The sequence below is a fragment of the Silene latifolia genome, unplaced genomic scaffold (assembly GCF_048544455.1).
Source record: "Silene latifolia isolate original U9 population unplaced genomic scaffold, ASM4854445v1 scaffold_141, whole genome shotgun sequence".
Taxonomy (NCBI): Eukaryota; Viridiplantae; Streptophyta; class Magnoliopsida; order Caryophyllales; family Caryophyllaceae; genus Silene; species Silene latifolia.
Genome location: NW_027413135.1, coordinates 540054 through 612142, shown reverse-complemented (window position 1 = coordinate 612142; position 72089 = coordinate 540054). Strand labels below are relative to the sequence as shown.

At 36.2% G+C, this 72089-nt stretch overlaps 4 protein-coding genes, 1 long non-coding RNA gene and 1 pseudogene across 7 annotated transcripts; 2 read left to right on the top strand and 4 right to left on the bottom strand.

Moving 5' to 3' along the window:
• The first annotated feature begins 20229 nt into the window (after positions 1-20229).
• LOC141637730 (uncharacterized) lies at positions 20230-21468 on the top strand. The gene is made up of 3 exons (XM_074447172.1): positions 20230-20670; positions 20778-20961; positions 21089-21468. The coding sequence occupies exons 1-3, from the start codon at positions 20230-20232 to the stop codon at positions 21466-21468; spliced, it is 1005 nt and encodes a 334-aa protein (XP_074303273.1).
• Positions 21469-22253: 785 nt separating this feature from the next.
• LOC141637739 (uncharacterized) lies at positions 22254-38975 on the top strand. The gene is made up of 3 exons (XM_074447183.1): positions 22254-22665; positions 23461-23585; positions 38493-38975. Exons 1-3 carry the CDS (start codon positions 22347-22349, stop codon positions 38697-38699), a joined length of 651 nt encoding a protein of 216 aa, XP_074303284.1. The 5' UTR covers positions 22254-22346; the 3' UTR covers positions 38700-38975.
• Positions 38976-40598: 1623 nt separating this feature from the next.
• LOC141637729 (cytosolic sulfotransferase 8-like) lies at positions 40599-41935 on the bottom strand (annotated as a pseudogene).
• A 1506-nt stretch (positions 41936-43441) lies between these two features.
• LOC141637728 (metacaspase-9-like) lies at positions 43442-49514 on the bottom strand. Its single transcript, XM_074447171.1, has 3 exons — positions 49386-49514; positions 48031-48240; positions 43442-44012 (listed from the first exon to the last, which is right to left on the bottom strand). The coding sequence occupies exons 1-3, from the start codon at positions 49512-49514 to the stop codon at positions 43590-43592; spliced, it is 762 nt and encodes a 253-aa protein (XP_074303272.1). The 3' UTR covers positions 43442-43589.
• A 1031-nt stretch (positions 49515-50545) lies between these two features.
• Positions 50546-51661, bottom strand: LOC141637727 (metacaspase-9-like). The gene is made up of 2 exons (XM_074447170.1): positions 51254-51661; positions 50546-51138 (listed from the first exon to the last, which is right to left on the bottom strand). The coding sequence occupies exons 1-2, from the start codon at positions 51609-51611 to the stop codon at positions 50546-50548; spliced, it is 951 nt and encodes a 316-aa protein (XP_074303271.1). The 5' UTR covers positions 51612-51661.
• A 9564-nt stretch (positions 51662-61225) lies between these two features.
• Positions 61226-64394, bottom strand: LOC141637724 (uncharacterized). 3 transcript variants are annotated; one of them, XR_012541878.1, is made up of 6 exons: positions 64204-64394; positions 63699-63788; positions 62564-62631; positions 62194-62261; positions 61823-61890; positions 61226-61425 (listed from the first exon to the last, which is right to left on the bottom strand). It is a non-coding gene; the product is annotated as an uncharacterized LOC141637724 (long non-coding RNA). The 3 variants fall into 3 exon arrangements; XR_012541877.1 differs by having other exon boundaries at positions 61823-62261; XR_012541876.1 differs by having other exon boundaries at positions 61823-62631.
• Between the last annotated feature and the right edge of the window lie 7695 nt (positions 64395-72089).

Here is a 72089-nt window from a genome sequence, read left to right as displayed (position 1 = left end):
AGATTTGTAATAAAAAATACTTTTAAAAAACTTAATAAGGCAATTTAATTTAATCAAAGAAAGCAACTTTTATGACATACAGTAATATATATAGTAATAATAATAACTTTAAGACGCAATTATACAAATAAGAAAATTTGTCTTCCGAGAGGACCGTCACTCCTTACGCCTAAAGGCAATCTACCAAATGCAATATTATGAAGGCTTAAGTGTAAGGAGTACTAGCCTCTAGGAGGATACAAGAATTTTCATACAAATAATATACGCAAAGTTTATTAAAAACACACCACTTTTATGACATGCATACATAAATATTAGCTCATAAACAGCACCCGTTTTTTCAAACATGATAACTACAAATTACTAATAATTTCATTTTAATTAAATTTAAATAATAATATAATAATAATAGCTTTATTGTATGAGTTATGAAACAAAATTAAAAAATAAAAGACACCTTACGTTTTTTTTAGCATATCATCATGTTATAGACAAGAAAATTAAATAGAAGACTCATATAAATATCTAACTTAATTAACATGTAAACAATTTCTTAACCAATGTTTTTTTTAAAACATGGTAATTACAAAAAATAGTTTCATAATAATTAATTAAAGACACCCCACCTTTTTTTTAGCACACTACACAACACCGTGACTCCACAAGTAAGGCACTACTAAGTAACTACCAAAGTTTGTTAACTGTCATTGCAAAAGATAAATAGGTCTATCATATTACATACTAAGGCCCTGTTCTTTTGGACTTAAAGTTGCTGAACTTAACTTAATTTTTCTGAACTTAACTTAATTTTGCTGAACTTAACTTATTTTTGCTGAACTTTTCTGAACTTAATTTTGCTGAACTTAATTTTCTTTGAACTTTTCAACTTAATTTTACTGAACTTAATTTTGCTGAACTTTTCTGAACTTAATTTTGCTGAACTTAATTTTGCTGAACTTAAACTAACTTAATTTAATTTCACTTAATATTACTACTATTACTAATAATAATAATAATTAAATAAAGAAATATAACTTAAAACACAAGTAAAAATAATAAAATACTTTATTTATATAAATTAATATGTTCGTACACATTACGTAATACATAAAAATAAAAAGTAAATCACATGTTACTTTTTTTTTCTAATCATCTAGTTCCATATTATCATCTTCCTCGTCACTTCTTCATCTTCATTTGAGCTCACCTCGTCAAATCCATTGCCTCGCCAAATGTTTTTAACTATGTTATTTCGCACCTTGTACATAACTTTTTTCCGCTTCTTATCAAACATGCATGAATCTGTTTTCCCTAGAACGTTCTCATGTTGTATTACATGTATCCCAAGAGTGTGCATCCGTATAAAATTATGAAGTGTAAAAGTAGAAACAATAATGGACATTTGATACTTATGTGACATTTAAGGTATAACTTTTAACACCTTCCACCTTTTTTTCAATTGACCAAATGCCATTGTTTATACTTAGATGATTAAAATTCTGGAGTTTTGATGCCTTTGTGTGGTTTTAATGGGTGGGTTAGGGGATAGGTAAGAATTTGGGGTTGAAATAAATACCTTTTTTTTTTTAAAAAATACAGAATAATAATTAATTTCGGACTGTTTATACAATCGATTTGAACGAAAATCGTATCTTTTTTTAAAACTCGTCAATATTATGAAACTTATAATTTTGCTTAACTTTTCTGAACTTAATTTTGCTGAACTTAATTTTGCTGAACTTTTCTGAACTTAATTTTGCTGAACTTAATTTTGCTGAACTTTTCTGAACTTAATTTTGCTGAATTTAACTTAACTTATAAGAGCTGAACTTTTCTGAACTTAACTTAATTTTGCTGAACTTAACTTAAAGAGAGTGACTTTAAGTCCAAAAGAACAGGGCCTAAGTCTTTTTAAAGAATCAAAATCAAAGCTAAGTTTAAATAAATATATTATTCATGGAAAGAGAAAGTTGTTCCAAAACGGGTGAAAAGAGAAAAAACCGTTCAAGTGAATGTAATACAAGTAAGTGATTAATGTAAGAACACCCGTCTAATTTAAACCTATTAAGGGGAGGATAAACCCCTTTAACTTCATTTCCATTGAGAAGTTCAAAATTCCTTTCAAGGATTGTCAAATGATTATATAAATAAGTTGAACAATACCAAGGAACAAAATAAATAATTTCATTAACTGACTTGCAGTATTCATAGAATTCATCTTGTAAAATATCTTGTTGTTCTTCATCAAAATTATGAAAAAACCAATTTCTAAATTTTTCCCAACTGGGAGATTGGAATTCATCACTAATTAGTTTTCTGGTTGTTGAACCAGGAGAAAAGTCTAATAAGGTTTTATTAATCATCAGTAAAACTCATTTGGGACAATGTGTCCGCTTCTTTTTTAGAATGTCGTCTTAAAATTTTATCAGAATGCATTCTTAAAACATCTTCATCTGTTTTAATAAAGTCTTCATCTCTTAATTGAGAAGTTGAACACCTAGATGTACTAGGCATATCTAAATCTTGATCGAGGGTTTGAAATAAAAGTCCTATTAGAAAAAGATCTAGTCATTTTTGAAGTACTACTTCTTGGTCGAATATGTTTATTACCAAAATTTAAAGTAACAGCTCCTTCAGAGTTTCTTTGTACATCAAGTAAATTAGTCTCCATAATCGGTTGAGGAGGCATAGCCTGGGTGATTGTCCAATTTTCAGGGAAAGATATTTCTTCCCATTTAATGGCCTTTCTAGTAGTTATATTAGATCTGTTACAATTGGTCTCAATAATAATAGTTTCATTTATAGCTTTATCAACTAATCTACAGTGAGGATTTAAAGTATATAAAGGTTTATAATAAATCCTGTAGCAAATACAAATTAATTCAGATCCTTTAGCATAATTGTAACCATGAGTTTTAACATTCAAAGTTAAAGCATCTAATATATTAGCATCTGTTAAAGATAATTGTAAATTTGGGTAAACGTCAAAATAGACTGGACCATGAGCCAGACTGGATTTAACAACTCCAATAATTGACTTTTGCCAATTCAAATTTCTGCCATCTCTTAAGGTCGCAATAAAACTTTCTCGTAATCCTTCCGAGTTAGTGGTTTAAAAGCCACTTGGACTAAACCAATATGAATAAATTGATGCTTAGATTTTCTTAGTGGTTCTAAGTCACTATTGTTTAAAAGTTGAAGATACATTTCTTCACTATTTAGAGAAATAGATTCCTCTGTGGTTTTAACTCTGTGTTTAACCCAATATATTCAAAAAACCCATAATTGTAAATAGTTCTTTTGCTAACTTCTGGAATTGTCCATTTGTTTAGCAACTCTAAATTCGAGGATATTCAACCTCTTGATCATCTTGTTTTTCACGAGACTTACCCGTATTAAGTACGCGTAAACTCATAAGATGAGAGAGTGTTGAATTATGACTTAACTATCATAAATTATATATACTTCCATGGCTCTGATACCAAATTAAGCCGGATCTTTTTACGGTACCAACATAGTATAAGAACGAGGACGCACACCCAAGTGCTCATTACTAGTGATTGGGATATTACCAAGAAAGTGTTAAATCTGACCTGATAACAACTCGGAGATGACAAGAAAAACGCCTAGCGCCTAACACGGCATAACGGCAAAACGGTGTCTCTCCTTTCACAGTTATCAATTCAGATTGAACAAAATGTGTACCCTCACTAAACCTTCTTATTTTATGTTGATAGGTAATAAAACCATCTTAAGATAATAACATATCCATGGTTTCATATATAACTTAATCAAGTGTTGTCATAATTCAACAAAGGATTTAGCCTATTAGGCTCATCCTTAGAGTAAAAATATTTAAATGAGAAACAAAAATAAAAACAAGAAAAACTTACAAACTTTAAGTTGTGCTCAGAATTGAAGAGGTACGGTTGACGAGATTTTATTAAGAAAGAAGATTTACAAGGGGGAGAGAGAGAGAGAGCTAGAGAGAGGGGTAGGAGAAGCCTGCCCTCAACTAAAACATCTGCCTGTTTATATAGGCAAAAAGAAAACTGTTTACAAAAGTACAAACACACTTTATTAGTGCTTACAAACTATTCCACTTTATTAGTGCGATAACTATTACTAATGCTCCATTATTGTGCTAGAATTATTGCTCCATTATGTGTCTTCTGAGTGGCGTCTTTATTCCACTATTTTCCCTTTGTCTTTTGATTTGGCATCTTTGGCCTTTTTCTTGGTTATTTCTTCTTCTATTAATAATTGAACATCTATTTCTGCTTCCATTTCTTAAGCATCTTGGAGAATGTCAAATTTATTTTTGCTATTGGATGCTGTGGATATTGCCATTGATACATCGCTTGTCTGGGATTTACTATCCTCATGCATTTGTCTTTGAGCTAAAGCCCTTTCTGCCAATTTAGTGTAATGGCTAAGAATTTCAAACTTGCTTTATTTTCGACCTGAAATAATTCTTCAGATAACTGGTGTTCTTCCAATTCACCAGATTCTTCCGCATTGAAGATGATCATACTATCAATCTTATCTTGAATTAAATTGATTGTGTAAATACACTTTAACTCATTTGTATCTTTATCTTGTTTCATCATTGCTTCCCAAAAGCGAGAATAAGATTCTCGTTTTAAACAAAATAATTTGAGATCATTATATCCTGTTTTGGGGATAAATTTCCAAATCCAGGGAATAGAAAATTCAATAAAGAAATTTAATTGAATAATTCCAGGAATATCATCCTGATCAGTTTTTGGAAGCAAATCTTTCCATTCGTCATAAAGATTTTTAAACATTTGTGGCAGAATGTTTTCATTAGTTCCATAAAATTGCCACCATTTGATTAACCAATTTGGTAAATTTTGGTCAAAAACTTCCGGGTAAATTTTTATTAGCCATGTGTGGCTCTTTGTAGGATTTTCATATAAGAAAACTTTATCAAAAGCCTGGACATAATCCCAGTAATTGTATTCAACTTTGATATTATTTTTGTTTATCAAAGTTTTAGAAGTAGATGGAGTTATTCCCCATTCTTCAATGGATATTATCCTTTTGATATTAATTTTAGAAATTTCCAGAAATTTCCTGGATCCTCCCAATGATTAAAATTGCATTCATTTTCAGAAAGGATTCCTTCATAAAAACTTCGACTTTTATAAGTCTCCATAGGATATTGATTATTCGTTAAATAACGGTTATATAATAACCAGGGATTATCTTCCCATTTCTTGTCAGAATTTTGGAGTATAATAATCTCCCTTTCTTCTGGTGATTTCACCATTTTCTCTTTTTCATCAAGAGAATCTTTCATAATTTTTTGAAAGATGGAGAACTTATATTAAGTTCTTTTTGTTTCCATATTTGGAATTCTTCAAATTCTTCCTTTGTGATATTATCACATAAATTTTTGGCTATTAGCCTTTTTTCATCATATTGTGCCAAAATATTATTTGGTCTTATATAACCGTGATGATGATCCTGGTCCTGGGTTATTCCCGGTTTTGATAATTTCGGATGATTGTCCTGGTTATTCCCATATCCAATAATTGAGGATGATTATCCCGTGTTATGGGTATTCCCATATCTGATAATTGAGGATGATTGTCTTCCTCTCCCTCTATTAGAAGGATGCATAAAGCGGCCACGGCCACGGCCTCGACCAAAATCCATTCCTGAAACAAATAACAAACTCTTATAGAGTTAAATACTCCCTTGTTAAAAAATCAGGGAGATGATTATCAGATCCTTTTTTATAATGTATTACAAAATCAAAAGGGGCTAAATGGGCTTGCCACCTTGCAAACATTTGTTTGAAAACATCATGTTTAAAATCTTTTGAAACATAAATTTGTGAAACTACAATCTGTTCTTATTGTAAATTTTTGGTTATATAAATCATTTTGAAATTTTAAAACACATCTAACTATGGCTAAAACCTCTTTAGCAACAGTTGCATAGTGAGATTGTGCAGAATTCCATTTCTCTGAATAGAAACGAACTAAAAATTCCTGTTTATTATTGGGATCTATTTGTTTAAGAATCCCTCCATAACCAATGTCTGAAGCATCAGTTTCTACTATTTTTTCCCAATGAGGATTTGCCAAACTAAGGCATGGTAAAGATATAACTTTATTCTTAATTTTCCCGACACTCTCTAGTGTGATCATTAGACCAAGCACGGGGATTTTTGTTCAACTTTGTCATATAAAATAGTTGTATCTTTTGCCAAATCATCATAATAAGGTGAAATATAATTCAAACTTCCTAAGAATCTTTGAAGTTGAGTTTTGTCAATAATTTCATCTGGGAATTTAGACCCAAATTCAATACTTCTATTAATAGGAATAATTTGGCCTTTCTCAATATTATGACCTAAAAATCTGACTTTAGTCTGAAATAGAGACATTTTAGTTTTAGAAATTACTAAACCATTAGATATGACAATTTTTTTTAAAATATCTAAATGCTTAAAATGTTCTTCTATATTCATAGAGAAGATGAGAATGTCATCAATATAAACTATGATAAAATGACTATAATTGTTAAAAATATCATTCATAATTTTCTGAAATTCCGATGGAGCATTTTTTAAACCAAAAGGCATAACATGCCATTCATATTGTCCAAAAGGAACATTAAAAGCGAGTTTTGTATCTCTGTCATGGGTCAATTTGAATCTGCCAATAACCAGATTTTAAATCAAATTTAGAGAATATGAGAGCTTTATACAAACGGTCTAATAAATCTTTTTATTAGGTATTGGATATCTAATCCATTTTAAAACTTTATTTAAAGGTTTATAATTAATAACTAATCTAGGAACTCCTCGTTCCTTTTCAAAGATTTTTGTTAACATAAAAAGTCAGTACATGACCATGGTGATTTGGATGGTCCAATAAGTTTTTTCTCTATAAGAGAACTTATTTCTTTTTTGCAAAATTCCAAATATTCTGAATTCATTTGACAAGGTCTAGCCTTGGTAGGAACATTTTCTTCTTTAAAATCTTCTTCATAAGGAAGATTTACTATATGCTTTTTTCTATTCCAAAAAGCATTAGGATGATCATTGCAAATAGATAGAGAGAATTGATTTTCAATATCAATAATTTTTTGTTTTAATTTAGGATTATTAAGCTTTTGATCTAAAGTCAAAATATTAACTTCCTGTTTTAAAAAACTTAATTGATTTTCTTTTAAAGAAATTTTACTATAAATCTCATTTATAGCCTTCATAAAGGGTTTCATAATGAAACTAAAAGTAATAGTTTTTCCTTGATAATTGGCGCTTAATTTTTTATTATCTCAAGCATAAAAGGATAAATTTTTGTTATAAAAGGTGTTCCAAGAATAATAGGAACTGAGAGTTTATTTTTGACTAAAAGAAAGCTTAAAGGAATGCAGGTGTTATTAACACATATATCAGCTTTTGGGAGTTTAAATTCAATATCTAATTTATCTCCTCCTGCCTGAGATAAACTATGAGTAGTTTTGGCAAAATACCTGGAGTCAATTTCTCCTTCTTGTATAACATTTAAGTCTGCTCCAGTGTCAATTAAAGCAATAAATTCTTTAGAAAAATGATTATTAATTCTGAGTAAGATCTTAACATACCATTTTTGGCCAGCAACCATGTTGATGGTTTGGAGAAATTTTTTATTTCTCTCTAATTCTGGGATATTATTAACAAGTTGCATAGCTTGATCTTTATCATCTAAATTAGGGATAAAGTCAGGGATAGGAATATCATTGTTATCAACCTCTTTACCTTTAGACTCTGAATTATTATTTCTTAAATCATGTTGAAAAATAAAAAGTTGTTCAAGATTAGAAATTCTTATATCATTTCTTTGTTCTTCAATTTTAAGACATTTAATCTCAGATTTTAAATTATCCATCTCTTTCAAAATATCTTGTAAAGAAGAAGGACTAGAAGTTGTATTTTTATTTTGAAGACGTTTATAAACTTCTTTTAAAGAGTAAGGTTTTTCTTCTGAAAAATTCTTAATTTTGTCATATTCAAGATTATTATGAGAGGTACTGGGTATATTTTCAATAATTTGAGATCTTAATTCTGCATTTGGGATAGCTTTTAACATATCTAACCAATTATTATTGGTAAGAACTTGAATTTTTGCATCTTGAAAATTGGATAAAAGATTAAAGAAGTCATCTTTTTTGGGATTAATACAAACTTTTCCTCGACCACATGGTTCACATTCGAACTAGTATTTGCGAAACTACTATCTGTATAAAAAGAATCATCTTTAAGAATTTTTAAATTATTACTGAATTACTAGAATCATCGACAAAGTTTCGGTTCCACTTTGTAGATCTTGTTTATTAAGAAATAATTTTGAAATCTTGTCTTTAAGATCATCATCTATATCCAAATTATTAATTTGTTTTTGGGTCCAGCAATTATTTGCCATATGACCTTTTTTTATTACATTTGTAACATCTTAATTCCTTTGGAGGTATATAATCTTTTTTCTTGTAATATTTTTTATGAAATTTTCTTTGATTTTTCCGATGAGTTTTTTCTTCTAATTTTTCTTTAGAATATCTTCTCTTTTTATATCTAGGATAATAAGTTTTATCCTTGCCTTTGTGTTGTTTTCTACGAGAAGTAGAAGGCATATCCATACCAAATTGTTCACAAAATTCTCCTAATTGGTTTCTTTCAATAATATTTTGGTGCTTGAGTTGTTGGTTTAATTTAATTTCATTACAAAGGTTTATACCTTCTGATGTACAAGCTTTAATAAGGTGACCATAATTATATCGTTCATAATTAATAGAAGGATTATCTCCACGAAGAATCTTTCGATTCTTTTCGCAAATAAATGTGGTAAACCATCAATAAATTTAGCTTTCCAATGGGAGCTATTGCATTCGAGTAAAAGCATGACTCTTGCTAAGGAAGGTGTCTTTGTACCATCTAAAATCGATTAAAGTTTTACATCTAAAATTTTGTAAAAGAGTTCTTGTGGAATCATAATTATTTCCATATTGACCAGTAAAATGTTCAAGTATATTGACAAGTAAAGTGTAGACCGCAGTTTCTGTGGGCACTTCATCTTTAATTTCTGTATTTGTAAGAATAGCTATTTTTTGTTCATGAGTGAGATAATTATCCCACCATCCTTTAAGTTGACCTGTAAATCCTGATACTATCATTTTAGCAACATTAGAATCACTATTGTTTGCACTCTTACAACATTGAGAATACATAAGCATTCTATGACAGTGGTTATGAATTTGTTTTTCAGCAAAATAGTCTATATTCCATTCATAAATATCAGTTCCACGATAACTGTTACTGATAATCTCAGCATTTTCTTCCTGCATAATATCTACAGGTGTAGGTCTTTTATTATAATACAAAGTATTAACAGGTTCTTGACCCCAACTTCTTCGTCTTGTGATAACATTTAAATCATCTTTGAAATCTGGGTATAATTCTTCATTTAAAGTGTTTAAACTTAATTGTGAAATCTTTTCAGCTAACTTACTTATTAGCTTTTCATTTTTAACATCATATTGAAAATTAAAATTTTTAATTTCAGGAGGATTTTTGATAATAGGAACCACTCTTGTGAAGAAGAGCAATGATTTTCACTTTAGTGTTCGGACAATCTCATTGAGAAGATTAATAACTTTATTGGTTTTATGATGTAAATCTGTAATATGTTCACCAAAAATTTTCAAAGATAGATTAGCATAATTATTCTGCTCAATTAAAAAATTTAAATGTTTAGTAGTTGCTGTAATAGTTTCATCTTCATAGATTTTTGAAAGGGGTATGTAAGAACACCCGTCTAATTTAAACCTTTTAAGGGGAGGATAAACCCCTTTAACTTCATTTCCATTGAGAAGTTCAAAATTCCTTTCAAGGATTGTCAAATGATTATATAAATAAGTTGAACAATACCAAGGAACAAAATAAATAATTTCATTAACTGACTTGCAGTATTCATAGAATTCATCTTGTAAAATATCTTGTTGTTCTTCATCAAAATTATGAAAAAACCAATTTCTAAATTTTTCCCAACTGGGAGATTGGAATTCATCACTAATTAGTTTTCTGTTGTTGAACCGGAGAAAAGTCTAATAAGGTTTTATTAATCATCGATAAAACTCATTTGGGACAATGTGTCCGCTTCTTTTTTAGAATGTCGTCTTAAAATTTTATCAGAATGCATTCTTAAAACATCTTGATCTGTTTCAATAAAGTCTTCATCTCTTAATTGAGAAGTTGAACACCTAGATGTACTAGGCATATCTAAATCTTGATCGAGGTTTGAAATAAAAGTCCTATTAGAAAAAGATCTAGTCATTTTTGAAGTACTATTTCTTGGTCGAATATGTTTATTACCAAAATTTAAAGTAACAGACTCCTTCAGGGAGTTTGTCAGTACATCAAGTAAATTAGTCTCCATAATCGGTTGAGGAGGCATAGCACAGGTGATTGTCCAATTTTCAGGGAAAGATATTTCTTCCCATTTAATGGCCTTTCTAGTAGTTATATTAGATCTGTTACAATTGGTCTCAATAATAATAGTTTCATTTATAGCTTTATCAGCTAATCTACAGTGAGGATTTAAAGTATATAAAGGTTTATAATAAATCCTGTAGCAAATACAAATTAATTCAGATCCTTTAGCATAATTGTAACCATGAGTTTTAACATTCAAAGTTAAAGCATCTAATATATTAGCATCTCATTAAAGATAATTGTAAATTTGAGTAAACGTCAAAATAGATCGGACCATGAGCCGATCGATTTAACAACTCCAATAATTGACTTTTGCCAATTCAAATTTCCGCCATCTCTTAAGGTCGCAATAAAACTTTCCTCGTAATCCTTCCGAGTTAGTGGTTTAAAAGCCACTTGGACTAAACCAATATGAATAAATTGATGCTTAGATTTTCTTAGTGGTTCTAAGTCACTATTGTTTAAAAGTTGAAGATACATTTCTTCATTATTTAGAGAAATAGATTCCTCTGTGGTTTTAACTCTGTGTTTAACCCAATATATTCAAAAAACCCATAATTGTAAATAGTTCTTTTGCTAACTTCTGGAATTGTCCATTTGTTTAGCAACTCTAAATTCTGAGGATATTCAACCTCTTCAGTCATACTGTTTTTCACAGTAGACTTACCCGTATTAAGTACGCGTAAACTCATAAGATGAGAGAGTGTTGAATTATGACTTAACTATCATAAATTATATATAAATGTTTAGTAGTTGCTGTAATAGTTTCATCTTCATAGATTTTTGAAAGGGGCATGTAAGAACACCCGTCTAATTTAAACCTTTTAAGGGGAGGATAAACCCCTTTAACTTCATTTCCATTGAGAATTTCAAAATTCCTTTCAAGGATTGTCAAATGATTATATAAATAAGTTGAACAATACCAAGGAACAAAATAATATATATATATATATATATATATATATATATATATATATATATATATATATATATATATATATATATATATATATATATATATATTCCATTTTACTCATTTAACCTTTTCTTTTCTAGTAAAATTAAAACCATTCGATCGGTTTAAAACTAAATCGAGTCATTAAAAAGGTAACAGACCTCCATTTCTCAAAAAGAAATGGAAGTTTGAATGATCGTCCAAATAAAAGTAATTGAGTCCGAATAAAATGAATTGAAAGATGAAAATACTCACAACTCAGAGTACAAAAATGGGCAAATAATCTTCACTTCATCAATGCTAACACAAATACTCTATAAAATAGGTCAAATGAGTGACAAATGGTTATTTGAAGTTGTCTTTTTTCATCATCGTTTAGTAAAAGGCCCGAAGACTTATAACCTCGTAAGAAATAAGGCGATTTTTTTTAAAAAAATTTCATTAACCTGTATAAATGTTACAAGTCTCATACACGTCGTCCAAGTATACAAATATATGGATGAACTTTGGAGTTCATGCAGACCAAAATTGTGGAATTGTCCTATATTGGGAGGAGTGAAAAATGGAAATTTTATTCATATCAATCATTTATTCAACTTTAAAAAGGTAAAATAAATAATTGAGACAAACGAAATAGAATATTACTTGTTCAACGAATATAAGAGTGTAACATCACTATGCACTTCACAAGATATATAGAACCAATATATTGACAATCAAATAAGATTCATTATAGCCAAATACTGAATACCCATTTGACCATCTTAGTCCTTCATAGTTTAAAAATTTAAGCAATCATCGGAATCCAAGCGTTCCGAAAATAATACTCTGTAATACTTATAATCTACCAAATCAAGCGAGTGACATTGTCTTTATAAAATATTTGTACCGTCACCCCATTTAATCTTAGAATTTTGATCAAACACCTTATATACAACAAAATTCATATGAAAAAAAAAGGATAGAAACGTAGGCAAAAAAATGTCCCCGGTATTAACAAAGTCATGTTACCAAATGAATACACAACCTTCTTGTCTTCTTGATAACACCATATTTAACTGTCACTGAAGCTGAAACAATTAAAAAAATTAAACCAAACAATTAAAACAATCAAACCAAACTAAAATAACGATTGTGATTAGTGTCAAAATATCGCAAATCACGAACTTGGTTACGTTGTCAAACTATCGTTGAAATAAAATAATAATAATAAAAAAACGATTAGATTAGTGAGAAATAAACTCACCATTATTAACGATGATCCAAAAACTTAGATTTTGCTTGTGGAGATATCGGTATTTATAAGAGAGAGTAACGTCAGTCAAATGATGTGAGGCATTAATAATGGTGAAGCTCAAGTGTTCTATTGATGGAGAAAAAGTTTGAGACCGCTCATTTTCTTTTCTTAAGAAAATAAAATCAGAAAAGCTCACATACAACACAATTATGTTTCGTTTTTCAGTAAACTGAAAAGTCATGTAGTTGAAGAGGCATAGGGCCCGAAGAATACTAAACGTTCAATGACAATTACTCCGTAATTTAATAAATTAATTATTAATTGTATATTAATTTAAGTTTTTTTTTAACTCAAGTAAAGACTTTTTCTAGGAGACTACTTAGAACACAAATACACAATAGCTTAGAAAAATGACACGTGGACTACTCAAAGTAGCCTTTTTATATTATTGTATAGATGTTCACTAATTTGTAGTTCACTTATTATTATGATTAATGTTAAGATTAAAGAGTCCAGAAACTATACAATTAATGATAGAATATACTTAATGAATATAAGTAATCATTAACACATTAATCACTAGAATTTTAAGTTTCGAAGTAATTGATTGGGTCAAGTATTTGAATTCATTCGGGTAAGGGTAGGATTCGGGTTAGGGTTAGATTAGTATTAAACTTCGGGATAGGGTTCATGTTTAAATTCGGGTTAGGGTTCAGGTTTAGTTTCGGGTTAGGGTTCATGCTTAAATTCGGGTTAAGGTTAAAAACGGGTTTGAGTTCGGGTTTAGAAACAGGTGCGGGTTCGGTTCCTGTTGGGTTAGGGTTTGAGATTGAATTAAGGTTTCATGTTGAAGATTTTTGGGGTTGAAGTTGAAGGTCTGTGTTTGAATAATGAATAACCCAGAAACTCATCTTCAGGCCCATAAATTGACCCCAAAACCAAATATCCATAGCCTTTCACCAAAAAAATTTAAAAAATGGACAACACAGAACATGCAATCAACTTAATTCATGCAATTAATATATAATTTTATTATAATTTGTTTGTATAATTTAATTAAAAAAATAACTCATTCATCAAATATGATGACTTTCAATCGGTACTAATTATATTAACGGATTTTCTAACATGTGCCCTTAGGGAAAGTTTGTTGAGAATATATCATGACAAATTAGAGTTGAAACTCATATTTACCATAATTAGTGATAGATATAATGTTAATATTAATCAAATAAAATTCATTAATTACCACGATTACATTATCAGATCTATGAAAACTTGATTCTTAAAGATGAAGAAACTCATAGAGTAAGCATGAATCGAGTCACATAAAAACAAAAAAAACAAAAAAAAAAAAAACCCACAAAGAACAAGATCAGAAACATACCAAAGTAAATCGATCGGAAATATAGACGAGAAAATTGAAGAGCGGCGAAATATAAATCCAGAAATTCAAATACACCCGAGGGATCGACAAATAGAGATTAATACGGTGGAAATATAGAGGACGAGTTAGAGTTTGATAGAGTCGATCGAAGTGACGGCGAAAATATAGTGGATTCAGTGTCATGCGGAGGAAAAATATAGATTGATTGAGTCTATTGCTAATAAAGATTGACGGAATTGAAGGGAGCACATTGAGAGAATGAGAGTGTGACGTCTGTGTTTTAGAGAGAGATAGGTAGAGTAAAAATAGGTTTCTGTAATAGGGTTTCTGAAATATATATTACTACACCACACGTACAATAAGTTTTAAGATGGATCCATATATATTACTACAATCCGTATAAATTAGATGGACCGACCCAATATGGTCATATAATAAACATACAGTAGTCTTTTTTAATAACAACTTTTGTCATAATAGTTATTATCTAATATTCATATCTTATTTTATATTAGGTAGAACAAGACTACGAGCAACATGAGTTTCATCACCTGCTTATATTCATATTAATCCGACCACATCACTTACTTCCACTACAACAGGTACATAAAAAGCTACATTTATAAATAAATTAAGACTACGAGCAACACGAGTTACATCACCTGCCTATATTTATATTAATCCTACCACATCACTTACTTCCACTACAACAGGTTCATAAAAAGCTACATTTATAAATAAATTATGGCTACATAGGTCAATGAAATTTTTGAGTATTAATAAAATTTTAGATTACTAATGTAGGATTATTTGCATCGTATGGTAGTGATTAGTAACTTAAATTATATGTACGTCGAATATTGAATTGTGGACTATTTATATTGACAATTGTCACGGCATTTCAAATTTAATCACGCTCATTTATATGCTTCCTTATCTAATGATAACAACTGGTATTACAATCCGTGCAATTTTTGCACGAGATTAAAACTAGTATATAAACAAGTTAATGGATTTGCGGTTAATACATAATGTAACAGAAGACTTCAATTTATCAAATTCATGCCTCTACTATAATTGAGGTCATTTGTTTGAGTGGTCAACATTCAATATATACAAAAAAAAAAAAAAAAAAAAAAAAAACAATACCATCATAAGAAACAAACTTACAATGTGATTTCATTCCACAATTTTCATAATTAAACGTAGTCATTCAAATTTGATAATAATAATGAAAACTATGTTAATAGGATTAACATACAGATTAAAAGTGATAATAATTAAACGAAACATCCATATAATTCTTGGCCAACGCAAAATAAAGAGTCGGATTTGTATAAAAGCAATTGTATTAAGTTTAATGTTAAGATGAAAGTGATGGATATAAGTCCCACTGAAAGGTTTGGAAAATAATATTCAGTACAACAACAATTACTCTGTATAAGCAATTCTCATAAATAAAATTAATAGTATGATATTATTAAGCATTACATCAACATGATAACAATGGACCAAAAACAATAATTCAACATGAGTATGTAAGAGTATATGATTCATTGTTAATCTAAGACATTCATTCTACGAATATGAGATCAAGAATGAATCAGAGTGCATATGTTAGACGCTACAAAACTACTTAAGGCATTATGAATGTGTCAAATAAATTATTAGAGTAAACAACAAGTTGAATAGTTATGTAGATTATATGAGTAATCCAATTATTTATTAAGGCAAAGTTCTTAGAGCAAGTGCAATGGAAGAACTTTATATAAAGTTCTTCCTTTGCCATATAAGATTTTGACAATTTAAATAATTAAGAACTTTTTGATGCAATGGAAGAACTTTAAATAAAGTTATTTAATCACAAATAGTATCTTACAACCAGTTGTATATTAGCATTGTACAACCGCCTCAAAGTTGTCGAGTTCTTTACACAAAGTTGTCGAGCTATTTTATAAGTTATTGAGCTAATTTAAAAAGTGATTGAGTTTAATAATTATTCCTCTTAAGCTCAATAACTTTGTATTGTAACTCGACAATTTTGTTAGTAAAGCTCGACAACTTTATAACAAAACTCGACAACATTGAAAATGTTGTACATAAACTACATACAACCAGTTGTATAATCTACTAATTGAAATAATGGAGTCATAATTAATTGACTATCTCTACAATTTCTTGTTTTTTGGGAAGAACTTGGTTCTTTTCAAACCTAGTTTGTTCATTTAAGAACAAACTTTATTCGGAAAATTCACGTGGTACCCTTGAACTTTGCTATTTTGCACATGGTATCCAATTTTACAAGTTTGTGCACGTGATATCCTTGAAATTTGTTTTTTTAAGCACGACATGCCTTTTTTACCGTTCTAAAAATTTTCAAATGAGCATAAATCATAGACTAGAAATCGGAATTGACTAATTTTTTTTTCCAGATTGATTACCTTTTTGAGATCTATAAATTGATAAAACTAAAATGGTCGTTTGGAAATTTAAGATCAAAGATATGGTTGATTTGCGATTTTCTTTAAAAAAAAAAAAACCCTATAAAATGTCAGTCGACAAATTTTTTTCTCAAATCATAGATTATGACGAGATAATTATTTTAGGAAAAAAATTGGCCTATTCTGATTTCCGGTCTACGAGTTATTCGCAATTGAGTTTTTTTTATAGCGATGAAAAGGGTATGTTCTGCATTAAAATTAAACATAGAGGGTATTATGTACACAAACTTAAAAAATTGGGTACCACATGCAAAATGACAAATTTGGGTACCACTTTATTTTGCAATGAGACAAACTTTTTCTAAAAGTTCTTATTTACAACTCAAGACAAAAACCTCCCATTACAATTGCTCTTATAACATGTAAACATCCAACGTAAATAAAATGGGAAAAGGGACTTACAAGTTGATTGCATAGAATATCAATAATTAAAGATACGGAAAAAATAAAACCCAATAATTCTTCTATAAACAAACCCTTATCGAGATTGTGTAGATCGTGCTGATAACGTATTATAAAATGTAGAGAATGAGAGTGAGAAATGACAAGAGTTGTATTTTTCTTATTATTACAAGAGAAAATTGTTGATTACAGCCTTTTAAAAATCACTTTTTGAAAATTACAGCCTTATATAATTTTTTTTGAAAATTACATCCAAAATATTACTTTTCTTCTAAAATTGCACCAACTTGAGGTTTTGGTGATTTTTCTTTGATGTTTTTATGATGTATCCTTTATTATTTGAGAGCCTACTTACCCAGATTTCTTACCTCTCCTTGACACAAACCAATTAATCACCCCAAACATCATAAAAACATCATCAAAATTCACCGAAAACCTCAAGTTGGTACAATTTTAGAAGAAAAGTAATATTTTGGATGTAATTTTCAAAAAAAATTATATAAGGCTGTAATTTTCAAAAAGTGATTTTTAAAAGGTTGTAATCAACAATTTTCTCTTATTACAAAGATGTATATACTCCCTCCAATTTCCTATTATCTTCCCTCTTTTCTTTTTTACACAAGTTTGATTATCTTTGCTATTTCCTTTTTTTGGTAAGTTTCATTCATTATTTTATTATTTTCTCTCTCATAAAAATTAACAACTCCCACTACTTTATCCATTTTTTTAATCATTATTCATTCTTTATTATTTTCTCTCTCCTATAATCTTTACAATTTACAATATTTACCAATATTTTATTCCTTTTTCTTCCCCTTTCTTATTTTTTGTGCCCAAAAGAAAAGGAAGATATTAGGAAATTGGAGTATAACATAAGAAGACAAGTCTAAATACATCTATATTTATGGACATCCATTATACTTGTGAGTTGTGACTCATGAATATCCACAACATTATTATACAATAATATTTCATAACAATCCTATCTATTAAACGAACAACCACAGAGTTGATGTGTCAGCCTGTGGTTGAAAGTATATGTTTTATATTTATTTAAATATCAGCCCCACCCACGTTCATCCCTCACCATTTATACAGAAAAATCAATTAATCAATTTGATCTGATATATGCTTTATGTAAATTGCTCATTGTTAATGTTAACTTGATTCTGATATCGAAAATCACTGTTAAAAAATTCAATTGAGATTTGCTTATTATAGTTTCTAATGCAGTTAGAATTTTTATTTTATTTAGCTTATCTGCGAATCTCAATTGAATTTTATCAGTACAAATCAAATAAATTAGGAAATGAAAACAAAAATATAATTTTTTTTTGTAAAATTTCGCTTTTTTAAGAAATTTTAAATATACTATGACTTGAAAAATGGAAAGTTAAAATAAACACCTTATGGATGTTTAACATAAAAAATTTATAACTGTCAAACACTAATATAATATGATCTAATTAGGATTTCTGCCAAACACTAGGAAACATTTTTTTTAAAAAAAAAAAACTACAATACTGGTAAAAATATAAATGAAATAAGAATGATCGCTAAAGATTTCCCGTGTGAAAAAATACCGAATTTTAAAAATTCAACTGAATATTTGTTTTTATACAATGCATGTAACAAATTTAATTATTATATAAGCTCTAAAAGAAGAATAAAATTTTGACTCCTAAAATAAATCTTAAAAAAAGACAATTTTTACATGAAGAGAAAAATAATTTGTATATCCCCTGAAACATAAGTACAGATTTTTTTTTTTTTTTGCAGTAATAAAAACGGAGAAAAAAATAATAATGTCATCTAACCTTTTTAATTAATCGGAGTATCATATAACACGTTAAAATTGTTTCGGTAAAGATGAATTGAAAATTTGGTTCAGTAAATTAAATGTGTGATTAAAGGATAGAGACGGAGTTGGGTAAAAAATGAGGAGAGGCAAAGAGGATGAGATTCTGTGAAGTTGAGAGAAAGGGAGGGAGGGAGCTGCGTTTGGAGTGTGAACAATACACACAATCTAAAATCTTGGTTTATAGTTCATATAGTAGGTTTTCCTTATTAGTATGTTGATCATGGACAGATTTTTTGGGCCAAAATGAGCTCTTATTTGTTTGCCTAACCTAAATAATTATAGAAGCCCAAACTGTATTATTTCTAATTTTAACTTTTCATTTCTTAATAGGTCTGGCTTAAAACGGAGTATTCGTCTTAAATTTTAAAACAAGTCAAGTACTACCACATGATCCTAATAGAGATAAAATTATCGGCATTTTCTAAGCAACATGCTATGTAATACTCCCTCCTATTCACCATTTTCTTCCCTATTTCCTTATTCGGATTATTCGGGTTTTCTTCCCTATTTCCTTTTTTTGGATTGATTTGTGTGGTCCAAATTAAATTACAAGTAGAGTAGTGTATTTTGTGTGGTCCAAAATCGGTTTCTTATTCCTTGTGCAAAAAGGAAAGGGAAGAATATAGTGAATAGGAGGGAGTATGACATGTATTTGACCCATCCTAAGATTGAACACAAATACCTCCATCTTAAACAACAATTTCTTTTCATTTCTATATTAAGAATAAAAGTAGAGCATTAAATATTCACCATAAATAATGAGTTACCACTATGTAAGACAAAATAAAATCATCTCAGCTCTTTTTAGTTCAATGGCTAAAGTAGATAATTCATCAGTTTCAGGCACGTACACTATTGAATTTCAGAAACGTTGGTTGTCACATGCTCATATTCTAATATTTCTTCATCGTGATGACAAATTTCCGGTGGCCGCAAACGTAGATAAAATTATTAGTGCTGAGATACCCGATCCTGATGAAAACCCTTTGTTATATGCTCTTGTGAAGGAGAATATGATACACGGTCCATGTGGCAAAGACTTCTCTACTTGCCCGTATATGGTTGCATCTAAGTGTTCGAGAAACTTTCCGAAGAGGTGCATCGAAAGCACAACGGTTGACGACGACGAGTATCCTGCATATACGATGAGGGAGAAAAGATTTACCGTGGTGAAGAGTGGACGCAAAAACTTGGCAATGAGGGGGTAATTCCATATAATGCGCAATTATTGTTAAAATATCGTGCCCACATAAATGTCGAATGGTGTAATCAAGCTCGATCAATCAAGTATTTGTTCAAGTACATAAATAAGGGGCCTCATCGAGCCACAATGCAATCTTCTTATTGTCGTCGAAACGAGGAGAATCCCGGCCAAATAGATGAGATATAGAGGTTCCATGATTGTCGTTATATCTCAGCATGCGAAACTGTGTGGAGAATCCAGTGGCATTGCGGCTACCTTACTTCCCGGTGGAATAACTGCTCATTCGAGACTTAGTATCCCACTTAATGTAGTTGAAAATTCTACGTGTTCAAGGATTAAACCAGGAAGTGATTTAGCCGAACTCTTAATTAGGACAAAGCTCATTATATGGGACGAAGCACCAATGACGCACATATATGCTTTCGAGGCTGTTGACAGGAGTTTAAGAAATGTCATGCGTTTTTCGAACGACGGAGATACCAATCAACCATTTGGTGGTAAGGTTGTCGTATTTGGAGGTGATTTTCGACAAGTACTTCCCGTTATCTCTAAAGGCAGCAGATCGGAAATCGTGAATGCGTCATTATGTGCTTCAAATTTGTGGTCTACTTGCAAGGTACGAAAAAAATGCACGTTTTGAATTAACTATTCCATATGTAACGGTTAAAAATTTACTTTACTTTATATGACCTTATAAATTACATATTTGTTTATTCATACAAGGTGTTGAAATTGACAAAAAACATGCGCTTTCGAGGCAGAGATTCGTGTTCCGAACTTGCTCAGATAAATTCAGAATGGATACTAAAAGTTGGAGACGGGGTAGCTGGAGATCCGAATGATGGGGAAGTTGAATTAGAGTTGCTGAATGACATTTTGATTCACTGGAGATCCTATCGCGTCGATTGTAGATGCCATTTACCAATCCCTCGAGAATCAACTATCGAATCCTGAGTATCTTCAGGAGAGGGCCATCCTTGCACCTACACATGAGATCGTTGATTTGATTAATGACTATGTATTATCTCGAATAGATGGAACAAAGAAAATTTACTTCAGCTCAGACGAGGTCAGTAGAGATGAGAGTAATACTGGGGTCCGTGATTTGTACTCCACAAAATTTCTTAACTCTATTAAGTGCTCGGCGCTTCCAAATCACGAATTAAAGCTGAAGGTTGGTGCTGTAGTTATGCTTCTTCGAAACATCGACCAATCTCGCAGATTGTGCAACGACACTCGATTGATAGTGGCAGATTTGGGATCACGTGTGATTAGAGCAACAGTTTTATCGGGTAGTAGTCATAAGGGCGATAAAGTGCATATTGCCGTATTGCACTTACTCCCTCTGATTCCAGTAAGTTCCTGGTACAGTTTGACAGAAGACAATTCCCTGTTTCAATATATTTTGCAATGACAATAAATAAGAGCCAAGGACAGTCACTAGCACATGTTGGGCTTTATCTTCCAAGGTCGGTGTTTACGCACGGTCAACTCTATGTCGCTATTTCAAGAGTCACAAGCAAAAAGAGATTGAAGATTCTGATTTGCGATAATGATAAACGCGTGTCCAATAGAACAAATAACGTAGTGTATAAAGAAGTTTTTGAGAAGCTATAGTTCAATTAACTTGCCTTCAAGAAAAAAAAGCCTTCAAAAAAACTTATGATTGTACCCCATAACAGCTTTTTGTTGTACTCATTTCTTTCCAATTTATCTACTTTTGTTAACTCTTACTCCCTCCATTCAACTCCACTTTACATGTATTTCATTTCCGTCCATTCAACTCCACTTTACAGGTTTCCTTATTTGACTAAAAAAATGACAATTTTATCTTTATTAAAAATCTTTATTTACAAAAAATGCCACCCAAACACCACACTAACTCACCATAAAACCCCACATTTATGTTTTTTTAATATTTTTAACCTCTTCTTTCTCTTTTGCCATGTACTTTTAATACTTTTTTAAATCCGCTCCTTAATATCCGTGTAAAAACCAAAGTTGCAAAGTGGAGTTGAATGGAGGGAGTATAATTTTGAGACCTTTTTTCTGCACTTCTAGAATTCCGAAATTAATACTACAACATCCCCTATTAACAACCCTACTTTTCAACCCTAAACGACAACCCCGTGCAATTTGCAATTTGCAATTTGCAATTTGCAATTTGCAATTTGCACGGGCATAAAACTAGTTTGAGTTTGAATTGAGATTAGTTACATTCTTCCCAAAAAAATGACTCCAATAATGAGACATTCCAGTGATAAAATGAGACATGGTTGATTATATGCAAAAATGGTGAATCCAAGAAGAAGTTCTTATGGCAGTAATATTAATAATCATCAAAACCCAGAAAACCAATTAATTTCACTAATCTCAATCTTAAATCTGTTGAAAAAGCCTCAAGCTTTCCCTGTTTTGCTTACAATCTTCATTTTTCTTACATGGGTTTCTCTCAGATTTCAGCATTCTTCTTCTTCAATCCCTCAAAAATGGAGTAGAGAAATTGATTTAAAGGCTAATTTGGTTAGGTTTTCATCATCATATTTGTCTAAAGACAAAAGGGGTTGGCTTCTTAATCCTATTTCTGCTGCCCTTGATGCTCGTATTTCTGGTATTTTCTTACCTCTTTTTTTCTACTGTATTCTTTTCTGGGGCTGTTTTTCATTAGTATTCTTGGAAAGTTCGATGATTTTTAACAGAAAAAGTTGAAATTTTCATTTGTATTACGAATTATGATGATAATGTGGATGCCTTAACCAGTTGACAATTAGAATAGTGACAATTAATAGTCTATGTAGTTGTGATATTTAAGTATGATATTATGACTTGAATCCGATAACATACAAGAAATTCTAATACTTGAGTTGGTAGAAATAATCAAATAAATGAAGAATGTGAATTATTTTACTGAGGTCGTATTGTCGAATATCGGCATTGTTGTTGTTGTTGTTGTTGTTGTTGTTGTAAAGCTGATCTAATGATCTACCTCCATTGATGGACCTCAAGCTTCATGTATGGAAGAACAGAGGTAAATAAAGGAGTGTATATTATTGAAGATATTTTTGTGTGTTTTTACAATCTGATAACTTAAGCTGAAATGTAAAGCTAAATGCTTATATACAAAGTGTTCTCAAACAAACACAAATCCTAACTAACTTTTGACACCTCATCAATCCGTGTGGATGAGCTACTCATGATGTGATTGGTAGCTTGAATGTCTTCTGTTGTTGTTGTTGTTGTTGTTGTTGTTGTTGTTGTGGTGGTGGTGGTTTGGTATTTGTAAGGAACTAACTGAAGAGATGGGTTAAAAATAGAGAGGAGTTGTTGATGGGTTTACTGCTGCCAATCTGCTATATATTCAATTGCTATGGCTCGTAACTAATAAGATTATTGTTTGATTGCTTAGGTGGGGCTGTGAGTTGTGCTTCAGTTCATGTTGGTGAAATTCGGCCAGGAGGTATGAGGGGAAATCACAGGCACTACACTTGCAATGAGACATTCATCCTTTGGGGAGCGCGTCTCAAATTCAGGGTAATGTTGAATCGACGTCTGGATTATATATCTTGTTAGTGTCATGAAGTGAAGTTGTATTGTGTGATCTTAGATGTATCGTCAAAGACCATGGGGAATCTTCTGATTTGATGCCTTGTTACTCTATTATGATGCATCTTTACACTAGTATTACCTTTTTAAAGGATTGTGAAATGAACAAGCCATTTTGTTTTACTATATTAAAATAATATTTGAACTTAAAAACCTAGACTACTGCATTGGAAATGGATCTTTTTCATTATGTTCTGACACAACAATAATGCCCTCGGCTTCAAAGGCTCTACTTATGGCGAGACTGTTTCCAGATGACAAATGACGTTTAGGTTTTATTAGCTTACTCATACCTTACGATATAATAAGGTTAGATAGTTTTGTGACCCATTTTTTTTGCTACATCATATCCCAACTTCCTAAGGCCAAAGAATAGGGAGTCTTTGGTTCCATTTAGAAACTATTCACGTAGTAATCTTGTAAATTTCATTGTTCTTCTCACGTAGTACTATAATTTTTGCTATGTTGCTTTTGAGAGTGAAAGCGCTAACAACAAATCTTTAAGCGTTAGAAGCTCTATTGCATAAAGGGGAGAGAAGATAATAGAGAAAATGCATTTAGCTGACATGTAGCCTTATTTTCCGCAAAATTTCCAATTTCTTGGTCTAAGATGAAGTGTCGAAATGTCGTGTCGTGTCGGATACTTCAAGTGTCATACACATGGCACACGGCCAAAGTGAATATCGGAGTAACATGGGTTTGAATGGCAGTATTTCACATTTGGCCTGTTGAAAGGAAAATGAATATAAGTTTATCTCTGTAAATTGAAGTCTAATTGAGTATTGTTTACGTGAGATGGTAAAGATAAAACTAGGTCGTTAAAATACTAGAATTAACTACCAAATTAACAATTTATAGCCTAAACTTTGACTCTACTAACTTTCAATAAAAACAATAGTAAAGCGGAAGTAAAGGGTCGAACCCAAGAGAAGGGGTTAAGACTAAAGACTTGAAATGTAAACTATTGACAATTAAGTAGGTCTCTACTTACTAATTAAGAGCCTAATGACAATTTAAACTTAACAAAAGAAAATAATCACAAACAATGGCTATTAACAAGGATCAACTAGTAGAAAACATAGATGGAAAAAGATTGGTTTTGAGAAACAAACATGGAAATATGAGTAGAACTTGAATATCTTCCTATTGAGACAATTCTACAAACAACTAGTATGCAAGATTCAATGTAAGGGGGAGTACTTGATGTAATTCTCTCTTAGTAACCCAACAATGGTAAAGCTTGACTCTTTTTACTCTCTCACAATTATCTACCCACTACTATCACCTCAAGATGTTGATACATGTAAATTAAACCATCTACACATACCCTTCAAGCTTAAGCAACAAATCATTAAACCATGAAAAGAGACTAAGCATGAGCATTAAGATTTTACCAAAAGATGAAGCTAGGATCAATTCCTCATGAGATTAAACCATACAAATGAGCAAAAGACAAGAACTTTCCTATTTGTTGTAAGAATCCTTTAAACCAAATCAACTAACAACAAATTTGCTTCAACAATCCCAACTAAATTAAACCATTTCATTAGGATTTGCACTAGTCAAGTAAATAACATGCAAGGATGGCCAACCCAAACATTCAATTACTCAACAAAAGAAATTAAGCACAAGGAAAGAACTTTAGATAAATAAAGAGAGGTTTAAGAGTCTTACAATTACCAAAGTTGGATACTTTGATCAAATTACATCAAGCGAGGAAGAACTAGCCTTCCATAGTCTTCATAAAACCCAAAAACAAAGAAAGATTACAACTTGAAATGGAAATAGCCTTCTTAATTGTTCAGATTAAACCACAAGAATGAGATTAAAAGAGATGATATGATGGTAGGTGATGATCCCGGTCTTGAAACTCTCGGGTATTTATAGGCCTTCACGAAAACCTAGAAAGATTTCCACTTAACAAGCCCACGAAGAAGATTAGAAAAACCCGTAAAAGCGAGGGATCGCGAGGCTGCGCGAGTTGCGCAGTTTCTGCAAGGCTTTGTTCATGCTGCGCATTTTGGCGCACTACTGCGACCACCTTTTTCTTGCGCAGTCGCGCACGATCTCGCAAATCGAACTTCTTTTTCCCACGAGCTAGACCTCTACAATAGCCTTCATTTCTTCTAGTCTTCATTCTTACTTCTCCCATTGATTTCCGGTTCTGTGATCCTTTTGTGCTTTGCCTTGACCTTTGAAAGGTGCTTTAATGCCACTCGGGTTCCATGCATAAGGATTGAGTGCCCGACCGAGTAAAAATGCACAAGTTACCACCATACAACCGATTGCCAATTGTTAGGAAAAGTGTACCAAAAGACCCATATTAAAAGACACGAGGGTGATAAAATCGCCCTCTTAGATCGACACAATACGTGACTATCAAACTCCCCACACTTAGACTTTTGCTAGTCCCGAGCAAAACCCGAAACAAGCAACCATGAAGTCTACAAGAGAGCGTAGGAGAGTATGACCACTCTTCCCTTTCCTCTTCCTTCTTATGTCTCCCTCAAAACACAACCACCAATTAAAAAGAAAAGACATGACTCAAAGTTTCACAAACTCTCTTCTCTCACTCCCCCTCCTTATTACTCCCTCTTACAAAGACACAACATACCACAACTCCGACTCATTACTCAACTCCACCCTTCTTATATCACCAACAAGAGATGGCCACTCTCACCTTATCCCAAGGTGTAAGCAAAGTGGCCTAAGCAACTCCTAAAACTTCCTAATTCACCACTTATATCACCCCCTTATTACTCCAAGCAAGGTATGATCATGCTACTTGGTTGGCCACACTCCGAAATAAATCAACAACCAAAGTAGCCAAAGCAAAAATCCACCGATTTGGGACAAGTTTTGTGACTCAAAAAGAAATTAAATCCTATTCTAGCCTCCTTCCAAGACCCTCCTTATCACTCCCTTCTTATCCCTCCATCTTTTTGGTGTTACAATTTTCAATTTTTCAATTTTTTTGGTGAAAATCCCTCATTTTGCCTAAGGTGCCCTTTCGGGTTTTCGCCTTAGCTTTTCCTTTCCTCTCATGGTGGCTCGCAACTCATTTCTTCATTTTACCCGGAATGCCCTTTCGGGTTTTCATCCCGTCCTCGGCCACCTTCCCAATCTTGCCTAGGCGCCCACCCTTGTGGGTTTTCACCTAGCCGGGATTTTTTTTTTTTTTTTTTTTTGCATTTGCATTTGAAAGACAATATACATATGTTACAATTCTCACTCCCCCACACTTAAATGTCACATTGTCCTCAATGTGAGGGAGTGCCAACTTCTTCAAAAAATTAGTTGGAGGGGCCCGAGCCTTCGCCTTGCTCATATGCCCCCCGGTTCTTTCTTCTTCTTTCTCTTCTTTCTCTTTCTTGTTGGGCCCTTATGTAGGCCGCATTAACTTGAGTCTCATCGATGGTGGGTTGATAGGTTGGGTCATTGGAGTGAAGAGTCATGCCGAAAAGGCCTTGAATAAGGCCAAAGGAGTCTTCATGGGCTTTGGCGTCATAGTAGGAGTCGTCAAGGTATTGGTGGTGCCTTTCGTTTTGCACCCCAAATTGTTGACTCACTTCGTCCCGCCACTTGTTTTGAGCTTGCCACATAGCTTGATTTTCCGCCCAAGCTTTGGCACATTGTTGTTGCCATGCTAGAGACTCCTCTTGCCTCTTGGCAATGTCGTCAAGAATTTTCTTTTGGGCCTTTTCGGCCTCATCTCCCAACCGTCTATGCTCCTCAAAAGATCTTCGGAATTGATCAAAACTCTCCAATCTTGGCGTTTGTTGTTGTTGCCAAGAATGGGAGCTCTCAACCCTCCCACTAATCGTTTCCAACGTCCCCCGGGTATCCTCAAAGTACTTAAACAATTTGTGTTGCCATGGTGGTAAAGGTGTACTTGAAGAACCCTCGGCCTCAAACATAGGAGTGTCTTGAGGCGGTTGGTAGGTCGACGGAATGTGTGGGGTCTCATGGAAGCCCCCCTCAATAATCTCGACTTCTCTTTCCTCTTCTTGTTGGGGACCTCGGGAAGGCTCAACGGCTCTTCTCTTCCTCATTCGTTGCGGTGGTGGGTTAGGGAGGTTGCCCTCGGGAGGACAAAAGAAATCGCGGACTCGTGGTCCACTCGGGAGGGGGCCATTCAAGGGAAGCTTCATGTAAGGTACACCCCCCTCCCCCAACCAATGACAACTCCATGGAACCGTGTCCAAAGAATGAATCATGTGACACTCCACCAATCCCGCTTCATTGTTGAGGTGATTCCCCCACACACGAGGTTGTTCGTCCTAATTTCCCCAACCAAACTAGCCACAAAAAGAGTGACCAAACCTCCACAATTTATACTTCCTTTCTTTTCACGTTGCTTAGTTGCACCCACCACAAAAAGCCTTGCCCAATCCGGCACTCCCTCCCCCTCGGGCAACATCGCCCACAAACACTCACGGACCCCATCATTGAGCTTGGTAGGCTCCCCCATCGTAAAGAAAAAGCATGAAATCATTCGGGTGAGAATCCGGATGGGAGGGTTTGTGATTGAGGCTATTTTGTCATTGTTTGTCCGGGGTGTTTTCCTTGTGAGCCCAAACCAAGAATCATCCAAGGCCGTGCCGGTAGGTTTATTGGGGAGGGTGGTTTGGTGATCCTCAAAATTTCCCTTACCCGCTCAAAGGTTATGGTGTGCCAAGTTTTGTTCAACCTAAAGTTCACCCTTTCATTCCCTCTTTCCCCCGTGATTTCGATGGTCGAGAGGAATTCTAAGGTGTAAGCGGAGTAGGTGCGAGGTTGAAGGGTAAGGTACCTCTCTAACCCCACCTTAGTGAGGAAGGCGAGGTGTGGTCGAAGGATTCCCATATCCCTCAAGGTTTCCGGGTGAAGGAATTTGGAAATTGGGAGGGGTTTACTCTCAAGGAACCTAAAGTAAGTCTTAATGTTGTTTGGTAACCCTTCATCCCCCTTAAAAGGTTTGGGTGGTGCATTTGGTGGAGGTTGGTTTGAGGCTTCCCCCTTCTTCTTAGACTTCCCTTTTCCAAGACCAAAAACCATCTTGCTTTCTTTGTAAAAATTTTCAAAAACAACCACTTACAACAACCAAAAATCTGAAAATTTTTCTAAGGGGCAATTCAACAAACACCTTGTGTGCACTAGCACCAAATTGTGTATCTAAGGTAATTTTGTTGAATATTTGCCTTCTCTAACAGAAAATGATTGCCAACAATCCCCAAACAAGCAATTACAAGCAAGAAATCAACTCAACTACTCAAAGGAAATCGAATTGAAAAAAATAAGACAAGGATAGTGAAGAAAGTTGTTATACCTCCCCGAAAAAATCCTCAATCTTGCTTGAATGTTGCATAAAAACCCTTTTAAAACCCAGAAATCCACTTGAACAAGCTTCAATTCAACCCGGAAAAATTCTAGGGTTTGGGAGATTTGGGGACTTTTGTCAGAAAATTGGAGATTTGATGGTGTTTTTGATGTCAAGGACGAATTTGGTGAAGAAATTGGTGATGAGGAGGAGGTTTGTTGTTGATATGGAGTGATTTGGTTGAAAATTTGTTGAATGAGAGGAGGGGGTTTTGGGTGTTGTCGAAGAAATGGGGTGAAATATGAGGGTGAAACACGGGATTAGAGAAGATAAGAAAACGAGATGGCGGACTGCGCGAGTGCGCGCAGTCGCGCATTCACCGTACTTGCTGCGCATTTTGCGCACTGACTGCGTGCCTTTTTGCGCAGTGCGCGAATGTTTCGCAGTTTTGGCTCTTGTTCTTTTAATTCCAAATTCACTCCTTAGCCAAAAATTTTCCCATTTCTTCTTGTTCTCTTTTCCTTGGTCTCTTCCTATAACTTTGTTCATCAAACCCGACTCCCATCTCCGCTTGGGCACGCCTTCCAAGAGGGTTCTTGCAAATCACTATATCATTAAACAAACCTCAAATGCCTTTTTACATGTCAAATGCAAATGGTATTAATTCAACGGAAATTAACATGCGAGTAAATAAATTTGCGGAATTAAATTGCGGAAATAAACTACTCTAAGAAAGCAATGAAATTGGGATAGAATATTTACAAATTTGCCGTTATTTAACGTCGATGGCTCGACTTAGTCAAAGTTGGAGAATCAATCTTTATAAATTGGATCTTAAAAAGAAGATCCTCTTCACCTCGTAGTTCGATTCCTTTGTAGTACTTCTTCAACCTATGCCCATTTACCTTTATCACCTTCCCCGAGGCCTGGTCTTGAACCTCCACCGCTCCGTGGGGAAAAACCTTCTTGACTTTGTAGGGTCCAAACCACTTTGACCTCAACTTGCCGGGAAAATTCTTGAGGCGACTTTGAAAAACCAACACATCTTCTCCCTCTTTGAAAACTCGTCTTGTGACCATCTTGTCATGCCAAGACCGAGCCTTTTCCTTGTAGATGCTAGCATTGTCATAGGCATTGTGCCTAAGCTCTTCCAATTCTTGTATTTGAAGCTTTCGGTGCAATCCCGCCTCATCGACATTTTGATTAAAAGCTTTAATTGCCCAATAGGCCTTGTGCTCCACCTCTACGGGAAGGTGGCATCCCTTCCCATAAATTAGCCTATATGGGGACATGTCGATTGGGGTCTTATAGGCCGTTCTATAAGCCCATAGAGCATCTTCAAGCCTCTTGCTCCAATCCTTGCGGTCGGGATTGACCGTTCTTTCCAAGATGTGTTTAACCTCCCGGTTAGAAACTTAAAAGCTTGGCCATTTGTTTGGGGGTGATATGCCGTAGAAACTTTGTGAAGCACACCATATTTTTGAAGCAGGTTGAGATCACCTTGTTTCTGAAAAATGAGTCCCCCTATCACTCACAATGGCTTTTGGGAAGCCGAATCTTGAAAATATATTGCTTTTGACAAATGCTTGCACCGTCTTTGCATCATCACATTTTGTGGGGATGGCTTCCATCCACTTAGACACGTAGTCGACCGCCAAGAGGATGTAGATGTATCCATAGGAGTTAGGGAATGGCCCCATGAAGTCTATTCCCCAAACATCAAAAATTTCCAAGTAGAGCATCGGTTGTTGGGGCATTTCGTTCCTACGTGATATGTTGCCGAATCGTTGGCATCTATCACAAGTAGTAACGAAGATATGAGCATCTTTAAACAACTTGGGCCAATAAAAACCGCACTCGAAGGATTTTACGTGCCGTTCTTTGCGCCCCAAGTGACCCCACAAGCGTACTCGTACGAATGCTTTAGGATGGACGGGATTTCTACATCCGGCACACAACGGCGGATGACTTGGTCTTGGCACATTTTCCACAAATATGGCTCATCCCATATATAGAACCGAGAATCGGACTTGATCTTGTTCCTTTGACTAGATGAAAGAGAGGTGGGAAACTTCTTGGTGACCATGTAGTTTACCAAGTTGGCATACCATGGCTCCGTCCAGGGTTGCCTAATTCGCTCTAGACCCTAGCGAATCGCGAATCAATACGATCGTATCAATTCGGGATTCGTTAGCGTATCGATTCGCCTAATATCGTCGAATTCGCTCGATGGAGCGAATCGAATCTTGTGCGAAAAACAAGAAAAAGCGAAAAAAAAGTTCGATAATGAAAGATACTTACATTTTGATATGGTGGAAAATGGAAATGATTCAAAGGAAATTGAGATGAAGGAGGATCAAGCAAGAAGATGAAGTCGTTGGTCACCATTGATGAATGACGAGCATGGAGGATTAAGGAAGAAGATGAAGGCTCAAGGTCATTTCAAGATGAAGAAAAAAAGTTTATGGGTATTGGGAAGGAGATGAACGGATGAAGGAAGGAGATGAACGATAAAAGTTTATGGGTATTGGGAAGGAGATCGAAGGAGATCAACGGATGAAGGCGATGAAGAAGTTTATGGGAATTGGTAATTTGGGTAGAAAAGTCTTTATTGGGAACTGTAAAGATTTTTTTGTTTTATTGATATTTTATTAATGTGATTGGAAGTTGGAATACGATTATTGGAAAAAAATTTGACTTTTGCTTTTTTTTTTATATTTTCAATCATGAATATCCAAAAATATTTTTTATTTTATTTGTTTTGTACATTAAGCGAATCGATACGAATTAGCGAATTATATTATTTTTAATACGCTAACGTATCGGATACGCTCAATAAAGCGAATCGCGACCAGATTCGTATTCAATTCGTATCGAGCGTATTACGTATTCGTGACCACGGCTCCGTCCCTCAAACTATAAAGAGATTCATGAGGCAAACTCCCATCGACTACCCCCATTCGTTGCATTTGTTGATCATTAAGTTGTAGTCGACTTAGGTGGTCGGCCACCACATTTGCGAATCCCTTTTTCTCTCTTATCTCTATCGAAACTCACTAAGTAGTAGGAGAACCCACCTCATTAATCTTGGTTTGGAGTCCTTCTTGCTCACAAGTTGAGTGATGGATTTGTGATCGGTATAGACAAATCACCTTGACTCTAGTAAGTATGAGCGGAACTTCTCTAGCGTAAACCACCGCCAAGAATTCCTTCTCGGTGACGGTGTAGTTTCGTTGAGCATCATTCAAGAGAGATGAAGCATATTGAATCACATATGAAGCTTTGTCGTCCTTTTGTCCCAATACGGCTCCAATGGCAAAATCGCCAGACGGTCGGTGATCTCAAAAGGCCGATCCCACTGGGTGCTTGAATGATTGGGGCCGATCTGTCTTTCCTTCAACAAGTCAAATGCTTTCCTACAATGATCATCAAACACGAACTCCACATCCTTGTGCAAAAGTTTGCCTGAGGGTTAAGCGATTTTGGAGAAATCTTTAATAAACCTTCGATAAAAACCCGCGTGGCCCAAGAACGACCTCACGTCTCGAGTATTAGATGGATACGGTAAGGTTTTAATCACATCCACCTTTGCCGTATCCACCTCAATCCCTCTTTTCGACACTATGTGTCCTAACACGATTCCACTACTCACCATCAAGTGACACTTTTCAGAATTTAAAATGAGGTGAGAGTCTATGCACCGTGATAGGACCATAGCGAGGTGGTCTAGATACGAGTCAAATGAGTCCCCATGGATGGTGAAGTCATCCATGAAAACTTCCAAGATACGCTCCACATAGTCCGAGAAAATGCTCATCATGCATCGTTGGAAAGTCACGGGGGCATTGCACAATCAAAAGGCGTGCGGCGGTAAGCGTAAGTACCAAACGGGCAAGTAAAGGTTGTTTTGGATTGATCCTCCGGGTGAATGGGGATTTGAAAATACCCTAATATCCATCAAAAAGCAATAATACTCTTTCCCACCTAACCTCTCTAGCATTTGATCTAGAAAGGGTAGGGGGGAATGGTCCTTCCAAGTGACTTGGTTGAGGCGACGATAATCAATACACACCCTCCATCCCGTTTGCAAACGGGTGGGGATCAATGTCCCTTGAGTGTTTTTGACTACCGTCACCCCTCCCTTCTTTGCACAACTTGAGTAGGACTTACCCGTTTCGGGAGTCACTAATTGGAAAGATAATACCCATTTGAAGAAGTTTGATAATCTCTTCCTTGACAACTTCCATCATAGGTGGATTAAGCCTTCGTTGTGGTTGTCGAACGGGTTTTGCATCCTTTTCCAATCGAATTTTGTGCATACAAGTGCTTGGGCTTATCCCCTTGATATCCGCGATGCTCCATCCAAATGCTCCTTTATACTTTTGAAAACATCCACCACCTCCTCTCTTGTTCACCCTCAAGTTGGTTTGAAATTATGAGGGGTAGAGTGTCATTTGCCCCAAAAAAGATGTATTTCAAATTGTTGGGGAGTGGTTTGAGGTTGGGGGTGGGTGGCTTAATGATGGATGGAAGGGGCCTTTCAAGGGAGGCCTCTAAGGATAGAAAATGGGACGGGTTGTCATAAGAGTAGGAAGAAAAACATGACTCGGATGGGGTGGGAATCGCGCAGTCGCGCATTGTGGGTCTGCGAGTCGCGCAGTTCTCGACATTCCTTCTTGATTTCTTTCACTTCTTTTTCAACTTTTGATTCTTCTAGTGGTTCTTCCTTTTCCAATTCTTCTACACTTTCTTGCACATCATTAGACAACAAAAAACGCAACCCTTCCTTCTCGACATTGTTAGTGAGGGCCACCTCTAGTGGGTCCCTATGACACAACATATAAACTTGAGAGGTAATTGGTTCAATGATGTCTAAGAAATAACATGAATGTGAATCACTAGGTTGTTTCATAGCATCATAGATGTTGTACGTGAGTTTCTTGCCATCAAATTCCATAGTGAGGTTCCCATTAGACACATCAATCTTGGTTTTAGAGGTCTTCGCGAAAGGCCTCCCCAAAAGGATGGGAGTGGCCCTCGAGTCGGCTTCCATGTCAAGAACATAGAAATCGGTAGGGAAGGTTAAGTGATCTACCTCTACCAACACATCCTCCACCATCCCCTTTGGGTATATGTTTGAGCGATCCGAAGTTGGATCACTACATCGGTTTTGTTCATGGTGGAAGTCCCAAAGTCTCATGGAGGCATATGGCATAACATTGATTGATGCACCAAGGTCTAACATAGCATGAGTGAAACTTTTGTCCCCAATAGAGCATGGTATGGTGAACATTCCCGGGTCTCCACACTTTTTGGGAAGTGATTTTTTAAAAATTGCGGAAACATGTTCACTTACCCTTACTCTTTGGGTTCCCTTCCTCGGGCTTCTCCTAGGTGTGCAAAGTTCCTTGAGAAACTTTGCATACCTAGGCACACCTTTCAAAAGATTTAGCAAAGGGATATTTACTTCACACTTCCTAAAAGTTTCATAGAGATCCTCATCTCTTGCGACACTTTTAGAATGTGTGAGAGCACTAGGAAAAGGTACCTCCACAACATATTCTCTCTCGATCTCCTCAACATGATCCTTGGTTTTGTTGCTTTCACTCTTTCCTTTGTCATTCTTGAGGAGTCTTCTCCTCTTCCCCACTAGCTCTGAGGGTGTCTCTTTCTCTTTCTCAACCACTAGCTCTTCTTGATTTGTTCTTGAATGTCAATGACCCTCTCGTGTGACTTGGCCTTCCTCTTCTTCTTCGGGGGAGATTCTAGGGTTCTCCCCTTTCTCAAAGTCATGGAGCTTGCATTTTCCTTTGGTGGAAATGTTGTAGATGGAATTGAGTTAGAGTTCCTTTGATTGTTCTTGGCCATTTCTTGTGCGAGTTGGCGAGTTGGATCTCAGTTCTTCACTCTAAAGCATCACTTGAAATTTTGTCCGCATCCATTTTGTCAAATCTCTTGGTATTTTCGGCTTGCCCTTTCATGATCATCTTAAACATCTCATTTGTAGACAAATCTTCATTTCCTTGGGAGGAAGAGTCCCCTCCTTGTTGGAAGTTCTTGTGGTTACCTTGGAAATTCCCTTGGTGTCCTTGGTTTCCAAATTGGAAGGATCCTCCCTTGGCTTGTTGATGATTGTTGTTTCTTTGGTAATTGGAGTTTTGTCCTTGAGAGTTGGAGTTCTTCAAGTGGTTGAATTGACCATTTTGGAAGCTCTTGGAAGTATCCCCTCCCCAACTAAGGTTTGGATGGTCCCTTGTCCCAATGTTGTAAGTATTGCCGCTCGGATCATACTTATAATACCCTCCCCCATTGGGGTTCCTAGAGTTGTATTGACCGTGCATCATGGCACTCACATTCTCCTTGCTTATTCCTTGCTCTTCCATGATGGGACAAGTTTCCATTGGGTGTGGCCCTTGACAAAAATTACACTCCACATTAGATCCTTGTGCTCCTCCTTGATTGTTCCCCACTAGTTGAGCAACCATTTTTGTGAGATCATCCACGGTTTTCTCAAGCTTGTGGGAGGAAGGAGAGGATGTCTCAATGGAGTTAATATTCTTTGACACTCGGCTTCTTCCATAGTTCCTTGTGCTTTGCGAACTTTTCTATGATCTCATTTGCCTCATTGGCGGAATAGTTGTCAACTCCACCACCCGTAGCGGAATTAACCATGATTTGGTATTGTACGGTAAGGCCATCACAAAAGTTGACCAAAAGGTCATCACCACTAAGACCATGGTAAGGACATTGAGCAACTAGCTTCTTGAATCTCTCCCAATACTCATATAAGCTCTCACTTGCATCTTGCTCCGGAGAAGTGATGGCTTTCTTTGCATGGTTATGTCTTGAGTCGGGGTAGTATTTCTCAAGAAAAGCCGCCTTCATGTCCTTCCAAGTACGGATTGTACCCGGTTGAAGGTAAAACAACCAATCTTTTGCCGCGTCTTGAAGTGAAAATGGGAAAGCTCTCAACTTAAATTGATCTTCCGTGACACCATTTGGAATTGCACCCTCACACATCATATGGAATTCGGAAAGATGGCGATTTGGATCATCCCCGCATGTCCGTGAAACTTTGGGAGGTTGTGAATGAAATAGCCCTTGATTCAAAGTTGGCATTAGCCCCCATGGGTGGGTAGGCAATGCAAAGAGGTTGAGTGTCATAATTTCTTGCCGGAGCTCCCTAATAGTTCTAGTATCATTCGCCGTTGAAGGGTATTCCACTTCATTGGCTCCACGTCAATAGGGTCTTCTTCAATAGGGGTTTCTAAGGGTGGTTCTTCCACTATATGCTCTCTTTGGGCCCTTCGGTACCAAGGGTTAGTGAATAGCCAAGAATAGGCCCCAAAAGCGTCGTCTTCCACGGGAGTTGATTCACCGTGTTGTGGGGAACCAAACATATACCTTCGCACTAAGCAAACCAATTAGAACTTCCTATTACTTCGAACAACAAGAGGAGTAATAAAACAACTAAACATTAATTCACAAACTCAAGTTCTAGCTATGTTGCCCTTCCCCGGCAACGGCGCCAAAATTTGGTAAAGATAAAACTAGGTCGTTAAAATACTAGAATTAACTACCAAATTAACAATTTATAGCCTAAACTTTGACTCTACTAACTTTCAATAAAAACAATAGTAAAGCGGAAGTAAAGGGTCGAACCCAAGAGAAGGGGTTAAGACTAAAGACTTGAAATGTAAACTATTGACAATTAAGTAGGTCTCTACTTACTAATTAAGAGCCTAATGACAATTTAAACTTAACAAAAGAAAATAATCACAAACAATGGCTATTAACAAGGATCAACTAGTAGAAAACATAGATGGAAAAAGATTGGTTTTGAGAAACAAACATGGAAATATGAGTAGAACTTGAATATCTTCCTATTGAGACAATTCTACAAACAACTAGTATGCAAGATTCAATGTAAGGGGGAGTACTTGATGTAATTCTCTCTTAGTAACCCAACAATGGTAAAGCTTGACTCTTTTTACTCTCTCACAATTATCTACCCACTACTATCACCTCAAGATGTTGATACATGTAAATTAAACCATCTACACATACCCTTCAAGCTTAAGCAACAAATCATTAAACCATGAAAAGAGACTAAGCATGAGCATTAAGATTTTACCAAAAGATGAAGCTAGGATCAATTCCTCATGAGATTAAACCATACAAATGAGCAAAAGACAAGAACTTTCCTATTTGTTGTAAGAATCCTTTAAACCAAATCAACTAACAACAAATTTGCTTCAACAATCCCAACTAAATTAAACCATTTCATTAGGATTTGCACTAGTCAAGTAAATAACATGCAAGGATGGCCAACCCAAACATTCAATTACTCAACAAAAGAAATTAAGCACAAGGAAAGAACTTTAGATAAATAAAGAGAGGTTTAAGAGTCTTACAATTACCAAAGTTGGATACTTTGATCAAATTACATCAAGCAAGGGAAGAACTAGCCTTCCATAGTCTTCATAAAACCCAAAAACAAAGAAAGATTACAACTTGAAATGGAAATAGCCTTCTTAATTGTTACAAGATTAAACCCTAAGAATGAGATTAAAAGAGATGATATGATGGTAGGTGATGATCCCAGGTCTTCAAACTCTCGGGTATTTATAGGCCTTCACGAAAACCTAGAAAGATTTCCACTTAACAAGCCCACGAAGAAGATTAGAAAAACCCGTAAAGCGAGGATCGCAGCTGCGCAGAGGCTGCCTTGAGCTGCGCAACACTTTGTTCATGCTGCGCATTTTGGCGCACTGCGCACCTGACTGTTTTTCTTGTGTGCTGCGCACTGATCTCGCAAATCTGAACTTCTTTTTCCCACGAGCTAGACCTCTACAATAGCCTTCATTTCTTCTAGTCTTCATTCTTACTTCTCCCAATTGATTTCCGGGTTACAAGTGATCCTTTTGTGCTTTGCCTTGACCTTTGAAAGGTGCTTTAATGCCACTCGGGTTCCATGCATAAGGATTGAGTGCCCGACCGAGTAAAAATGCACAAGTTACCACCATACAACCGATTGCCAATTGTTAGGAAAAGTGTACCAAAAGACCCATATTAAAAGACACGAGGGTGATAAAATCGCCCTCTTAGACCGACACAATACGTGACTATCATGAGACGTCATGTACGGCTTCTGTAGACTTTACACTGAACACTGACTGACATTCTTCTGGCCTTCAAATTGCTACCCATTTGTTGGAATCCTTTCTTGGCATGGTATTAAATCTTGGTTTAAGACTTAATTTCGAAACTGGTTTTTGATCTCGGTTGTTTCGCAATAGATATATCCAATATCGCCTCAAAATGCAGTGGCGGTAACCTTCAAAACATTGATAACTCGGTTGAGTTTCAGTATGGTTGTGGATATTTAAATCCATGTTTCGTGGCTTTTGAGGTTGTGAGCAAGGCATTAACTTGTCAGTCATTTTGAAACATGTTTTCTTTGTCTAATACATTTTCAAACTGATTCACCTTGTTCTTCCGACACTTATTTGCATTGAATCATCTGTACATCACAGCTGGAGAACAGTGAAGTAGTTGGCCAGGGTTATGCTGAAGTGATAATCGCAGAAGACGAGGTTGCTGTTGCTGGTAGCCCAAGTGGGACAGCCCATGCTATGGTGAATGTTGATCCTGTAAGGACAGCTTTTCTTTTAGGGTGCCAAGATGGTATTGCCAATTATAACAGTTCTGGCACTGCTTTTAACATTTGGAATGATCTTTAAGTATGTCATCTTATTGTGCATTCTAATTTTATTTTTTATTTTTTAAGGGAAATATTTCTAGTGAAGCCTTTCATTAGCTAGAAATAACTTACATGCTTCTGGCATTTTCTACATGATGCGGCTAGGAAGTACGACTTTTCTCTCATTGGAAACAACAGCCTACATTTTTCGTTGGTTTACGTCATCTAGTTGCTTTGGAACCAATGTAGTATATGTTTAACATCAATTGTTTTATCAAATGTTGGACCGCTGGTCATGCTGTTCATTTCGCAAAAATGTCGCTGATTAATGGAACAACATGTCCATTTTTTTTTTTCATTCTATGTCATTCTCACTCTGATATTGGGACTGGGGGGAAGTGGTCGAGAATCGAGATATATATTTTGCTCCTGTAACCTTACAGCAATGACAAAATATCTCTTTCCGGCTTTCCTCTTTTTGTGGCGATTGGAGCAAGACATGCTGTAACAAATAAGTTGGTCAGGCAATTTTCCAATTTACCAATATATTTGGACGTTTTGGTGGAGAAACATTCAGAAATTAGGGCTTGCTTAGGATTATAATTGTTACCAGGTAATGGAGAAAAGTAACTGAGGGTTGAATTAAGGAAGGACAATGGTTTGGGGGTAGTAGCTACACCTCCTCCCTACGGTAATATATTACCGCAATATGGGAGTAATAGTTCCGCCATTACCCCCTCTTTCAACCCACTAACGTCGTTTGACCATAAGTTGTGTTAGCATCCCAAATTTGCTCTATATAACAAGAAAATAACACAATTGATACAAGGTTCTCACCTGATGCAGGTAAGGAAGGTTGGATTATGCAACCTTACCTGTGGGTTGAACACACAAAGAAACTATTTTTGGATGATGATATTAAAAAAAAAAAGCCTACTGTACATCAAGAATCACAATAATGTCTAATTGTTACATCACGCTATTTAGAAGCACAACTAGATTAGTGAGGCAGTGAGTAATGTTGCGTTGTAACATCACATTAGAAAACTAAATTGTACTCCGTACTTGTTATTGTTATTGTTATTGTGGGGAAATAGAGACCATTACGGTAGCTTTCCGGCTAGAGCGCACTTTGAGACATTAGATCCGAGATTCTTGGACCTATCGCTTATGTAACTTTTAACTTGTATGAGAGGTGCTCATTTTCGATTTGGCTTCACTCCAAATAACATCAAGCTCATGCTTATGCTCGTAAGTGCAATCTCGGTCTAACTCCTATTGAATGTTCAAGAGGACGAACTTGGGTAGTGGCGAGTCTGGTGACAATCCTGTTTTTACAGTTCAATTGCCATGGAATGTCCTTCATATTGCATATTTGCATGCTGTGCGTTGACCAGTGGAAGCAGTTATGCTCTATGATAGCAACTTGATTGCGGGTATGTACTTTGTAATCGTTAATTTCTTCTTTACTTCTGTAGAATATTACTCGTTCCATTCATTTGGATTCAGTACATTTCCCATTCATTTGGATTCACTCTTTTTAGGGATACAAATACTCCGGTTCGATTCATCTTAAACTAAAGCTGGGTTTCTATTTTTCCACCCCAGTGGCACTGGAGTTGAATTCTGAAAGCTAATGCTAAACTTGATGAAGCAGTTGTGCCTTGCAATTTAAACCTTATTCCGGGTATGTTTTGTACTATTTTTTAGCTAGCATACTGTTTTTCCCAATTACATTTATTTATTTATACAGATCAACACTCAACGGTTATCTTTCTGCTCCTTCAAATGAAAAACAGTATTTGTAGTAATAGGCTATTTGTTGAGTTATGAGAATTCCTTCTGCTTTTAGGAACGGTTATAAATTCTTGCACGAGACTGAAAAATACATTTATGAACTTATAAAGTGACCCATGAAAAGCCAGGAAACCAATTTGAACTAACTAGCGCATAAAATGAACTGAACTAAACCCGGGAAGAGTTATAAAGCCAATTTGAAGGTCAAACCAGTTCCCTCAAATTTTTCAGCCATAAGTTTCGTCATGCTCTCTACCATGGCAGGACTAAGATGATGTGTCCAATCTCCTACCATTCCTTTCCTAAAATAGGCTTTCTTCTCAAACAGTTTGTTGATCACCCCACTATTATTAACCTCCAACTCTTTCATATTCTTAATGCTGCACATCTCTACTATTTGTGTTATGACTCCTTCTGTTTCCTCTTGGTCAGAAAACGGCACACCCACAAATTCAGCCAATTTCTTCAAGTGAAGCGATGGATCTTCCTTCATGTCTTCATACTTAAGGAACAAGACCTTGTCTGGCCGCTCTAAACTCATGTTCCAATACCCAATTACGTGCTCGAAAAAAGGTCCAAATGGAAATTTCTCATCATATAAAGCTTGAAAGAAATCCTCCATGCTCGGAGGTTTATAAAACACCCCCATTATCCGCCTCCAAATATTTGCCGAAAGGTACTTTCTAATAACATTCATAGAAAAGTAATATAGGGATACAAGCATATCCAATGGGTTCCGGCTAATGTACAAAATTCGACAATCTGAAGTATTGATTGACTCGGGAAGTGAGGTGCAGGATAAGTGGGTACTAAGAAGCCTAGGCGAGGGAAGCTCGCTAAGATGGTGTGGGCGAGGGTAGACAAAGGCGTCAGCGTAGACATCAGTCTCTAAGCTATACACTAGCTCATGTGGGTGATTAACAAGTAGGGGACTTTGATTACTGGTGTGGTGCTTACGGTTGACTATGGCAAAGAGCATAGACTTTAACCATGTGCTCCCAGTCCTAGGTAGGCTTGTGATGATGAGATCGGTGTCTCGAGCTTGGAAGTGCCTTTGAAAGGCAAGGACGTTCTTAATGTGGCCGTCATGGTACCATGTGCCTTGATACATGAGTAGCTTAGTGCCTATGTAAGTAGCCTTGGGAAGACATTGGATCATGTGTTGAACTTCCTGTTTGGGCACAAGTATTTCTTCTTCTGCCTGATCTTGATTCATTCTGGTTTAATCTAGTTATGCTCTGTAAGTCTGATATTTAAGGATGTCTCTGGAACCTTAGAGCTCTGTTTTGGCGCATTCAATGTATCGGATGGTGACTTCCCAACTCTGCCCTCTATAATTATACAAGGGAAAGAGTGTGGAAATTAGTTTTGGAGTTAATTTATTCATTTAGTTATGTAGTCATTTTTACACTTTATGAATTCGATGAAGTAAAATTAAATTGACTCATTATTCTTCCATTTTGGTAAAATGATTAAATTGGTTGCTCTTCTTTTCTCCTTGCTCATTCAGAAAGTGCGACTGATTATTCATAGTCAACTTACATGACATGGAACAAATCCTTGTTAGGTGAAAGGTAGCATTCAATAGATCTTAACTCAAATTATTGGCTTCTTTAAGGAAACAAATTCTCATACAGTAACAATATTACCCTTTGGTAATATTACAAATAAGTTCTTTTTTCTGTAGTGAAATTGTGTTGAGAGTTGCAATGATTGATACTTGATCCTATTTCACGATTGCAAATTCTCATATGTGACGGGCTCTTTTTCGTCCCAACTCAAATGTGATTATTTTAATGAGAAAATATGATCATTATTTAATAGGTAATCTCTTATGAATGGTTACTTTTTATTTTTTATCTTAAAGTGGTCACATTTGTGACCGTCACAAGAAAAACCAACTGTTTCACGAGAGTAAGAACTGCATGAACATTTAGGAGTCATTTGCTTTGGTCCATTACCCTTCCGTCCCGGTCATTTGTTTCCTTTTTCATTTTGGGTGTCTCAGTCAACTGTTTATCTTTTTATTTTGGAATTATTTTTGCTTAACAATTTGATACTCTACAATAAGTTTCGTCAACTTATCATCAAATCATTAGCTCTCTCCTTTTCCTTGTCTTGCCCTTTGGGCCAAACCCAAAAATTTGATGAACACTAACTAATTGATTTAAGGAATATTCTACATAGAACCCCTCAATTTTTTGACTTTCTACATGGTATTCCTACACTTTTTAAAACATACATGGTACCCCTAATTGTTGTCATTATCACTAAGTGTACCCCTAAATTTTATTTTCCGTCAATTAAACTCGGTTTTAAGCGTTAAGTGATTACTTGGACGCGTAATCAAGCTTGTCATTTATCATCCCATGACATAAGGATTTTATTAGGCTCAATATCCATCTTTGGACGTGATAATTTGGCAAGGAATCAATAAATTTTCCGTCAAAATTTTTTTAGCCCATATATATCAATAAATATTAGGATCGAGATGGATATTCAGCCTAAAAGAGTCCTTATGTCATGGGATAATAAATGACCCAGGTTTGTTCTGCGTCCAAGTCATTACCTAACGCCTAAAACCGAGTTTAATTGATGGAAAATAAAGTTTAGGGGACACTTAGCGATAATGACAACAATTAGGAAAGTCATGATGCGTTTTAAAAAGTATAGAAATGCAATGTAGAAAGTCGAAAAATTGAGGGGTATCATGTAGAATATCCCTTGATTTAATTTATAAGAAACTACTATTGTGAATGTCCTTCTGAAATTGATTACTTATATTGTTGATTTAGTAATGGAGTTTATGAAGTTCTGTATGAACATTAAAAAAAAAATGCACATAAATAAAACAATAATACTATAATATAATAGTATAAAACTCATTAAATATTAAGGTTTTCTAAAGAAAATTCATTTATTTATATCTTTCCGTTCATGACAGTAGTTTGTAGTTGTACTGTAATACACCTCCAGTACTTATTAGTGTTATTATTACTCCCGTTTATAACAGATTTGTAGTTGTACTGCAGTACACCTCCAGTAATTATTATTATTATTATTATTATTATTATTATTATTATTATTATTATTATATGGTTTTCCACCCGATCATTCATCCATATATAATGGATCAATTAGTGCTTGGTTGGCGTTGCATCAAGAAAGTAGCATTAGCGTTCTCATCAATGCAGTACAAACAGGGATGCTGACGATCCCCTTGCTTATGCAAAAGTTCCCTTGTCAGCATGACGATCTGCTTATTACTGACCTGACGACCTATATTGTCCAACACGGTCATAACCCCGTAGCTGAACACCCCATGGGGGGGCTTGCTACTCTTATTCTCTTCTGAACACTCATCACTTTGGCAGCCACTAAGTAAAATTCCATTATCGTAAGCTTTGTCAAGGCGATAGTCAAGGGGAAAGGTAGCGCCACAGCAAGGGCTAACATTGTTTCTAAAAGATATCATGTGATTTGCAGTGTTCAGAGTAGCCACGCCTGTGATTTGCTGCAAGTGTAGGACCGACTCGAAGGGGATGAACTTGCTGTTGGTGATTTAAGAGTAATTACCGGTTTCATTTTGCGTAATCAAGGTTGGTTCGTTAGTGGGTAATTTCTGAATAATAAATTGCAAGTTCGGGAAAATACGGAGAGTATACTTGCATAATTATTTACGGAATTACGGTTTAGCATTCGGACGAATGACTATGACAGGGGTTTCGCTGCCTGGTCAGCGAGTCTGGGTCCAGGGACGCAACGTGGTCCCCGATGGGGGTTTGGGGGCAACGCCCCCGAAACTTTGGAATTAATTAAATATCGCGGGAAACGGAACTTAACTCCGTGTCTACACTGAAAAGATAATTAATTAATTTCAGGGGAAACTAATTCAATGTATTCCTGGTTTTGAAGAGTTGCAACTCTTCAGAATAATTTCCCTCCCTTCCCTGTTTTCCTCTCTATATAAACAAAGAGGAAGAGAAGAAGCAGAGATATAGAAGGTTCTTCAGACATCAACAAACGTTTAACAAACTACACACAATATTTCTAATTTACGTCTCTGATCTTTGAGTGCCAAATACAGAGGGGACCGTCTTATCTCAGTAGAAAAATTCGGTATAACCCAGGCACAAGAATAAGGGTCGAATTATTCTATTAGGAAAGCAAGAGTCGATTCGGTCTGTATTTGTTTGTCAATCCTTATTCGTGCATACTCAATATCTAACAATCTAATAGAATAATTCAAAATCTGTCAAGATGACGAATGGAAAGGAAATGATGCGGTCATCGATGGTCATAGCCCATTGCCTAACACGGATGTTGGAGGAGTTGTTCATTCGGGTTCGATGATAGCTCGATGCGTATGTTTGGTGTGTGGCGGCACAGCTAGATCTTTACGTTTTATTTCTTTTAGCATAATAGAGTGGGTGTAAGAAATTAATACCGTATACCTTATTTTAGTCTTTGTTCTTATTTATGCTTCCTTAATAATTGTAATTAGTGAATTAAAGTAGCTAGTTTAATATCCTTAAATTACTTAGTTATTATTAGGATTGTATGGGACCTTTCACTTGCCTCTTGTAGGCTATTTAAGCCAAACGAATGGAATGAGGAAGGCATCAAAGTTTTCACAAAAATCTCAAAACAGATTACTTGCAATTGTCGAGCACAATCCTGGTTATTCGAGCTTTGCATAGACGCGTTTCTAAGCTTAGTTCTTGAGTTCGAGTCAATAGGTCTTGACTTGGTCTCGTAATTCGTCAAGCTATAGGTCTAGCTCGTCGAATATATCCTTGTTCGTTTCTTTTACTACCAAATTTGTATCATAAGTGGTATCAGAGCTTCGGCTCTTGATTTCCATAAATCGAGACGATCCTAAGTTCTCGGTTTTATACACAAACAAAAAAAAATTCAAAAAAAAAAAAAAAAAAAACCTCACGAGTGGTACTGATCACGAGTACTGTTCATAAAAAAAAATCAAAATACAAAAACTCCATGGCAGAACACGATGAAGAGGCGTTTCTCGAAAACCTTCGAGAATTATTACGCAACCGACCTACGGGTAGTAGAACCAGCCTTAGGTCAAAGCAAGATGAGTTTAAAATTTCCGAACTCCCGAAGTTTACAGGGGGCACCGATCCAGAGAACTATTTGGATTGGGAACGGAAAATCGATCGATTGTTCGATTTCAAGGATATCAGTGACGAGAAGAGATGTCGATATGCGATTTTGCGATTGAGCAAGGGTGCATCCTTATGGTTCGAGGGGTTGAAGGCCAAAAGAGCACGGGCTGGGAAGGATAAAATTGCATCGTGGGAATCTCTGAAACGCAAGCTTCGTAAACGGTATGTACCTACGACCCATAGAATTACTACTTACCGTAAAATTGCGGAGTTTAGACAAGGAAAATTGAGCGTTGGGGAATATATTGATGAATTCGAAAGTTTATCTTTGATGGGAGAATTAGAAGAGATAGAGGAGCAGAAAATGTCTAGGTTTTTGCGGGGATTGAATTTTAATATTTCTAGTGTCGTAGAAATGTACCCATATTCGGACTTTGATACACTTTGCGGGTTATGTTTAAAACTCGAGTCTCAGGGAAAAACAGAATATACAGGGGGATCAAACACGGAATTTAGTAAACCCAAAACCTGGCCCAAATTCGAGTCACCCCTAAAATCGACTACACCCGTATCCAGTGTCAATCCAAACAAAAGTTCCAATTCTAATGAGAATACCCCTGCTTCTAAATCATCCAGTACGCCCAAAGAAACCAGTCTTTCCAAAGTGAGATGTTTCAAATGGTAGGGGTTCGGGCACTTTCAAAGTTCTTGTCCCAACAAACGGGTAGTGACGTTGAGAGAGGCCGTGGCTGTCCGAGACGAGTTGTTAGACGAGGAAGAGAGGGATAGATTAGGGAACATATTTAATTTGGATGACAGAGGCAGCGAGGAAGGGGAAGTGGAAGATTACATTGCTCCGAATTATGATACGGCGTTGGTTCTTCGCACTTTACAAACTCAACCAGTCCCGGAAAATGCAGAACATCGGGACCAATTGTTTCATACCAAATGCCAAATTGGAGACAAATGGCGTAGTGTAATAATGGATGGTGGTAGTTGCACTAACGTAGCTTCAAGCGAGATGGTTGCTAAACTCGGGTTGACCACCACGGCTCATCCAAGGCCGTATTCATTGCATTGGCTCGATGACGGTAACAAATTGAAGGTGTCAAAACAGGTGCTTGTTGGTTTGGTTATGGGGTCCTATCGTGACGAGGTTTTATGCGACGTAATACCAATGGACGCCCGTCACATTTTATTAGGACGTCCTTGGCAATATGATCGGGACGTGACACACATGAGTCGGAGCAATGAGTATACGCTGTTTTCTAGGGGAAAGAAGGTCGTGTTGAAGCCTATGTCTTCTCAAGCCGTCCGAGCTATGTACTCCGGTCGTAAAAGGAGTCAAAGTCTCTCAATGCTAGCAATGGTGGGGAAACGTGAGTTTGGGTTAGATAAGGAAACGTGGCTGGGTAACAACAATTTGTTGATAGATTCCAGTCGGCCGCCTGTCTTCGATGAATATACGGATTTTGAGGCGTGTGATGCTCAGGCCAAAGAACCGTTTCCTTCTTACGATTCTGGCCAGGAGTTCGAAATTGTTGCTGCACCAATTCCGTATACAATGAGTGCTAACAAGGTTCTGGCACAACAATGTTGTTATCTAAATGAATTTCAGGTACGAAAACCTGTTGCAAAGGCGCAAATTTCTGGTCGTTCGTTGGGTTTAATTGGCAATGTGGGTAGAGACAAGGTGTCTATGGTTGTGCATGGAGGGAGGTGGGGTGGATGGCACAAGGACACTCTGAAATTGAATGAGAGGAATGAGATGCAGACAAGTCACGAAAAGGGCTCGAGCTTGCTGTTTGGAGACGTCATTTTGCTTGCCTTTTTGTTCATCTTGCTCATTTTTGATCCCGGTGAATTCAAGCAACTGGAATTGAGGGCAATTCCTTTTAAAGGGGGAGGAGATGATGCTGTCATCGATGGTCATAGCCCATTGCCTAACACGGATGTTGGAGGAGTTGTTCATTCGAGTTCGATGATAGCTCGATGCGTATGTTTGGTGTGTGGTGGCACAACTAGATCTTTACGTTTTATTTCTTTTAGCATAATAGAGTGGGTGTAAGAAATTAATACCTTATACCTTATTTTAGTCTTTGGTCTTATTTATGTTTTCTTAATAATTGTAATTAGTGAATTAAAGTAGCTAGTTTAATATCCTTAAATTACTTAGTTATTATTAGGATTGTATGGGACCTTTCACTTGCCTCTTGTAGGCTATTTAAGCCAAACGAATGGAATGAGGAAGGCATCAAAGTTTTCACAAAAATCTCAAAACAGATTACTTGCAATTGTCGAGCACAATTCTGGTTATTCGAGCTTTGCATAGACGCGTTTCTAAGCTTAGTTCTTGAGTTCGAGTCAATAGGTCTTGACTTGGTCTCGTAATTCGTCAAGCTATAAGTCTAGCTCGTCAAATATATCCTTGTTCGTTTCTTTTACTACCAAATTCGTATCAAAAGACTTGTTTTGGGGCTTTGGTGGAGATGTGGATGGTCGTGGTCCGATTTGCTCTTTTTCTTGGTCGATTAGGCCTCCACTATGACATGAATCCGATAGGATTGTTAAGGTTGCTTTGTGATGTATCCCGGCTATTAGCTGCCGAAACCACACATCTGAAAAGGAAAAGAGATAAGAAGTAAAATTTTGCAATTGCTATGATTCTCGAACTTCACAAAGCTCTTTGATTAAACAAGTAACCAAATCAGTGCATAAACTATATACCATATGGTGGTGTACTTTTTTTAACTTTATACTCCGTATTAAAGTTTTCGAGTTTTGTTATAAAGTTTATCGGTTTTAATGCGAAGTTTCTGAGCTCCTTTGCATAAGATTAACTCAACAACTTACCATATAATGCGAACTAATACATATATAGCTTAGTTAAATTTGGGTAACGTCAAAAAATTGAAATATAACTCAGAAACTTTAAAACGCTTAGGAAAAATACACATAAACTCAGTTAGAATTGATATAGTTGTACAATGCTATTGTAAAGGTGGATGTATAATCCCTTTTTTGGAGTTAATTCTAATTCACAAATTGTTTTGTAAGACCATTTTAAGTGTAAGACAAGTCCAATTACAAAAGGTCCAATAAATAAAATTATTTAATAAATTAGTAAAAAAATATTTTATTTTGATAACCTAATGTTTTATATTGATAACTTACTTATTTAAAAGTGTCAGTATTACTCATAAGATATCGAGTTATAAAAATAAAAATATAATCTTATGATAAGTTTGGGCTATTTTCCTATTGGACCAGTCTTATGCTATAGGACGGTTCTATAAGAGAGTTGCTGCTTTTAATATTACTTTAGTTCTAATTAGACCATCAGTTTAGAAAATTTAGTTCAAAAAGAATATGGCCTAATTCATAGGCATAGTGTAAGGAGCCGCACATTTAGCCGCATAATCCCTGAGAATTGCGCGCGCGGTCCTTTCACTTCGAGCCCTTAGATTTTATATTTCCGCTTATGTATTTTCATTTCTGTTTTTAGTTTCATTTAGTACTCCAAGACTATTTCCTGCGTGTCGAATCTTGGAGTCTCGTTTTTAGTTTAAGATATATTTTTAGGCGTTTAGAAAACATATCGCTATTCTGCACAATCAATGTATCCTGCTACCAGGACCAAACTATCAAATTTGCCTCTATGAGAGGTGCTAGTCAATAAACAACCGCTTCTCATCTTTAAGCTTGATATTGCTTGTCTCTTGCTTACAATAATCGTATTGCTTACTTTTATTGTTTTCGCGTGCCAGACTTTGATAATCGTGACTAGGATTTCCGACACACACCCGAGTCCCGAGAAACGTGCTAGTGAGCGATCCCTCACTAGTACGAGACCCTTGTTGCTTGCATTCTTGCCCTAGAGTTGGGCCAGGGTGCGCACCACGATCCGGCAAAAGTATCGGACCGTGACACATAGTCTGTATTCAACAATGGCATATCTCCTTACTCTACCACACTAAACATGAGCAACCAGACCAGCAATGGGGTCCTTATAGGAGGAAAACATGGGTATCCACGAGACCAAAATCTGGAACATCTTCCCGCGGACAATCTCTGTGCGTATGTGGTCTATGTTGTGATGTGCAATCTGAAATTGGAAGCTGGCTGTTGGTACCTGAAACACGAGCGTATCATTCTAGAATCACAACTATTAGCTCTGATGTAGTGCAAGTTATATACTCCATAATATGTACCAAGCTTATGGAATTTGTGTCCTTTCCGCCTTTGAGCCTCAAATATTAGAATTATGGGCTAGTCTTTACAGATTTATAACAACCTCTTAGAGATGTTATTTTTAACTACTACTTGGTCCGCATGTAAATTTATATTTATCAAAGAAGGTTGACGATGGTGTATATAATATGGTTGTTATTTTTACTATGTTAGTGTGCGAAATCATGGAGGGTGGTTTTGTAGCGTAAGTTCGACTAGGTTGCACTTTATTGCCTATAATTATGTCTTAATCTTTGCGTACGGTGGGAAAAAAATCCTTATGGCCAACCGTGTGAATTGGTTGATCAATTCCTTATTATGTTTCAACGTTCAACGATTATACTGGACAAGGGAGATCCTCACTTTCAGCTACTTTAAATATGTCAACTCTACAACTTATGAAAGATTTGTTTGGTCCTCCAAACATAACAGATCCCGTGCATTGCACGGAGTTTAAAATTAGTTTTCACTTAAAACATATGAAAAAATTGAACTCATTTTCCTAATTATATATTGCGTTTGAGACTCGTGAAGAAAGTTATGTAAAGACAATTCATTTATTAGAATCTTTCAATTCATGACACTAATTTGTAGTTGTACTGTAAATATACCTCCGGTACTTATTAGTGTTATTCCTCCGTATCATTATTATATTAATGGCTTTCCATCCAATTATTAATCTATATATAACGGATGATGATGAAATGGACCGGTAACAAACACGGCCGTTGGATCAATCAGTGCTTGGTTGTAGCAAGAACGTAGCATCAGCATTCTCATCACTGCAGTACAAACAAGGATGCTGACTGTTCTGCCCTTGCTCATGCAAAAGTTCCCTAGTCCTCATCACGACTTCCTTATTACTGACTTGACGACCTATGTTGTCCAACACGGTCATAACCGCGTAGCTGAACACCCCATGGGGGGGCTTGCTACTCTCATCCTCTTGTGAATACTCATCACTTTGACAGCCACTAAGTAATATTCCATAATCCCCCTTCTTTGCTCTCATAGCGAGGATGTTATCTTGGTCAGCTTGGGTAAGCCGGAAACTAAGGCTCGCATCGTCCTTGAAATGCTGTACCATGTGATCTCCGATGTTTGGTGTATCTAGGCCAGTGAGGTTCTTGAACTTGTCTAGTATCGACTCGAGTGGGATGAACTTGGGGATACAAGAGTCAGTTTTGGTCTGTGGCGGTGGGAACGTGGATGGTCCAATTTGCTCTTTTTCTTGGTCGATTAGACCTCCACTGTGACATGAATCCGAGAGCATTGTGAAGGTTGATTTGGGGTGTATCTCGTTTACTAGCTTCCTGAAGTCCACATCTGAAGAAAAAAATAGTAAGAAGATTATTTTGCATGCTAAAGCATAATTTTGATAAAAAGGAAAATATATGATGTGCAGTTAGTATTCACGAAAACAAGAAAATAATAAATAAACCTGTGATGAGATTGAAATCACAAGGAACAATAGCTTCATGCTTCTTATCATGTTCATGTGGCTTCGAAGACGATGAGATCAACGTCCCATGACCACTAAAGTGAAAGAAGAGGAGATCACCCTCTTGAGCGTGCTCAACCATTCGCTTGAGCGCGCTCTTAATGTTAGCACCTGTAGGCTTGATTGGTGAGTTTGGTTCGTCTGTTAGAAGCTCAATGTTGTCTTCTTTGAACCCGAATCTTGAAATAAGCACTTTTTTCATAGAGACGACATCGTAGATGCACCCAAACAACTCTGAATCTGTGCCGTGATAGTTGCACCCTACCAAAACGGCATTTATATTATTCCCTCCGTCCATGGCTAATGAATTAAATTACGATCTTGCTCTTGGCTAATTAACTAAGTGTTTTGAGTTGTTCTCTTTGTTAATTTGTTGATGCGATGATTATTTAGCGTACAACTTGGCATCCTATTTATACATGCATATTATATACGCTTGGTTACTTGAGCTATACATACAACTATTTCGATAATTGCAAGTTTAAGGGGTTGTTAATCATTATAGAGTAATGATATTACAGCTAGCTAAGCACTAGCAAAAACATTCCTTAAAAACCCTAACCCCAACTTGAACGAGAAGCTGCCACTAACAATGTTGTTGGTGATAACTACGTACAAGCCTCAGAGTTTTATTTACCATATGTATTAAAGAATATTCATCATTTCTTTCTATATGAAATAAAGTTCTTTTCCCATATATCAACAACGTGTATATCTCAACATACGAGTATCTAGTTTCCAGATTATTCAATGTAAAATCAGCATAAAAGGATTCTTCATATTTGCAACTAATGCTACAATTTTGTCAATATTTCACTATTATTCAACAAGTCTCTCTTGTGACGGACATATCCGTCACAAACTTGCGACGGGTCAAGTAATAATACCCATGTGGTTAGATAAGACAAAACAGATTGCTACTCCCTAGGCATTTCTACTTTTGTCTTATCTACCCCACATGGGTCAAGTTGACCCGTGATAAGCAATAAACTAGGCCGTTAAAATACTAGATTTAAGCTACCAAATTAACAATTTATAAGCCAAACTATACTCTAGACTACTCTAAATGATAAAGTAATATAGTGTAAGTAAGGGTCGGTCCCAAGAGAAGGTCTTTTAAGCTAAATACTTGAATTGCAAACTATTGACTACTAAAGACAAGATTATAAACAAACAATGGTTATTCACAATGGCAAACAATAGAGAGACATGAAAAGGGGGGGTTTTTGAGTTGATTGGTGACATGAAACAAGGTAAAAATTGCACTCTTAGTCTAACAAGCAATACAACAAACACTTGGTGAGTAATATGATTCAATAGTTAAGAGGACTTGGTGCAATCCTTCCTTAGTAACCAACAATGGTAAAGCTTGACTCTTTTATAATTCTCCTCCTAATTTCTACCCAATACTATCACCTCAAGATGTTGATACATGCAAATTAAACCATCTACACATATCCTTCAAGCTTAAGCAACAAATCATTAAACCATGACAAGAGACTAAGCATGAGCATTAAGAATTCAACCAAAAGATGAAGCTAGGATCAATTCCTCATAAGATTAAACCATACAAAGGAGCAAAAGACATGAACTTTCCTATTTGTTGCATGAATCCTTTAAACCAAATCAACAAACAACAAACTAGCTTCAACAATCCCAACTAAATTAAACCATTTCATTAGGATTTGCAATAATCAAGTAAATAACATGCAAGGATGGCCAACCCAAACATTCAATTACTCAACATAAGAAATAAAGCACAAGAAAAGTTCATTAGATAAATAAGAGGAGATTAAAAGAGTCTTACAAAACCAAAGTTGGAAACTTTGGATGAATTACACCAAGATGGGAAGGATTTAGCCTTCCATAGTCTTCAAAACCCAAAGAAATAAAGAAAGATTACAACTTTGCATCCAAATAGTCTTCTAAATTATTACAAGATTAAACCCTAAGAATGAGATTAGAAGAGATGATATGATGGTAGGTGATAATCCCGAGTCTTCAAACTTCTCGGGTATATATAGGGCTTCACGAAAACCTAGAAAGATTTCCACTTAAGAAGCCCACAAACGAGATTAGAAAAACCCATAAGCAGCGGTAGCTGCGCGCTTACGCAGTCGCTGCAAGCACTGTTCCACCTAGCAATAGTGCGCACTGCAAGACTGTTTGCGCGGTGCACCGGCTTGCATTTTGGGATTTCTATTTTCCACGAGCTAGACCTCTTCAATTGCCTTCATTTCTTCTAGTCTTCATTCCTACTTCTCCCAACTTACTTCCGGGTTACAAGTGACCTTCTTGTGCCTTATCTTGACCTTTGAAAGGTGCTCTATTGCCGCTCGGGTCCCATGCATTAAGGATTTAGTGCCCAACCGAGTAAAAATGCACAAGTTACCACCAAATAACCAATTGCCAATTGTTAGGAAAAGTGTACCAAAAGACCCATATTAAAAGACATGAGGGTGATAAAATCACCCTCTTAGACCGACACAAAACAATGCTATCAAACTCCCCCACACTTAGACTTTTGCTAGTCCCGAGCAAAACCCGGAACAAGCAACCGCAAAGTCTACAAAAAAGGTGTAGGAGGGAATGATCTCTCTTCCCTTTCCTCTTCCTTCTTATACCTCCCTCAAAACACAACCACCGATTAAAAAGAAAAAAAAAACATGACTCAAAGTTTTTGCACACACTCTTCACTCACTCACCCTCCTTATTTCTCCCTCGAACTAGACACGACACACCACCAACGCCGACTCATCACGCAACTCCACCCTTCTTATATCACCTACAAGAGATGGCCACTCTCACCTTATCCCAAGGTGGAAGCAAAGTGGCCTAAACAACTCCTAAAACATCCTAATTTACCACTTATATCACCCCCTTATCACTCCAAGCTAAATAAGATCATGCTACTTGGTTGGCCACACTCCGAAGCAAATCAACAACCAAAGTAGCCAAAACAAAAATCCACCGATTTGGGACAAGTTTTGTGACTCAAAATGAAATTAAATCCTAATCTAGCCTCCTTCCAAGACCCTCCTTATCACTCCCTTCTTATCCCTCCATCTTTTTGGTGTTACAATTTTCAATTTTTCAATTTTTTTTGGTGAAAATCCCTCATTTTGCCTAAGGTGCCCTTTCGGGTTTTCACCTTAGCTTTTCCTTTCCTCTCATGGTGGCTCGCAACTCATTTCTTCATTTTGCCCGGAATGCCCTTTCGGGTTTTCATTCCGTCCTCGACCACCTTTCCCAATCTTGCCTAGGCGCCCACCCTTGTGGGTTTTCACCTAGCCGGGAATATTTTTTTTTTTTTTTTTTTTTTTTTTTTTTTTGCATTTGCATTTGCATTGACTTGAAAGACAATTTACATAAGTTACAATTCTCACTCCCCCACACTTAAACTTCACATTGTCCTCAATGTGAGGGAGTGCCAACTTCTTCAAAAATTTAGTTGGAGGGGCCCGAGCCTTCGCCTTGCTCATATGCCCCCCGGTTCTTTCTTCTTCTTTCTCTTCTTTCTCTTTCTTGTTGGGCCCTTGTGTAGGCCGCATTGACTTGAGCTTCATTGATGGGGGGTTGGTAGGTTGGGTCATTGGGGTGAAGAGTCATGCCGAAAATGCCTTTAATAAGGCCAAAGGAGTCTTCATGGGCTTTGGTGTCGTAGTAGGAGTCGTCAAGGTATTGGTGGTGCCTTTCGTTTTGCACCCCAAATTGTTGACTCACTTCTTCCCGCCACTTGTTTTGTTCTTGCCACATGGCTTGATTTTCCGCCCAAGCTTTGGCACATTGTTGTTGCCATGCAAGAGACTCCTCTTGCCTCTTGGCAATGTCTTCAAGGATTTTCTTTTGGGCCAATTCGGCCTCATCTCCTAACCGTTTATGCTCTTCAAATGATTTTCGAAATTGATCAAAACTCTCCAATCTTGGCGCTTGTTGTTGTTGCCAAGAATGGGAGCTCTCAACCCTCCCACTAATCGCCCAACGTCCCCGGGTGTCCTCAAAGTACTTAAACATTTGGTGTTGCCAAGGTGGTAAAGGTGGACTTGAGGAACCTCCGGCCTCAAACATAGGAGTGTCTTGAGGCGGATGGGAGGATGAAGGAATGTGTGGGGTCTCATGGAAGCCCCTCTCAATAATCTCAACTTCTCTTTCTTCTTCTTGTTGGGGATCATGGGAAAATTCAACGGCTCTCCTCTTCCGAATTTTTGGTGGGAGTGGGTTGGGGAGATTGCCCTCGGGGGGACAAAAGAAATCCCGGGCACGTGGTCCACTCGGGAGGGGGCCATTCAAAGGGAGTTTCATGTATTGTACTTTCCCCTCCCCTAACCAATGACAACTCCATGGAACCGTATCCATTGGAAGAATCATGTGAGTCTCTATCAACCCCGCTTCATTGTATAGGTGATTCCCCCACACTTGAGGTTGCTCTTCCGGAATATCCCCAACCAAACTAGCCACAAAAAGAGTGACCAAACCTCCACAATTAATACTTCCTTTCTTCTCACGTTGCTTGGCCGCACCAACCACAAAAAGCCTTGCCCAATCCCAAGACTCCCTCCCCCTCGGGCAACATTGCCCACAAACACTCACGGACTCCATCATTGAGTTTGGTAGGTTCCCCCATCGTAAAGAAAAAACATGAAATCATCCGAGTAAGAATCCGGATGGGGGGATTTGTGATTGAGGAGATTTTGTCATTGTTTGTCCGGGGGGTTTTTCTTGTGAGCCCAAACCAAGTATCGTCCAAGGCCGTACCCGGTAAGTTTAAGGAGGAGGGTGGTTTGGTGATTCTCAAAATTTCCCTTACCCGCTCAAAGGTTAAGGTATGCCAAGTTCGGTTCAACCTAAAGTTCACCCGTTCATTCCCTCTTTCCCCCGTGATTTCGATGGTTGAGAGGAATTCTAAGGTGTAGGCGGGGTAGGTACGAAGTTGAAGGTTAATGTACCTCTCTAACCCCACCTTGGTGAGGAAGTCAAGGGTGTGGTCGAAAATACCCAAATCCTTCAAGGTTTCCGGGTGAAGAAATTTGGAGACCGGTAGGGGCTTACTCTCAAGGAACCTAAAGTGAGTCTTAAGGTTGTTCGGTAACCCTTCATCCCCCTTAAAAGGTTTGGGTGGTGCATTTGGTGGAGGTTGGTTGGATGAGTCACCCTTCTTCTTCGACTTTCCCTTGCCAAGACCAAAAACCATCTTGTTTTCTTTTTAAAAGTGCAAAAACAACCACTTAAAAACAACCAAAAATCTGAAAAATTTTCTAAGGGGCAATTCAACAAACACCTTGTGTGCACTAGCACAAAATGGTGTAGCTAAGGTAATTTTGTTGAATATTCGCCTCCCCTAACAGAAAATGATTGTCAACAATCCCCAAACAAACAATTACAAGCAAGAAATCAACTCAACTACTCAAAGAAAATCGAATTGAAAAAAATATAAGACAAAGATAGTGAAGAAAGTTGTTATACCTTCCCGAAAATCTTCACTCTTGCTTGAATACGGAAGAATGTTGCATAAAAACCCCTTAATAACCCAGAAATCCACTTGAACAAGCTTCAAATCAACCCGGAAAAATTCTAGGGTTTGGGAGATTGGGGGATTTTTGTCAGAAAATTGGAGATTTGATGATGTTTTTGATTCCAAGGATGAATTTGGTGAAGGAATTGGTGATGAGGAGGAGGTTTGTTGTTGATAAAAGGTGATTTGGTTGGATTTTGAGTGAATGAGAGGAAGGAGATGGGGTTTGTGTCGAAAAAGTGTTGGTAAAATAGAAGGGAAAACACGGGATAAGAGAAGATAAAGAATCCGGGATTACAGACCTGCGCAGGCTGCGCAATTACTGTTCCCGCCTGCGCAATTTTGCGCACCTGCGCAAGCATTATGCGCAGGCCGCGCCTTGCTTCGCAGTTTTGGCTCTTGTTCTTTTAATTCCAATTTCACTCCTTAGCCAAAATTTTTCCCATTTCTTCTTATTCTCTTTTCCTTGGTCTCTTCCTATAACTTTGTTCATCAAACCCGACTCTCATCTCCTCTTGGGCACGCCTTCCAAGAGGGTTCTTGCAAATCACTATATCATTAAACAAACCTCAAGTGCCTTTTTACATGTCAAATGCAAATGAAATTAATTCAACGAAAATTAACATGCGAGTAAATAAATTGCGGAAATAAACTACTCTAAGAAAGCAATGAAATTGGGATAGAATATTTACAAATTTGCCGTTATTTAACGTCGATGGCTCGACTTAGTCAATGTTGGAAGATCAATCTTTGTAAATTGGATCTTCTAAAAGAAGATCCTCTTCGCCTTGTAGTTCGATTCCTTTGTAGTAATTCTTCAACCTTTGCCCATTTACCTTAATCACTTTTCCCGAAGTCGGGTCTTCCACCTCCACCGCTCCGTGGGGAAAAACCTTCTTGACTTTGTAAGGTCCATACCATTTCGACCTTAGCTTGCCGGGAAAATTCTTGAGGCGACTTTGAAAAACCAACACATCTTCTCCTTCTTTGAAAACCCTTCTTGTGACCATCTTGTCATGCCAAGACCGAGCCTTTTCCTTGTAGATGCTAGCATTGTCATAGGCATTGTGCCTAAGCTCTTCCAATTCTTGTATTTGAAGCTTCCGGTGCAATCCCGCCTCATCGACATTTTGATTAAAAGCTTTGATTGCCCAATAGGCTTTGTGCTCCACTTCTACGGGAAGGTGGCATCCCTTCCCATAAATTAGCCTATATGGGGACATGTCGATTGGGGTCTTATAGGCCGTTCTATAAGCCCAAAGAGCATCTTCAAGCCTCTTGCTCCAATCCTTGCGGTCGGGATTTACCGTTCTTTCCAAGATGTGTTTAACCTCCCGGTTAGAGACTTCCGCTTGGCCATTTGTTTGGGGGTGATATGCCGTAGAAACTTTGTGAAGCACACCATATTTTTGAAGCAAGGTGGAGATCACCTTGTTGCAAAAATGAGTTCCCCTATCACTCACAATGGCTTTCGGGAAGCCGAACCTTGAAAATATATTGCTTTTGACAAATGCTTGCACCGTCTTTGCATCATCACATTTTGTGGGAATGGCTTCCACCCATTTAGACACGTAGTCGACCGCCAAGAGGATGTAGATGTATCCATAGGAGTTGGGGAATGGCCCCATGAAATCTATTCCCCAAACATCAAAAATTTCCAAGTAGAGCATCGGTTGTTGGGGCATTTCGTTCCTACGTGATATGTTGCCAAAACGTTGGCATCTATCACAAGTAGTAACGAAAATATGAGCATCTTTAAACAACTTGGGCCAATAGAAACCGCACTCAAGGATTTTACGTGCCGTTCTATGAGGCCCAAAGTGACCCCCACAAGCGTACTCATGGCAATGCTTTAGGATGGATGGAATTTCTACATCCGGCACACAACGTCGGATGACTTGGTCTTGACACATTTTCCATAAATATGGCTCATCCCATATATAGAATCTAGAATCGGACTTGATCTTGTTCCTTTGACTAGATGAAAGTGAGGTGGGAAACTTCTTGGTGACCATGTAATTGACAAGGTTGGCATACCAAGGCTCAACGGCCTTCATGGAGTAAAGGGATTCATGTGGTAAGCTACCGTCAACTACCCCCATAGTCTTCACGAGATCTTCATTGATGTGAAGCCTACTCAAATGGTCGGCCACCACATTAGCACTGCCTTGCTTGTCCTTGATCTCTATGTCAAACTCGCTCAACAAAAGCACCCATCTCATGAGCCTTGCCTTGGTGTCTTTCTTGTCTACAAGTTGCCTTATAGACTTGTGATCGGTATAGATGATGACCTTTGCACCCAAGAGATAAGCCCGGAATTTTTCAATGGCATACACCACCGCTAAAAGTTCCTTTTCCGTGACGGTGTAGTTCCGTTGAGCGTCATTCAAGAGTGAAGAAGCATATTGGATCACATATGAAGCTTTGTCATCTTTTTGTCCCAACACGGCTCCAATGGCAAAATCGCTTGCATCGGTCATGATCTCAAAAGGCCGATCCCACTTGGGTGCTTGAATGATTGGGGCCGATACAAGTCTTTCCTTCAACAAGTCAAATGCTTCCCTACAATGATCATCAAACACGAACTCCACATCCTTGTGCAAAAGTTTGCACAAGGGGTTAGCTATTTTGGAGAAATCCTTAATAAACCTTCGATAAAAACCCGCGTGTCCCAAGAACGACCTCACGTCTCGAGTATTAGATGGATACGGTAAGGTTTTAATCACATCCACCTTTGCCATATCCACCTCAATCCCTCTTTTCGACACTATGTGTCCTAGCACGATTCCACTACTCACCATTAAGTGACACTTTTCAGAATTTAAAACGAGGTGAGAGTCTATGCATCGTGTTAGGACCATAGCGAGATGGTCTAGACACGAGTCAAATGAGTCTCCATGAATGGTGAAGTCATCCATGAAGACTTCCAAAATACGCTCCACATAGTCCGAGAAAATGCTCATCATGCATCGTTGGAAAGTGCCGGGGGCATTGCACAATCCAAAGGGCATGCGGCGGTAAGCATAAGTACCGAATGGGCAAGTAAAGGTTGTTTTGGATTGATCCTTCGGGTGAATGGGGATTTGAAAATACCCGGAATATCCATCCAAAAAACAATAGTACTATTTCCCACCTAACCTCTCTAGCATTTGATCTAGAAAGGGTAGGGGGAAATGGTCCTTCCAAGTGACTTGGTTGAGGCGGCGATAATCAATACACACCCTCCATCCCGTTTGCAAACGGGTGGGGATCAATGCCCCTTGAGTGTTTTTGACTACCGTCACCCCTCCCTTCTTTGGCACAACTTGTGTAAGACTTACCCATTGAGAGTCACTAATTGGAAAGATAATACCCATTTGAAGAAGTTTGATAACTTCTTCCTTGACAACTTCCATCATAGGTGGATTAAGCCTCCGTTGTGGTTGCCGGACGGGTTTTGCATCCTTTTCCAAACGAATTTTGTGCATGCAAGTGCTTGGGCTTATCCCCTTGATATCCGCGATGCTCCATCCAAATGCTTCTTTGTACTTATGCAAAACATCCACCAATCTCCTTTCTTGATCACCCTCAAGTTGGTTTGAAATTATGAGGGGTAGAGTGTTATTTGCCCCAAGAAAGACATATTTCAAATTGTCGGGGAGTGGTTTGAGAGTGGGGGTGGGTGGTTTGATGATGGATGGAAGGGGTCTCTCAAGGGAAGCCTCTAAAGAAAGAAATTTGGATGGATTGTCATAGGAATAGGAGGAAAAACACGATTTAGTGGGGTGGGAAATTGCGCAGGCTGCGCAGGATTGCGCAGGCTGCGCATTCACTAGTAGAAAAAGTCTCATTGACATCGGTTATTTTACCCTATTTACATCGCTTTTGTTGCGATGTTTCTGGGGGCGACGTATTTAGTATTTTTAGCTAAACATCGGTTTCAGAACCGATGTAAATAGTATAAAATTAACATCGATTATGGGTAAAAAGCGATGTTACTAGTGTTTAATTACATCGGTTTTGGTCTAAAACCGATGTAAATAGTATATTATTAACATCGGTTATAGATGAAAAGCGATGTTAATAGTGTCTCAATTACATCGGTTTTGGTCTAAAACCGATGTAAATAGTATATTATTAACATCGGTTATAGGCAAAAAGCGATGTTAATAGTGTCTCAATTACATCGGTTTTTGTTTGAAACTGATGTAATATAAATGGCATTTTACATCGTTTTGTCTGAAACTGATGTATGAAACTGATGTAGTATGATTCAGAATGAGGATTTACTCTTAAGCTATTTGTGAATTTTTACACTGTTAGGGGCCTGCAAAATGAATCAATATAAAAATAACAACCTTGCATATCATTCCTTCCAACAATTTTAAACACAACTACATATTTATTATACCAAAAAAATATCATAGCGTATACAATTCCGTCCATTCAAAATAATTTAAAATGTACACTACAAGCTTCTACGACGCAAAATGTGTATTTTCAATTACAATTTCTAGAAATCTAAATCATACATACTCTAGACGTTCTTTCCACAATAAAGCGACCAAAGCTCTCGAACCTCGTTCATATGTTCAATTGTCATTTGCAAACCTGAAACACACTACATACAAAAACAAGTATTATTAGGCCACACTTAGAAAATACGAACAATATCTATACATGGACATTCTATACGAACAATATCTATACACTAGCCTCTACGACAAAAAACAATATATTACATTCGATGTTTTTTTCCCACTAAAGTGATCCAAGCTAATAGATATAAGATCAGTCCATAGTTATTTGAAATCCATCATATATAACAGATATAACTCCAGTTACGAAATTGTCTTCATCACAACACTAAATAAATTCACACAGCCAGAGATATTACGTTCTACCAAAGCAATTCCTGATTTTAATTCATGATGCAACTAATATTATTAAAAAAATATGCTCAACAATAAACCATCGAGTACTCAAATCTCGATATCATTAGAGAAATAGCGCCAGACCTGGTGCTAGCTCGATGCTCAGCTTGAAACCGGCAGGGACTCCCATCTCCCATCACCAATACAAGCCCCTTCGAAAACATCATCAAGCACAAAATTAATTGATCAAAAGCAAAAAAAAAAATGTTTTGAACAATGAAAAGGATGTCAAAGAAATAGAACAAAAGTAATAGATTTCAGGAGTATAATCAAGATAGCATTAGAATTAAGATTAATTGGGGGGTATTGTATTCACGAAAGGACTAACAGGTGATTATAAATTATAATAAAACTATACAAACCCCAATCTTGCAGAACTGGAGTAAAGCTAATATGCTCAACAATAAACCATCGAGTACTCAAATCTCGATATCATTAGAGAAATAGCGCCAGACCTGGTGCTAGCACGATGCTCAGCTTGAAACCGGCAGGGACTCCCATCTCCCATCACCAATACAAGCCCCTTCGAAAACATCATCAAGCACAAAATTAATTGATCAAAAGCAAAAAAAAAATGTTTTGAACAATGAAAAGGATGTCAAAGAAATAGAACAAAAGTAATAGATTTCAGGAGTATAATCAAGATAGCATTAGAATTAAGATTAATTGGGGGGTATTGTATTCACGAAAGGACTAACAGGTGATTATAAATTATAATAAAACTATACAAACCCCAATCTTGCAGAACTGGAGTAAAGCTAATATGCTCAACAATAAACCATCGAGTACTCAAATCTCGATATCATTAGAGAAATAGCGCCAGACCTGGTGCTAGCTCGATGCTCAGCTTGAAACCGGCAGGGACTCCCATCTCCCATCACCAATACAAGCTCCTTCGAAAACATCATCAAGCACAAAATTAATTGATCAAAAGCAAAAAAAAAATGTTTTGAACAATGAAAAGGATGTCAAAGAAATAGAACAAAAGTAATAGATTTCAGGAGTATAATCAAGATAGCATTAGAATTAAGATTAATTGGGTGGTATTGTATTCACGAAAGGACTAACAGGTGATTATAAATTATAATAAAACTATACAAACCCCAATCTTGCAGAACTGGAGTAAAGCTACACACTCTTGAAATCATTTGGGAGTTTGCTAGTTTGCTACTATATCCTAAAGTGATTAAAAATCCATCCGTGGTCAATTAAGTTATGATTAGAAATTGATGATTCCATTACAAAGGATATACACATTAGTAGTTAGTCTCCTTCAGTGGAGAAGCACATGACACTTGATGTCATAAACAAAGTTAAGGCAAAATAAGTAAGGCTATATGACTACAATACTTTTCAAGCAGTTACGTAACACTGATGACATTGTTATCTGCGTGCTTATCTCCATTATAAATTTCATTAGAATGCTGAACTGAACAAAAAAAACGAATTAATAAAGCCTAAACAAAAAAATGTACAGAGGTGTTACTCTTTACTTATTAAACAATTTATATAACTTTCTCATTAACACAAACATAAAACAATGGTATTCAAACTCTGTGATGAACATGTAACACTACATATACCCAAGTCAGATGCCTAATTTATTTATCAAAAATAAACACTGTGCTTAACCTCGCAGGCCAGCCTTAACATTTGTCCGCCTCTCAAATTTTATCAATTCAATTTCACTATAACAAGGAAAGTCATATTTATGGAGTAATAATAAAAAAAACTACATAATCAAATATTTTAAAGAAAAATGCCACCCTATCACCAAACTATTCTAAAACTTTAATGGTTTAGTATACTGTCATATTAGTAACCATTGCTAATCTTAGCATAACTTTAAGAGAGACAACAAATTCGACTAAACAGTTAAGTTGTATCAACTTAGGAACAACCCTGCATAATCTAGTTTAAGACAAAACTCCATTAACTGTAGTGAAGTAATAGAAAATACCAATTGTAGACATATGTTGAAGAACGAAACATCACTCCTTACATCGTCCATCAGGCATGCATTGTACCCTGTTATTCATTATGAACAAACCTGCATAATAAAATTTACTTTCATTATTTGTTAATTGCCGAACTGCTGTTTTCACTACCTGAAACTATCACCCCTTACCTTAACCTGCATCCAATTGAATAACTATGGCATCAAACCAAGGGAGCAAAGCAAGGATACAAAAAAACCTAACATGAGACAGTAAAATCATTCTAATTCAAATTCTACATAAACTTATCACACCAACTATACCATAAATTAACCCTAATTCACATTCTACCTAAAATCCCCAAATCAATATAAACCTTAACAACAAAATTCGACATAATTAGTCAAAATAAATTACCAATCCTAATAAATTTTGAAAAACTAAGACGGAAAATTTTTCATTTCATGTATAATTAACAAGTAACACAAAAAAGATTTCGAATAGAAAAAAGGAAGAGGGGAAACGCACCTAATTTGGAAGGATAGCAAACTCAGACGATTATAGTTGTTTGCAAACGCGGCGGGTTGTGGCAGTTGGGGCGAAGTTGACGGTGTGGCGAGATGATTGTCGAGGATAAACTAAAATGGGGTGTTAACTGTAAAAGGAGATGGGTAATCTGATTTCTAGGGGTGTTCAATGTTAGGGTTTAGGGAGATGAATGCATATACATCGGTTTAGGGAGATGAATACTAGGGGTCAATTTGTACATAAACCAAATTATTTTACTTCGTTTATGTCAAACCGATGTTAATGAGAATTTTTTACATCGGTTTTTAGTAAAACCGATGTTCAAATCGATGGCACAAATAAAAGTAACAAACAAAAACAAAAAATTGCACCCAATTGACATCGGTTTTTGAAAGAACCGATGTTATTTACGAACATTTACATCGTTTTCACTAAAAGCGATGTTATTATGGCGATGTCAATAGGACTTTTTCTACTAGTGATTGGGCATGCGCAGGCTGCGCCTCTGCTCGACATTTCTTCCTCAATTTCTTGCACTTCTTTTTCTTTCTTTGAGTCTTCCAATGGTTCTTCCTTTTCCAATGCTTCTATACTTTCCTGCACATCATGAGACAACAAAAACCGCAACCCTTCCTTTTCGACATTGTTAGTGAGGGCCACTTCAAGTGGGTCCCTATGACCAATTTGGTAAACTCGATTTGCCAAATTTTCAATTTTGTCAATAAAGTAGCAACAACTCAAATCATCGGTCTTTTTCATCGTCTCATACACATTATATTTCAAAACTTTCCCTTCAAATTCCATGGTTAAGGTTCCATCATACATGTCAAGCTTGGTTTTGGAGGTTCTCATAAAAGGCCTCCCTAGCAAGAGGGGTGTAGCCTTAGAGTCCGGTTCCATATCCAAAACATAAAAATCGGCCGGGAACATGAACTTATCAACTTCTACCAACACATCCTCTACAAGGCCCTTGGGGTGAATTGTGGAACGATCCGCCAATTGTATCACAACATTGGTCCTAGATAAGGGAGGCAATTCTAAGGTCTCATAAATGGAATAAGGCATGACATTAATGGAGGACCCCGAGTCTAGCATAGCTCTAGCAAAAGCTTTGCCTCCAATTGAGCACGGTATAGTTAACATGCCTGAATCATCGCACTTTTTGGGAAGATTTTGTTTGAAGATTGCCGAGACATGCCTACTAACCGTGACTCTTTCTACTCCTTTTCTTGGCTTCCATTTAGGGGTGCAAAGTTCTTTGAGGAACTTTGCATACCTAGGAACGGTGTTAATGATAGTAAAGAGAGGGATGTTGACCTCACATTTCCTAAAAGTCTCATAAAGATCGGTGTCTTTATCAAACTTCTTGGGATTTGTGAGGGCACTAGGAAATGGTACCTCCGGTTCATATTCCTTTTCAATCTCTTGGAGTGAATCCTTTGTGTTGGTGCTTCCTTCCTTTCCTTTGTCAATGCTCAAAGGACTCCTCTCTTTTTCCTCATTAGCTTTTGAAGATGATCCTTTCCCTTGTTCAGCCACAAGTTCCTCTTCAATTTGATCTTCAACCTCAATAATCCTTTCTTGCGACTTGCCCCTTCTCTTCTTCTTGGGAGGGGATTCTAAAGTTCTCCCCTTTCTCAATGTCATGGCACTAGCATTCTCTCTAGGAGGAAATGTAGTGGAGGGAATAGAAGTTGAGGTCCTTTGATTTTTCTTGGCAAGTTCTTGGGCAATTTGGCCAAGTTGGACTTCTAGGTTGGCAACCTTGGCATCACTAACATTCTTATCGGCATCAATCTTGTCAAGGCTCTTGTTTGTTTTGACTTGCTCTTGCAAAATGTTTTTAAGCAAGTCTTGAACACTTGGTTCCTTTTGAGAATTGTTGTTACCTTGATTGCCAAATTGGGATGATTGACCTTGGTTTTGGCTTCTACCTTGGTTGTTGAAATTCCCATTCCTATTTCCTTCTTGATTGAAATTCCCATTCCTATTCCCTTGAGAGTTTGAACCTTGACCTTGTCGGGAATTTTGGTCCCTCAAGTGGTTGAATTGACCATTCACAAAACTCTTTGAGGTGTCACCACCCCAACCAAGTCTAGGGTTGTCTCTACTCCCAACATTGTAATTGTTGCCACTAGAGTCATAATTGTAATATCCTCCTCCGGAAGGATTCCTAGCATTGTAATTTCCATACCTCATTGCGCTTACATTCTCCACTCCAATTCCTTCTTCAATCATGATGGGGCAATTTTCCTCCAAATGAGGACCTTGACAATAGTTGCATTCCACTTTGTTCTCCCTTCCCCCGTCCTTGTTTGGAGTGTTGCCCATCATATTCTTCACTAAGTGAGTCAAATCATTCACACTTTGCTCAAGGTTTTGATTGGATGAAGAAGAAGTTCCCATTGAAGAAGTATTCCTTTTTCCCCTTTGAGTTCTTCCATAATTCCTTGTAGTAGATGCAAGTCTCTCAATGATTTCCTTGGCCTCCACTATGGAAAAATTCTCCAAACCTCCTCCGGTAGCGGAATTGACCATTCTTTGATCATCTTGGCCCAAACCTTCATAAAAGTTCACAAGGAGATCATCATCACTCAACCCATGGTATGGGCATTGGGCTACCAACTTCTTGAACCTCTCCCAATACTCATACATAGTCTCCCCATTGTCTTGCTCTATTGTAGTAATGGCCTTCTTGGCACGGTTGTGACGGGCATCGGGGTAGTACTTATCAAGAAAAGCCGCCTTCATTGCCTTCCAAGTTGTTATATATCCCGGTTCAAGATAAAAGAGCCAATCTTTGGCCGAATCCAACAAAGAAAATGGGAAGGCCCGTAGCTTGAATTGATCTTCCGTCACCCCATTCGGAATAGCACCTTCACACATCATGTGAAATTCCGAAAGGTGACGATTTGGGTCATTCCCCGCATGGCCATGGAACTTAGGCAAGTTATGGATAAAGAAGCCTTTGAGTTCGAAATTCGCATTGGCTCCAAGAGGGGGATAGGTGATACACAAGGGTTGCTCATCATAATTCCGTGCCCGTATCTCCCGGATGGTTCTTGTGTCATTCGCCATATGGGGATACTCTACTTCAATTGGGTTTACTTCAATAGGTTCTTCTAAAGGTTCTTCTTCTACTCTATGTTCTCTTTGTGGTCTTTGGTACCAAGGGTTAGTGAATAGCCACGAATATGCTCCAAAAGCGTCCTCTTCCACGGGGGTTGATTCACCGTGTTGTGGCGAACTAAACATAAACCTTCGCACTACACACACAAGTTAGAACTTCCAATTACTTCTAACAACAAGGGGAGTAATAAAACAACTAAGCATAAATTCACAAACTCAAGTTCTAGCTATGTTGCCCTTCCCCGGCAACGGCGCCAAAATTTGATAAGCAATAAACTAGGCCGTTAAAATACTAGATTTAAGCTACCAAATTAACAATTTATAAGCCAAACTATACTCTAGACTACTCTAAATGATAAAGTAATATAGTGTAAGTAAGGGTCGGTCCCAAGAGAAGGTCTTTTAAGCTAAATACTTGAATTACAAACTATTGACTACTAAAGACAAGATTATAAACAAACAATGGTTATTCACAATGGCAAACAATAGAGAGACATGAAAAGGGGGGGTTTTTGAGTTGATTGGTGACATGAAACAAGGTAAAAATTGCACTCTTAGTCTAACAAGCAATACAACAAACACTTGGTGAGTAATATGATTCAATAGTTAAGAGGACTTGGTGCAATCCTTCCTTAGTAACCAACAATGGTAAAGCTTGACTCTTTTATAATTCTCCTCCTAATTTCTACCCAATACTATCACCTCAAGATGTTGATACATGCAAATTAAACCATCTACACATATCCTTCAAGCTTAAGCAACAAATCATTAAACCATGACAAGAGACTAAGCATGAGCATTAAGAATTCAACCAAAAGATGAAGCTAGGATCAATTCCTCATAAGATTAAACCATACAAAGGAGCAAAAGACATGAACTTTCCTATTTGTTGCATGAATCCTTTAAACCAAATCAACAAACAACAAACTTGCTTCAACAATCCCAACTAAATTAAACCATTTCATTAGGATTTGCAATAATCAAGTAAATAACATGCAAGGATGGCCAACCCAAACATTCAATTACTCAACATAAGAAATAAAGCACAAGAAAAGTTCATTAGATAAATAAGAGGAGATTAAAAGAGTCTTACGAAACCAAAGTTGGAAACTTTGGATGAATTACACCAAGATGGGAAGGATTTAGCCTTCCATAGTCTTCAAAACCCAAAGAAATAAAGAAAGATTACAACTTTGCATCCAAATAGTCTTCTAAATTATTACAAGATCAAACCCTAAGAATGAGATTAGAAGAGATGATATGATGGTAGGTGATAATCCCAGGTCTTCAAACTTCTCGGGTATATATAGGGCTTCACGAAAACCTAGAAAGATTTCCACTTAAGAAGCCCACAAACGAGATTAGAAAAACCCGCAAAGCAGAGCTGCGCAGGCTGCGCAAGCACTGTTCCAGCCTGCGCAATAGTGCGCACTGCGCACAAGACTTTTTGCGAGGCCGCGCACTGGCTCGCATTTTGGGATTTCTATTTTCCACGAGCTAGACCTCTTCAATTGCCTTCATTTCTTCTAGTCTTCATTCCTACTTCTCCCAACTTACTTCCGGGTTACAAGTGACCTTCTTGTGCCTTATCTTGACCTTTGAAAGGTGCTCTATTGCCGCTCGGGTCCCATGCATTAAGGATTTAGTGCCCAACCGAGTAAAAATGCACAAGTTACCACCAAATAACCAATTGCCAATTGTTAGGAAAAGTGTACCAAAAGACCCATATTAAAAGACATGAGGGTGATAAAATCACCCTCTTAGACCGACACAAAACAATGCTATCAACCCGTCGCAAGCTTGCGACGGATATACCCGTCACAAATGAGAATTTGTGATTATTCAAAACAAATCTGCAAGTTCGAACCATACTCAATTATAATTAAGTTGGTACTTTCACGAATTCACGTTTCAATTTTTTTTAAATTATCGAACACATACATGTAATTTCCTATAAATTACTTAGGCTGGCCTCCATTGTTATCAAAGAAGGTTGACGATGGTGTATATAACTCTCCGAACTCTTTATGTATAGTATATTCCTTCTTTAATATATTTTCCTTTCTTATTTTTTTTTTGTTGGCCGTTGTTCTACTTCATATATGTCGAGAGATAAAAACGATAATCTATGATCACAATTTGTTAGAGGTAATCATATTATCAATTCAAATTCATATTGTTATTATGATATTAGAAAGCTAAGCAGACTATATCTGATAATACCGTGTTTCTCATTTTAAAGGTACTAGGTTTGGTGCCCGGCTACGCCCGGGCTACTTTTATTTACCATTTAAATTTTATTATCTATGAAATATGATTCGCTATATTTGGTTAACACATATATTTACAATTTATATCTTGAAATTATGATGAGAGGTAAAATTAATCAACAAATTATGAGACACGTTCACCTCTCCCACTGTTAATACTATTACGTTCACTACTTCTTCGGTTATTGTTGTTAGTATAACTACACATACTATTTTTACGGTTAACCCGTTAGTTTTATCAAACTCATATATTTAAATAAATTAATATTTTCTTAAAATCGAATTGTTAGTTAATTTTTCATACTCTCCCCGTTGATCTTACTGTTACTTTCATTACATGTGTTGTCACTACTATTACTTCCACTTCTCCCGCCGTCATTATTTTTTCTTGCACTACTCCCGCATTTATTATTGTTAATTTTACTACTCCTGTTGCTGCTAGTATGATTTTCACTACTCTCGTTGCTATTATTGTTGCTTTTACTACTCACATGGGTGGTTACTATCATAGTAGTTGATTATCTAGTTGTATTAGAGTTATATATTTAAACTAGTATTGGTGCCCGGCTTCGCCGGGGCTACCTCTACTTACCATTATTTTTTTTTTTCATTAAATAAAATTACTTAAAGTTGCATAACCCTTAAATTTATCATTAATATATTTTTAAATGACATATCCTAAAATTACGATGAAGTAAATTTTGAGACAAATTCACTACTCTCGCTATTAATATTTTTTTAATGAAACAATAGTAATAACATTTTACTACTTGCCCATAATCACTGTTACTTTCACTACTCCCGCCGTAATTATTGTTCATTTGTCACTCTTTATATTAATATTGATAATTTCACTACTCCCGCCGTAATTATTGTTACTTTCACTATTGCCGCATTAATATTGATTATTTCACTACTCTCGTTGTTGTTTCTACCACTTTCAATAATCTCGTTGATAATATTGTTACTTTTACTATTCAAATGAGTGATTGCTATCATAAAACTATATCTAATGTTATTACAATTCTTTTCTTTACTGACGAAACTACTTTTACTACTTAGAAATGCAATTTTAAGAATCATGCAATATTAATATATTATATGTTATGAAATCTAACTTGAATGAGTTATAACCTACTTATAATATATTTTTGTATTTGTATGTTAAATAATTACCATCTACATCTAATAAACTATAAATTTTAATAAAATTACATAAATTTTAAATTTAATATATAATTTTATAATAATAATAATTAATACCATAAGTGTGCATGTTTATACTAATTAATTATTTTATTTTAAGGAAATTGACCATCTTCTAGTCTTCTATAAATATTTAGGAAAATTGATATAATTATTTATTTTATTTTAAGGAAATTGACCATCTTAATTAATTATTTTATTTTAAGGAAATTAACCATGTTTTAATCTCTTACAAATGTTTAGGAAAATTACCAAGCATCTATATAATTTAATTTTAACCCAAACTATATATATTTGCATTGAGATCCCTTAATCGGGTCCATCACACGGTGCTATTGATTTAAAACTATATAGTATAATTAATTTGTATAACTTTCTTTAATTACATTGAAGTCCCTTGGTTTCTGGAATTAATATATAGTATTGATAAATCTGAAATATTATATTAGAATGTTATTTAAGAGTGATAATTATTATTTACTAATTAAATTACAAATTTAATGAATTATGGAATGCTATATTTGTTGGAAATCTGAATTGATTTAGTTACCTTTTAATAGTTTCCAAGATATAACATATACTTATTATATTATATTTGTGTATGTTAAATAATTAACATATTTATATTAATTAATATCATAAGTGAGACCCGTTATTTTAAGGAAACTCGCCATATTCTAGTATTCTCTAAATTTATACTTTTAACCAAAATTATATAATATTTACATTGAAATCCCTTGTTCGAATCCATCACACAAATAAATAGTGATTAAAAACTATATAGTATAATTAATTTGTATAAATTTATTTAATTATATAGAAGTCCCTTGGTTTCTGGAATTAATATATAGTATTGATTGATTGATTGATGAGTTTTCCTTACATAAACAATAAGGATTTATATATTCATATTCTTATTTATTATAGTCAATATAAATACAATTACTATTCTGTTACGCTCTGGCCGAGTAACCTCAAAAGAATCGTGTTGTTTAAAGGTGTAGGATGATGAAACATAGTTGCGTATAAGGAATCGTCGTTGCTAGTTTAGCGTACTTGAACTTGAAGTCGTATTACTGGTGAATCAAGTGATCAAGTCCACTACAAGGCACTAGTAACTGATTGATTCTGCTATTGCAATATAATATCATTTCGATCGTTGTCAAAAAAAAAAAAAAAAAAAAAAATGGAATATCATTGCGCTTATGTAGTAATATTGTGAATCAATTCCACTACAAGTCTACAACGCACTAGCTATTAAGTGGGTTGGTTGGTATATAT

Coding starts and splice junctions, on each gene's coding strand:
- LOC141637730 (XM_074447172.1), top strand. CDS start 20,230: ATGAGATATAGAGGTTCCATGATTGTCGTTATATCTCAGCATGCGAAA. Junction 20,671..20,777: donor ATTTGTGGTCTACTTGCAAG/GTACGAAAAAAA, acceptor TATTCATACAAG/GTGTTGAAATTGACAAAAAA. Junction 20,962..21,088: donor GAGATCCTATCGCGTCGATT/GTAGATGCCATT, acceptor TATCTCGAATAG/ATGGAACAAAGAAAATTTAC.
- LOC141637739 (XM_074447183.1), top strand. CDS start 22,347: ATGGTGAATCCAAGAAGAAGTTCTTATGGCAGTAATATTAATAATCAT. Junction 22,666..23,460: donor CCTTGATGCTCGTATTTCTG/GTATTTTCTTAC, acceptor TTGATTGCTTAG/GTGGGGCTGTGAGTTGTGCT. Junction 23,586..38,492: donor GAGCGCGTCTCAAATTCAGG/GTAATGTTGAAT, acceptor TGTACATCACAG/CTGGAGAACAGTGAAGTAGT.
- LOC141637728 (XM_074447171.1), bottom strand. CDS start 49,514: ATGTGTCACGGTCCGATACTTTTGCCGGATCGTGGTGCGCACCCTGGC. Junction 48,241..49,385: donor GCACGTTTCTCGGGACTCGG/GTGTGTGTCGGA, acceptor CGAGAATCATAG/CAATTGCAAAATTTTACTTC. Junction 44,013..48,030: donor AGTCTTTTGATACGAATTTG/GTAGTAAAAGAA, acceptor TCTTAAATCACC/AACAGCAAGTTCATCCCCTT.
- LOC141637727 (XM_074447170.1), bottom strand. CDS start 51,611: ATGGACGGAGGGAATAATATAAATGCCGTTTTGGTAGGGTGCAACTAT. Junction 51,139..51,253: donor TGATTTCAATCTCATCACAG/GTTTATTTATTA, acceptor TTTTTTCTTCAG/ATGTGGACTTCAGGAAGCTA.